Source organism: Nicotiana tabacum, chromosome 4 (genome assembly GCF_000715075.1).
Source record: "Nicotiana tabacum cultivar K326 chromosome 4, ASM71507v2, whole genome shotgun sequence".
NCBI classification, from domain to species: Eukaryota; Viridiplantae; Streptophyta; class Magnoliopsida; order Solanales; family Solanaceae; genus Nicotiana; species Nicotiana tabacum.
This window is the reverse complement of record NC_134083.1, coordinates 87,576,633-87,637,012: the sequence shown is the minus strand read 5'-3', so window position 1 is coordinate 87,637,012 and position 60,380 is coordinate 87,576,633. Positions and strand designations below refer to the sequence as shown.

The following is a 60,380-nucleotide window of genomic DNA, read 5'->3' as shown; positions in this document are numbered from 1 at the left end:
TTTTATTACTTAAACGTTTAAACATAGAGTTGTTCCTATAAGAGATTTCAACTAAACCCTTTATGTGCCAATTACACACTTAGTAGTGACGTGACAGACATGAAGAAAGGGGCCTGAACATGAGAAAAAATTGCTTATTGTTATTATTATTATTATATTATTATTATTATTATATCCTAATATATTACTCCTATTAAAACCCTAAATTTTACCGTCTTCATCTATTTCTCTTCTTCTTCCCGTCAGAACCCATCATTTTTCCTCTCATTTTTTTGCTCTTTTTTGCATATAAAGCTCACTTCTTTGAAGCTCTCTTGAATTTAGTTTCATCTTCTTCACATCTTGGTGGCTCCTTTGAAGGTCATCCATTTGATTTGGGTATCGATTTCTCCACTCACTTACAATGTCAAATAGATCGAAATCACCTTCTTTAAGAGAAGTTTCTTGTTCTTGTGGGACTGTTGCAGAATTGTGAATTTATGGACTCCATTAAAACCAGTTCGTCATTTTTTTTGTTGCAAAATTGTAGGCAAAGGTGCTTGCAAATTTTTTCAGGTGGTATGACAATGAGACTCCTGAGTAAGCTAAGGGCGTGATTTCTGATTTATGAAAATGAGTAAAAAGTATGAATAATAGAGGGAACAAGTAGTGGAAAAATGGAAGATTTTGGTGTATGTGTTGATATTGCCGCTGATTTGGAAATGGCTGTTTGGTTCACCTTGTCCCAATTGAAGTTGTAGCTTTTTTTTTTGTTGATTTTTGTGGTTGTTTTTGTCGCCCTGTAGGTGAAATGAATTAAATATTGTGGAATTCTAGCTTCAAGTTGTTCCTTTTGGTGTACAGTAACTGGTTTTAACAGCTTAGCAGTTTTTAGTGTCCAGCAGTTAATTGATGTCCATTAGCTGCTTTTACTAGTTTAGTTTGAAGTTGTAGTATTTTGTTGAGCATGTTGAAGGCTCATATCTTGGTTGGCATGTACGATTCATTTTGTTGAATGAAAAGTTTAGTGTACATGGATTTGACTATTCTCATTTGGCATGCTTGTTCTCTTTACAAGCACCAACTTAGACAAGGAATAGAGAATAACTTGATATTTCAGTGAAATCGAAACAAGAAGAAGTGAGATGAAGTTGAACGGAGGAAATTTTCAGTGAGGTTTTTAGGGCACAAAGTCACCAGAGCCGACGGTCAGGTTTTCATTTTCTGAAAATGAGTTTCAATTTGTTTTGGGGGTTAATTCTATAAGGTGGAATATTTTAATTACGTGAAAAACGTTTAGTGGTTAAATTTAAGGTGTTAGAGGCAACTGTAACACACGCGTATAATTTTTTTAAAAGTTTTCATCAGATGGTCTAGAAAGTGTGTAATTGGCACAAAAAGGATTTAGTTGAAATGCATAATAGGAACAATTCTATATTTAGGTGTTCAAGTGACAAAAAAGGCCAAGTTTAAGAGTCCAATTATGTATTTTGCCCTAGTAATACTATTGGAAGTTTTATACTTTGCGCAAAGTTATCATAATTATTACTATATTTTTTTATTCAATCTATTTGTCTATATAAACCAAAAAGATGAATAACCTGAACCGAAACTCATATAAATCATGTAAATAGCAACACGTCTATATTTAAAGTAGTGTGATACTCAAAACCTTCGACTCCCGGATCTGCATCAAGCTCAAAAGGTCTTATGCATACTGTCTACAAAGAAAATTGCTTTGAGGGAATCTTGGCAAAGTAAAATGCTTTTGCTTTGACCCTATGACTAACATGAAGGACTCGTTTAGTCATAGATTTTACCAAAATAAATTTGAGTTTTATTTGATAAACATATATTTGGTCATAAAGTTTGCCTATATTTTGGCCAAATTCCAAATCTCATATCCCAAAACCAGCTCAATAGCTGGTTTTTGGCCAAAATATCACTATTATATTTTTTTTAAAATTGCCCCAAACTTTTGTATTTTATAAACGGGCCCACTATTTATTATTTTGTATCGATGTTGCTTCGTCTTCTCGGTTATCTGATAGTGTATCATGTAGTTCATTATAAAAATGATAATTTTGTATCAAATTTATTTATGTTCAGGACTATGGTTTGCGATAATATAATGAATGTTATTGATAATGATATTGTTGGGTATTTATGATAGTTTTTAGAACTTATGGGCATAAGTCATGTTTTATGTTTTTTCAAACCAAACTTCACCCAAAACAGATGTCCAAACATATTTTCATCTTCAAACCAAACTTCACTCAAATCAGATTTTTCAAAATAAATTTGGAAATTTATGGTCAAACGCTAGCGAATGCTTTCAGTAAATGGTACTGGTGATGGTATATACGTGAAGGAGTATAAGTGAGAAATTCCAAAATAAAAATTGAATTACCAAAATATTCATTAAAAATTAAATTATCTTTTTACCCCTTCATTTAATCTATATTGTTTTTGTACAAAGATGTAATTAGACATAAATAGTGTAACCACAAGTCTAATCCAATCGTCTCAATTCTCAACCTTAAAGTTTTTGACGTACTTTTAATTATGCAATATAGATTGATTAAAGAAAAACATGTGAATGAGATATCTTTTGTATCCTCTCAAGTTTATTTAGTGTGCCTCTTCTACTACTCATATGAATATCAAAAATACAATGTACAATGTCTTTTATATCCTCTTAAATTAGTTGGTGATATCTTTTTGCAGACCAGATTAGTGGAATTTTAATTTAATTTGGTTAGGATAATTGGTTAGGGGTCCTCACTTGGTACTTAATTTTTTCATTATTGTTTTCGATTCCCGTTGTTGTCTTTTCACTTAATAACCTCGGTTGACCATACTTTAATTGATTTTTTGACTATATTCACACATATTATGGAATCCGCCTTTTAATATTAATTAATAATAAAATTAATCATATTAACCTTAATTTGTTCATTGAAAATATAACAAACACTCATAGACTCCTTACTCCAAGGGTAACTTTGAAAAAAGAAGTTAATTCCTTCTTGATATTTTAAACAATCAAATATTGTTGACCACAAAAAAAATAAAATAAAACTAATTAAAGTAGATCGGATGGAGTACTAAATAAGAGTTACTCCTATATGACATTAAATAATTAAATATAGAGCCGTCAATCATGGGTTTGGCCCATTGGGCTAGCCCAGCCCGTGATTTAGCAGGGTAGGGCTAGAATTTTTGAAACCCATTTAAAAACGAGACTTTTAAACCCGACCGAGTAAGCCTGTGGCCCGTGAGGCTTGATTGAGTTTGGGCTGGGTTGGGCTGGTTCGCTGGCCTAATAAAAATATTTATTTAAAATATAAAAAGTATACTGCCTCTAGCGATGAAAAATCAAAATTGGATCTTTACTTAGAGGAACCAAAGCTTGATCTTGAGAAGTTTCAAGATATGGATGTTAACATGTATTGGAATGACCATTCTAGAAAATATCCCGATTTTTCAGTGATGACGCATGTTGTACTTAGTATTCCTATTACCACTGTAGCATTGGAATCAACTTTTAGCATTGGTGGGCATGTTCTTACAAAGTAGAGAAGTTGCATCCATTATGAAAATATCCAAACATTTGTTACTACTCGAAATTGGCTGCACGGCTATTCCCAAACTCAAACTTGTAATTTTTTTTTATGTGAATTTGAATATTATTAGTTTTTATAATTTAATTATTCTTAATATTTAACTAATTAATATTGCATATGAATTGTAGATGTAGATAAAAGTGAAGATGTTAAGACAACCTTGTCACAAGCGCATTCATATGATATGTTGGATATCTCATAAGCGTCATAGACGTTCTCTTGAATAATTTTTTTGAGTTTTGACTTTTAGTGAATGAAATATAGTCTTGTCTTTTACTTTTTTTATTTTTTATTGTGATATATTGGAACAATATAAAAAGTTATTAAGTTTTGCGAATTGTTTCCAATAAGATATTTTTTAACTTTTAAACAATTATCTTTTTTTAGGTCAGAATTTAAATGAAAAATATAACATTATATTTTAAAAAATGATGGGCCGGCCTGTGGGGACCCGCGACCCACATAGGACTGGGGTGAGTTGACCATTATAAGGCCCATTAAAATGATGGGGTAGCCCAGCCCAGCCCGTCAATTGCTAAAATCCACGTGGGCTGGACTGGGCTAACCCAGCCCAACCCATATTGACAGCTCTAATTAAATACAAGACTTGATTCATCTACCAAAACTAAGTACTAACATATATATGGGAAAATGAAGGGAAGAAGGTTATGGAAGAATGGAAGATAAAAAGCCATGGACTGTATCAAATATGGATCACATTTTATTTGTGGATGAATATGTCACAACCCAAAATCCCCTAAAGATCGTGATGGCGCCCAACGTCGCCATCAGGAAATCCAACGATGAATTATCGACTTAATTACTTATTTTAAAAATTCTGAAATCATAACTCCCATTAAATAAAGAAAATAAACATCGGGTACTCGTAGGAGCCTATGAATTCTCTTTATAAATTTCCGTATAAAGTATAAATTACGAGGTAAAATGATAATAATTATGTGAACTACAATAACGAACATCCAGTAGGAACCCCCAAGACCCGGTGTCACACGTGCATGAGCATCTACCGAGAAATATAATAAAATACAGTATCTGTTTGGAATACAAGTTAGACAGGAGAATGTAAATAACTCTGATGGAGGCTCTGTATGCTGCAGATCGTAACATGGAATGCAGCTCATGGTAAAGTCCCCGCAATAGCCGCGCCTTTGCGCCCAAAAGACCACCAGACAAATCAAGTACGACATAAAGTAAACAAGCATGAGGCATGGTAAAAATAGTGTAAATAAATTTTAACACGTGGTACGATTCTCATCTGAACAGTAAACGCAAGCCCTCAATTATCGGCCACCTCCTCAACCGGAGTGGATATGGGAAATGGTCCCCACCAGATAGATCGTCACAACTCAAATCAGAAAAACTCACGGATGCGATGGCTTCTTGCCAAATATTACGCACGACGCTGCAGAAGCGAACAACCTGATCCCATAAGAGTATTTATAGAAATGTCGAGGCGTACGTCCCGATCCCATAATAATATGTGCACTGCTGAGGGTCGAACGATACGAACCATAGATGCATCTATTTTTCTGCAAAGGCGAACGCCCCACTTCCATGAGAATATGAAGCTTTAAGGGTCCTTGACCCCACTCACGAAGATACATGTGAGTTATGAAATGTAATGAAGCTTTTCAATGAAAACGCACAATGCGCGAGAATTTCGTAAGGGAAAACATAATTATTCTGCGGCTAATCAAGTATCTCATCAAACCTTTACAATAGCGAGTCTATCACTCTACGCAAGCCTCGTCTCAGGTCGCAATGCAAAATTAGGGAATTATACATGCAATGATAACTCAAATAATACAATTAAAGCATGGCGTAAATCTAAGTCTACCCGGACAAATAAGGAATCCTAGAATACGCACGGACACTCGTTATCTCATACGTGTGTGGCTCCCACAACATGTAACACATAAGAATATAACACCTACGGGGTAAATTTTCCCCTCACATGGTTAGACATGAGACTTACCTCGCTCCGAAGTTCCATAACCGGCTCCAACGCCTCTCTAGCTCCTTAAAATCAATGCCCATCGGTCCGAAACTAGCCAAATAATGTGCAAATCAATCAAAAATATACTCCAATGCTTATAATTAATCAATTTATAACAATTCTCAACTACACTCGAAAAGTCAATAAATTCAACCTTCGGGCCCACGTGCCCGGATTCCAAATATTCTTGAAGATAAAGTCATGACCTCACGAACTCAAATATATGATTTACTCCTAATTCCATTTTCAAAATCGTGGTTAAAATCCAAAAATACCAATTTCTATATTTTCACTTGAAATCCCACAATTTCCACAATATTCATGTATTTACAAGCCCAAATCCGTATATTTAACTCACAACTTGTAAAAATTACTTACCTCATGAGTGACGATGAAAATAGTGCTCCAAAATAGCTCCAAGGCCGACTATCATGGAAGAAACGAAATGAAAATGAACCAAACCCACGTACTTAACAAGTCCCTCTGCCCATCGATCATCGCACTTGCGGACGAATTTGCATGCATGCGAGCTCGCTTCTGCGAGAAAAATCTCGCTCATGCAGAAGTTAATGAGTGGGGATTTTTACTACTTATTAGCACCTTATTACTTTCGTTTTAGTCCAAAAGCGTTTAATTTTATTCCCGAAAATTGATGAAATATGCTTAATTGCAGGAGTAATTGAAAAATGAGTCACTAAGATGAAATCCAACTCAAGAAGGAGTGATCTGAACTCAAGGACAAAATCAGGCACAAAAGCTCCAAGTGCGGACCATAGATTTTCATCTGCGGCCGTAGATTGCGAAGTAAAGATTATTAGAGTCCAAGTGTGAAAAGTGCGGTCCTCACATGAAATGTGCGGCCGCAGAAGTTAAGCAAGATCGAAAGTTCAGAGAGTTCTCATTCCAAGCTCAAAGGAAGTGCAGACAACACAATTATTATGCGGCCACAGAAGTCAGCTACGCGGTCGCACTCAGAAATGTGCGGTCCACAGAAGAGCCCTGTGCGGCCGCACTAAGAAATATGCCGTCCGCAGAAGAACCTTATGCGGCCGCACCCAGAAAAATGGGGACCGCAGAATATGATAGATGCGGCCGCGGTTTAGAATTGTGCGGCCGCAGATTTAAATCATGTCAAGACTGAAGCAGATTGCGGATTGCATATGGTATCGTGTGGCCGCAAAACCTCCGAGAAGGGCAATTTTGTCCAAAAATTCCAGCACTGTATAAATAGAACAGTTTCACCTTTTTAGGTAAATATTTGGGAACTTTTGACATCAGCAGGCATTTACTTTGCTTCTTTTAGTAGTTTTAGCTATTTTGATCTTTTTGAATATTAGTTTTATCATTTTAGTCATTAATATGGTTTTAATTATTATTTCCTCTTTTTTATCTTCTAATTTAAGCATGAGTAGCTAGATTTTTACTAGGGTTGGGTGGAACTTGATGGGTGTTTGACTTATTGCTTGTTTATGGTTGGGTGTTGATTATCTAGCCTTATTCTTGCTTTTAATTGAAGATTTAATGGTTGCAAACATTATTTCATGCCTAATTGACTGGGTCTCTACTTGAGAAAGAGAGACTTAGTCTAGGAAAACTTGTCTAGCACGGAATTGGGTCAATCGAGAGATTGATAAACCCAATTAAAGGGTTGAATCTAGAGATAGTAAAACCCGACTTGATCTTATTATCAACTGCTTTGTTCAATACCCATTTGGACTTGAGAGAGCCAAATTGGGCAAAATTACTCTGACCGAGAGACATGGAGTGGGTATTTGAGTGTTGATGGCTATAATACACCCCGACCAATAAAACAAGCTCTAAGGCTTACAACCCATTAAGCGAACACCTAGGTGAAGGTCGTAGCCCTAGGCCTTTTATATCATTTGAAAAACAACCAAAAATAATTTCTTAGTTTAAATTCTTAGTTTGTAATCTTAGTTTAAAATGTTAAAATTAGACCTAGAAACGACCAACTTTTGTGGAAGTGTAATTTGAGATAATTCACGTTCATACACTATAATGTATATCCCTAAGACCCATTCATAGCTCCCTGTGGAAAATCGACCCTGACTCCTTGTTGGGTATCACTATTGCATCGACCGTTTTCATATCCTCAAATAGAGGAGTGAAATTTGATGAGATCAATTTTTGGCGTCGTTGCCGGGGAGCTAAAAAGCGGTGTTAGCTATATATTTAGATGTGTTTTTGAAATATCTTCTTGTCCTTCCTTGTTACTAACGTGTGAGTATTGTAGGTGCATTGATGACAAACAACGAGTTCAAAAACATAGCCGTGGGGGATGTGGACGTTGATGATGATGCAATGGATGAGGTCCCTCTTGAACCTCAAGCCAATAGATGAGGCCGACCGCCTCAAGACAATATGCCTGTTCCACCCCCACCTCCATCACGAGCGGCTCCACACCAGGTATTGCCGAATAAAGGGTATGCAAGTACTATAGTCACACCCCGTATTAGGGAAGGAAACTTTCAAATAAACAATGTGATTCTCACTTTGCTCGAGCAACGAGGGTTCTTCACTGGTGCACCGAGTCAAAATGCATATAAACATTTGAAGGGGTTTGTTGATACGTGCTGGGGAAGCAAACAAACAAATGTCTCTAAGGATGCTTTGAGGCTAAGGCTTTTTCCCTTCTCTCTAAGGGGGAAAGCTTTAGATTGGTTGGAACGTTTGCCAAATCATTCCATTCGTACGTGGGATGAACTTGCGGACAAATTTATTTCAAAGTACTTCTCTCCCGGGTACATGGCCATTCTTCTGGATGAAATTTTAGCATACAAGCAAGACCCTAACGAACCACTACACGAGATATGGGGAAGATATAGGACAATGGTGAAAGAGAGCCCCAATAATAATATGACGAAAAACATAATTCAACAAACTTTCTATCGGGGGATCAATACCACCAACCAATGTGTAGTGAATCAACTTGCCAGTGGGAACTTCATGACTACGCCTTATGCGGAGGTGTGTGAGGTTTTGGATGAAATGGCGGATACTTCATCGGCGTGGCAATCTAGAGCCAATGTCCCACAAGGTGATCCAAATGTGATTCTTATTCACAAAGAGTTACATGACCATGGGCAAGCCATAGCCGAGTTGACAACTACCATGAACGAATTGGCAAAGGCTCAACTTTAACAAGTGCAAAACCCGAGGCAAGTCAATGCCATGAAGGGAGTCAATATGATAGTAAACAAGAGGAGAACAAGAAGCCTACAAGTACAACAAAGAGTGGAAAATTTCGTAATCAAGGAGATTCTTACAATGATCAAGATGAAGAGGTCTAATATATGAACAACTTTCAAGGGAAAAGGAACAACTACCAAGGCCTTAGTCAACAACAATGGAGACGTTCAAATAATCAAGGCAATTAGAATTCTAGCAACCAAGATAATTGGAATGGTGGCAACAATCAAGGCAATTGAAATGGTAGCAATAATCAAGGGAATTGGAAAAATAATAATAATCAAGGCAATTGGGAGGGGGGGGGACAACCAAGGCGGGTGGAACTACAACCAAGGAAATCGGGAGTCGGGTTTTCAAAGGCCCCCGATGGTCCAACAACCAAGCAACCCACCTCCCTATCCTTCTTATGGTCCTAGTTCCTCCAACAATGAAATGAGTCGTATTGAGAACATATTCAAGCAAATGATGGAGAAGAATGCCGATTCCGACGCCCAACTTGCTTCACACAACTCATCAATCCGTAACTTAGAAGTGCAAATGGGTCAAATCTCTCAAGCTTTAAATTCTCGTACTAAAAGGGCACTACCAAGTGATACGGTAGTGAACTTGAAGGGTGGAAACACTACGGGGAATGCCATAACCGTTACTACAAGAAGTGGAAAAGATGGGAATGCACCTACCTCAAGCCAAAGGCAACTTGTGGATGATGAGCAAGTGGTAGAAGAAGAGGAGATACCGAACAATGTGGTGCAAGCAAATGATGAAGTGTGAATTGATATTGATGACACGGTGGAAGAGACTCAAGAGTATGTGAACCCGTCTAGGGATCATGTAATTGACATACCGGAAACGGTAGTGCAAAAAGCTAAGGCACCATTGCCTAAGCCACCTCCTCCCTATCCTCAAAAGGCTTGCCAAGAAAAATGGCGAGAATCAATTCAAGAAGTTCATTGATATGATGATGAGTCTCTCTTAAATGTGCCATTAGTTGAAGCTTTGGAGCAAATGCCTGGATATGCTAAGTTTATAAAAGACTTGGTGACAAAGAAGAGATCGATGAATTTTGAAATTATCAAAGTCACTCACCAAGTGAGTGCAATTGTGCATTCGATGGCTCCAAAGTTGGAAGATCCCGGTGCTTTCACAATTTCTTGTACCATTGGAAGTGCCGAATTTGCAAAAGCTCTTTTGTGACCGTGGGGCGAGTATCAATTTGATGCCCTATTCGGTTTTCAAAACATTAGGAATTGGGAAACCAAGACCCACATCAATGAGATTACAAATGGCCGACCATATAATGAAGAGACCGTTGGGGGTGATTGAGGATGTATTGGTTCGGGTTGACAAGTTCATTCTTCCGGCGGATTTTGTGATTCTTGATTGTGAAGTAGACTATGATGTACCGATTATTCTTGGTAGATCGTTCCTTGCTATGGGAAAGGCTCTTATTGATGTGGAAGCCGGTGAACCCACTTTTTGGGTGAGTGATAAAAAGGTAGTGTTCTACGTGTGCAAATCTATAAGGCAACCGAGTAGCAATGAAGTGTGTTCGTTCGTGGACTTGGCGACCGATGTGATTATTGATGATACAAGTGCCATGATTAATGTGGGTGACATGTTGGAGGCCGTTTTGCTAAATTTTGATGATGAGGAAATGGATGGCTTCATGGAATGTGTAAATTCTTTGCAAGGGATGAGGTAATACAATTATGCACCTCGGAAACTTTTCTTGGATATCAAAAATAGGAAAACTCCTCCTATAAAGCCTTCAATTGAAGAGCCTTCTATCTTGGAGTTGAAGTCACTGCCTCTATATCTAAGGTATAAATTCCTTGGCTCTTGTTCTACTTTACCGGTTATTCTTTCCTCATGTTTGACTAATGTGCAGGTTGACTCTACATTGGCGGTGCTCCACAAGAGGAAGAAAGCTATTGAGTGGACTTTGGCGAATATTCGGGGAATAAGCCCCACATTTTACATGCACCAGATTAATTTGAAGGAAGATGCCAAACCCTCCATTGAACATCAAAGGAGACTCAATGAAGCAATGAAAGAGGTGGTCAAAAAGAAGATCATAAAGTGGTTGGATGCCGGAGTTGTCTATCCTATTTTTGACAGTTCGTGGACTTCTCCGGTGCAATGCGTTCCGAAGAAGGGGGCATAACTGTGGTCACCAATGATAAGAACGAGTTGATTCTAACAAGAACGGTGACCGGGTGGAGAGTGTATATGGACTATCGAAAGCTAAACAAGGTCACAAGGAAATACCATTTCACATTACCCTTTCTTGACCAAATGCTTGATAGGTTGGCTGGCCGGGCGTTCTATTGCTTTCTAGATGGATATTCAGTATACAATCAAATCCTTATTGCCCCGGAAGATCAAGAGAAAATAACCTTCACTTGTCCCTATGGAACTTTCGCTTTCAAGCGGATGCCATTTGGCTTATGCAATGCACCGGTAACTTTTCAACGGTGTATGATGGCGATCTTTATGGATATGGTAGAGGAATACCTTGAAGTCTTCATGGATGATTTTTCGGTAGTCGGGGATTCCTTTGATGATTGCTTGACGCATTTGGATAAGGTTTTGGCAAGGTGTGAAGCAACGAACTTAGTGTTGAATTGGGAGAAATGTCATTTCATGGTCAAGGAGGATATTGTCTTTGGCCACAAAATTTCAAAGAAGAGAATAGAGGTCGACAAGGCGAAAATAGAGGTGATTTCTAAACTTCCACCTTCAACATCCGTGAAGGGCGTGAGAAGTTTCTTGGGTCACGCGGGATTCTACTGGCGTTTCATAAAGGATTTTTCCAAGGTGGTGAACCCCTTGTGCAAGCCTTTGGAGCAAGATGCTAAATTTCACTTCAATGATGATTGCATGAGAGCATTCAAATTGCTCAAGTTCAAGTTGACAACTACTCCCATTATCACCGCCCCGAATTGGAGCATTCCTTTTGAGCTCATGTGTGATGCTAGTGATGTGGCGGTTGGAGCAGTTTTGGGGCAACGTATCAACAAGATCTTTCACCCGGTCTACTATGCTAGCAAGACAATGAATGATCTAAGATTAGTTTAATGCATGATATTTTATAAAATTAGCTTAATATTTATATATATATAAAAATAAGTAAAATTGATAGTGTCGAGATCAGATTTATAATTTTGCGAAGTAAAGGGTTTCCCATTATAATTTTGTGTTTTGAAAAATATCGGACTCAAAATAATTGTTTCTTTTAGAACTTTCTTTACAAAAATAAGGTAAAAATTATTTATATCCCCAAATTTACTTTAAAATCAGATTCGTCCTCAAACTTTGAACAATAGTTACTCTCATCCTTTTCTCTTACGTAATATCTATTTTACCTTTGACATTTTTAATTTCTCATATATGTATTGACTTTTTATATATATATATATATATATATATATATATATATATATATATATGATATTTTTATATATATGTATTTTGTTTATAATTTAAAAAATATTATATCTTATAATATAATGTAAAGAAGTTTATTGACATTATAAAATTAATAATCACTTTATAAATTTATTACAAAATCTATTGCCACTTCTTATGATTATTATTTTAATATTATGTGTATTATGCATATAATGTATGTATGTGCGTGTGAGAGAGACTTTAGTTTCACTTTTGCTTTTATTCTTCATTATGTATATAGATTTTGAGTTTTAATTGTTATAATTTTGTTTAAATTAAAAAATAAAAAATTATGTAAAGTATGAATAGATAACTTATAGGAATTTACTATAAAATCTACCTCTATTTTATATATTTCATAATTTTAAAATTCTCACATTTTTAACTCTCAATTTTGTAAATAGAATGAGTTTTGATTGCTATTAGTAGAATTATTGATATGGGTAAATTATTTATTATAATTTTTTTTTTTCTCATTTTCTCATTATTGAATGCTATTCACTTTTATGCTTGATTTCTACATCTCACTCTTTTTTATTTCAAAAATAATATTTATTTCTCTATATTAAGTCTATAACATAGATTAAAATAAGAAAAATAAAAAATGAGCTAAAATTGTAAAGGGTAAAATAAGTATTTTAAAAAATTAAGTTTGATATAAGGATGAGAATGATTATTTTTCAAAATTGAAGTATGAGTTTGATTTTTAAAGCAAACTTGGGGATGTAAATAAATCTCTTCAAAATTAAGTTTGTAGAAAAAAAATAGGCTTGAATAACACTATCAAATGTCACCTAAAGAATGTTATTTTATCATTAGTTCGGATCTCAGACACAGTGTACTCCTGTTTACAACTCAAAAGAGACTTCTTAGAGCCGTTTGGACATAAGAAAATTTTTACTTTTTCCCGAAATTTTTTTATTTTTGTCCGAAATCAGTGTTTGGCCATAAATTTTCAAATTTTCACTTAGAAGATGAATTTTGAAATTTTTTAAAATTTTGAAAAATAGTCACAAAACTTAAAAAACAACCCAAAATTATATTCATGTCCAAATACAACTCTAGTTTTCAAATATCATTTTCACTTTAAATTTTTTTTCGAAATTTTATAATTCTTATGTCCAAAAGGGAACAAGAGTATCTGTAGGTTGAGAATTGGGTCATAGAATGTAGGTACATTGACGGGTAAATCTATAGAGTTGGTGAAGATCCTCCAGAAGAGGAGGGTCAATATGGCGTGTGTCCAGGAGACCAGGTGGGTAGGGTCGAGGGCGAGGGACGTGGACGGGTATAAACTTTGGTACTCAGGAGTCCAGAAAGGTAAGAATGGAGTGGGCATCTTGGTGGATAGGGAACTTAGAGAGTCTGTGGTTGAGGTTAGACGAGTGAATGATAGATTGATGACTATTAAGTTGGTGGTTGGAGAGTGCACCCTAAACATCATTAGCGCTTATGCGCCGCATGTGGGCCTAGATGAGGAGGTTAAACGGCGCTTATGGGAAGGGTTAGATGAGATTGTGCGCCAGGTTCCGCCTGCTGAGAAGCTATTCAAAGGAGGGGATTTCAATAGGCATATTGGGTCGACCGCAGATGGTTATGGCGAGGTGCATGGAGGCTTCGATTTTGGGGAGAGGAACGGAGGAGGTTCATCGTTTTGAGGAGGTCGTGAGAGCTATGCGCAAGATGAGTAGGGGCAGAGCGACCGGGCCAGACGAGATTCCGGTAGAATTTTGGAAGTGTGTGGGGAAAGCAGGTTTAGAGTGGTTGACTAGGTTGTTTAATATTATTTTTAAGGGGAAGAGGATGCCGGATGAGTGGAGGTGGAGTACGGTGGTTCCATTGTATAAGAACAAAGGTGATGTCCAGAGTTGTAACAATTATAGGGGTATCAAATTACTGAGTCATACCATGAAAGTGTGGGAGAGGGTGGTTGAAGCGAGGGTGAGGATGACAGTGTCTGTATCCGATAACCAGTTCGGGTTCATGCCGGGTCGTTCGACTACAGAAGTTATATACCTTGTTAGAAGGTTGGTGGAACTATACAGAGAGAGGAAGAAGGATCTGCACATGGTGTTTATTGACCTAGAGAAAGCGTATGACAAGGTTCCTAGAGAAAGTCTCTGGAGATGCCTGGAGGCAAAAGGTGTGTCGGTTCCGTACATTATGGCGATTAAGGACATGTATAATGGGGCTAAGACTCGGGTTAGGACAGTAGGAGGTGACTCTGAGCATTTTTCGGTTGTAATGGGGTTACAGCAAGGTTCTGCGCTCAGTCCGTTCTTCTTCGCCCTGGTGATGGACGCGTTAACACACCATATTCAAGGGGATGTGCCATGGTGCATGCTATTCGCCGATGACATAGTTCTGATTGATGAGTCGCGAGCCGGTGTTAACGAGAGGCTGGAGGTTTGGAGACAGGCTCTTGAGTCTAAGGGTTTCAAGCTGAGCAGGACGAAGACGGAATACCTGGAGTGTAAGTTCAGTGCTGAGCCAGGGGAAGTGGGCGTGGATGTGAGGCTTGATTCGCAGGTCATCCCGAGAAGAGGCAGCTTCAAGTACCTTGGTTCGGTTATCCAGGGGGAGGGGAGATCGACGAGGATGTCACACACCATATTGGGGTAGGATGGATGAAGTGAAGGTTAGCATCTGGAGTCCTATGTGACAAGAGAGTGCCACCGATACTCAAAGGTAAGTTTTATAAAGCGGTGGTTAGACCGGCCATGATGTATGGGGCTGAGTGTTGGCCCGTTAAGAACTCACATATCCAGAAGATGAAAGTAGCAGAAATGAGGATGTTGCGGTGGATGTGCGGGCACACTAGGATAGATAAGATTAGGAATGATGATATTCGGGAGAAGGTGCATGTGGCTCCCATTGATGACAAGATGCGGGAAGCGAGGCTTAGATGGTTCGGACATGTTCAGAGGAGAAGCCTAGATGCTCCGGTACGGAGGTGTGAGCAGCTGGTTGTGGAGGGCACGAGAAGATGTAGAGGGCGGCCTAAGAAGTATTGGGGAGAGGTGATCAGGCAGGATATGGCGAGACTCAAAATTTCCGAGGACATGACACTAGATAGGAAGATGTGGAAGTCGAGTATTAGGGTTGTAGGTTAGGAGGTACTTGAGTCGTGCCTTACTTCGTACCATTGTGAGACTAGCTATGTAAGGTTTTTGTCTAAGATAGCTAGTGGCAATATTGTGGCTTACTATTTCGCTTTTCAGTGCATGTCCTATTTACTAGCTATCGCTTTTTCTTTGCATCTTTCTTCTAGATTTCATGGTGTTCCTATTGTTCTTATGATTGTTGTGGTGATACTAATATTTACTAATATTGTCTCCCTTTGCTTTGCATCCTTCTTCTGGATTTCATGGTGTTTTTATTTATCATATGATTGTTGTTGTGATACTAATATTGTCTTCTTTTTGTCCTTTTGTCTTTTTATTTTTTTTTTAGCCGAGGGTCTTTCGGAAACAGCCTCTCTACTCCTTCGGGGTAGGGGTAAGGCCTGCGTACATACTACCCTCCCCACACCCCATTAGTGGGATTTTACTGTGTTATTGTTGTTGTTGTTGTTATGTCCAAACGCTCACTTAGAGCCCGTTTGGACATAAAAAAAAATTCCCTTTTTTTTAATTTTTTTTTACTTTTTTCCGTAATCAGCGTTTGTTCGTAAAATTTCCAATTTTCACTTGAAAATTCTATTTTAGAATTTTTCGAAATTTTTAAAAACTCCAAAAAGTTATTTTTCAAATTTTTCACAACCCAAAATTATATTCATGTCCAAACAAAACTCTAATTTTCAAATAACATTTCAATTTGAAATTTTTTTTCACTTTTTTTTTGAATTTTACAATTCTTATGTCCAAACGCCCACTTATTAGTTTTGTCTAATCCAAAAATTCCATATTTCGCCTATAGTCTGTCGCATTTTGTATATTAAGCATGCCCAGTGCTTACAAAATACATTTCTAGCATCAGTTCTCTCTCTTCTCTTCAGAAGAACTGTGTCTAGATCTCTTTCTCCCCCTTCGTTTCCTCTCTGTATTGGAGGGTTTCTTCTTCGTCTGAGATCTCTCTGGCGTTTGGACTCCCCACCAAATCGCCCATTTGATTTCGCAATTTAACACAGATCCGGAGCTCCGATCCATTATCTTTGATCTCGCCCATCATGGCGGCTGCTAACGCTCCGATCACCATGAAAGAGGCCCTCACGGTATAATTACTTGAGCCTCGATTATGTACTGTTTTGAGTCACATTGATTCGCTGTTGTTATTAGTGTATTGATAGGTTAGCATGTGTGGACTGTTAGTTAGATCTTTGATACGTAATTATATTGCCAGATCTATAATAGAGAGTATGCTATTGATTTTGTTATACTGGATTGAATTTCGTATTATGTTGTGCAGTTGCAAAGTATTGGGGTGAACCCGCAGTTCATCACGTTCACGAATGTTACCATGGAATCGGATAAGTATATATGTGTAAGAGAGACGGCCCCTCAGAATAGTGTGGTGATTATTGATATGAACATGCCAATGCAACCTTTGAGGCGTCCAATTACCGCTGATTCTGCTCTTATGAATCCTAATTCTAGAATTTTGGCTCTAAAAGGTATGGATTCTTAGCTTAAAGTGTTAAATTCTCATCGATGGTTCTCATACTGGTTCAAGTTATTGATTTTTAAACGGTTTTGATAACAATTCCTGAATTGCCTATGATATTTTTATTTACTGGCTTTAGAGTTTGTTGGCTTACTTGCTTTCGAGCAAATAAGCAGTCTCTCTTCACCACTATCTTGATACGCTAAACGACTAAAGAACTTTGAAACTAGCAAAAAGTAGAAGGAGTTAGCAATCATAGTGTAAAATGCACATGTGAAGCTTTTAGCAATCTAAGTGAGAAATAGGGGATGGATCAAGGAGGTTGATTGGGTTTTGACTTTATTGCGTGTCGTGATCTCCTCTTTGTGCGGATCCTTGTGGATATCACACACTTTTTTATTGGAGTGAGGGAAACAATGGGAACTAAATGGTGTCCATTCTCAATTTTACTGTGGAAGCTGGCAATTGAAGAAGGTGTTTCATAAGATGATGCATTTGTCCCTTTCTCTCATAAAACCTTATATCTCTTTGAGTGTTGAGACGCTAGTAATCTGTTACCCTGCTGCTAATGCCTAATGGTTGATGCATTTCTTATCTTATCTAGCACGTGTGGTTTCTAATTGCATCTTCATTGTATTTTCTACAATAGTGGAACTTATCGTTGTCCCCGCTGTATGTTCTGTTATTAGGGAATTGTTGCTTACAGAATTCCCCCTTCCAGTGACATCCTGGTGTATGTTTTTAGCGTTCTTTATTAGGAGTTAGGACCAGCACATTGTAGTTTGGCTAGGTCAATTTTACTCTTTCATTCGTTTTCTTACACAAATTGATGGATTTCATTTTTATAAGTTATTAATTTTTCATCAATATAATTGTTAAACTAAATAGAGTATCAGTGAATAATACAGGGGAAAATTTGTTTTCCTTCATCTACATTCATATCATAAGTGAGTTAGAAAATATATTTTTAAAGCTTAACAGACTGCTTTTCCTCTGCCTTATTAAAAAAAATATAAGGAAAAAAATATAAGGACCACCCTATGATACAATCCTCTCTTATCTCTTGAAGCTCAAGTCCCGGGAACTAGTCAAGATCACTTGCAGATTTTCAATATTGAGGCAAAGCAGAAAATGAAATCATATCAGATGCCTGAGCAGGTACTGGCTTTATGTATTTATTTGATTTGGTTTATGCATTATTTAGTGCCCACAGCAATGGATCACGTGATGCACTGCTCAGCCATATAATGTCCAAATTACTACAGGTTGTTTTCTGGAAGTGGATTACAACGAAGATGTTAGGTCTTGTTACTCAAACGTCAGTCTATCATTGGCCAATTGAAGGTAGGATAGTTTTCTTTTTCACATTACAAACTTTTCTTCTTCCTGTTTACCTGGTTAAGCTCTGTTTTCTGTTGGTAGTAATTTTTTGGTCACTTTTTGAAGTTGAGCTGGTGGATGGTTGTCTGCCCTTTATAATTCCAACTTGTCTTTTTGCAGGGGATTCTGAGCCTGTAAAGATGTTTGATAGAACAGCCAATTTAGCCAACAACCAAATAATTAACTACCGATGTGATCCTTCAGAGAAATGGTTGGTTTTGATTGGTATCGCGCCAGGTTCACCAGAGGTGTGTAATGTTTATTATGCTAATGAAAAAATCAATCTTGGTGTCCTATTTTTTAAAACAGTCCTTCTCAACTTCCCAAGCCGCCTTTTCAATGTCATTGGGGATGCAGAAACTGGGAAAGCTTGTCTAGGGCTTGTCAGCTTCTCTTTTGTCTCTGTGATTGCTCTGTCTACATCCTGTCGCTGTAAAATGCTTTTTGCATGTACTTTTCAATCTTTGGATTGTGTAATTTACTATGACTGTGGTTGATTTTGCATCGAAATGCCAGTATACTGCAATTATTTTTGCTATTTGGATGTTCGGTGGTATCAGATTAAAAAACCTTAAGCTTAAAGATTGGTAGAACCCTGTTTGTGTTTGTTACATTTCTGATGATTTTTCATATCTTTAATGTACAAGGAACATGCACTTCTTTATTTGACTATTCTGCTGTCTTTCTGTTAATAGAGGCCCCAACTAGTCAAAGGAAACATGCAATTATTTTCAGTAGATCAGCAACGCAGTCAAGCTCTCGAGGCACATGCTGCAGCATTTGCCACATTCAGGGTGAGAAAAGCTCCTCCATTCTTTTGATGTGTTCAACTGTTCTTGATTTTTTTTTTAATTCTTTTTTGCATCCTGACTGTTGCATGCTTTATTCAGGTTCCTGGAAATGATAGGGATTCCGTACTTATTTCTTTTGCCACAAAATCCTCGAATGCTGGACAAGTCACATCAAAGTTGCATGTCATTGAGCTTGGAGCCCAGCCAGGTCAGTACACTGCTGTTCTCTTCCTTTCTCCAAAAGTTTAATCTTGGAGTTTATTTAGTAAAATTGTTGTGAGAAAATTGCCTAATATGATTCTCATATGTTTTCCTAATGTGTTAAATGTTTGCAGGGAAACCAGCTTTTACGAAGAAACAGGCAGATCTATTCTTTCCTCCAGATTTTGCTGATGATTTCCCAGTTGCCATGCAGGTATTTCTTGCCTTCTCTGTGTGGATCTGTTGTCACTTTATTTTGTCTTTTTGCATTTTGCCTTATTCAGTATCCTGTAACATGGTTCTTTGTTTTTCTGGCAGATATCTCATAAATACAGTTTAATTTATGTCATCACAAAGCTTGGGCTTCTCTTTGTCTATGACCTCGAAACAGCTACTGCAGTATACAGGAATAGGATCAGCCCGGATCCTATTTTTCTGACAGCAGAAGCTTCATCTATTGGTGGTTTCTATGCCATCAACAGACGAGGTCAAGTGTTACTGGCCACAGTGAATGAAGCAACTCTAGTACCTTTTGTCAGTGGCCAAGTATGTCAATTTTTGTTTTATTCTTTTAATATAATATATCAATCATTAACATTTTATTTAGAGTTTTCTTTCTAGTTTGTATAAACCAAGATATAAATTTTGGACACATCATATTCCAGTTGAATAATCTGGAGCTTGCTGTTAATCTTGCCAAAAGAGGAAACCTTCCTGGAGCTGAGAATTTGGTAAGTTGATATCATATTGTCAACTTCCTATGGAAATCTACCAATCTTTTCTTATTATATGGTGCACCATTGGTTTTGCTATCCTATCTGCGTTTCCTTCTCTGAGAACAATATACTAAAATGGAATCATTGATTGTTGTAGATATCATCAGCAGTTGGCGGTTTTATCAAAATCTTTTGATTTTATTGATTCAACATGTCGATAATCTGAGGATGATGTCTTTATCTACAATGATCTCATTCTATTACATTTATATTTTCTCAGGTTGTCCAGCGGTTTCAAGAGTTGTTTGCCCAGACAAAATACAAAGAAGCTGCTGAGCTTGCAGCGGAATCACCACAAGGCATACTCCGTACGCCTGACACTGTTGCCAAATTTCAGGTATTGGTTATGATACCGGAAACATGTTTTGCTCTCAGGATTTTTATCACTCTACAGGCCGTGAAAGAGTCTCTGAATATTCGTCTGTTATTCTGCAAAAGGTCGTCAATATGTTTATTCACTTAGTTTTGTAATTGGTCTTTTTTGCAGAGTGTTCCCGTTCAAGCAGGGCAAACGCCTCCGCTATTGCAGTACTTTGGGACACTTTTAACAAAAGGGAAGCTAAACGCTTTTGAATCATTAGAATTGTCGCGCCTTGTTGTCAACCAGAACAAGAAAAACCTGTTGGAGAACTGGTTGGCCGAGGATAAGCTGGAGTGTAGTGAGGAACTTGGGGATCTTGTGAAGGTCAAATTTTGAATTTGAAATTCTTTATTTGCTTGTTCGCCACCTTATTTTATTTTTCGTTTGCAAGTAGTCTATTTCTGTAGTTACTGATTGCACATGTATATTTTTATTAGACTGTTGATAATGACCTTGCCCTGAAAATATATATCAAAGCAAGAGCGACTCCGAAAGTTGTTGCTGCTTTTGCTGAGCGCAGGGAGTTCGATAAGATTCTGATATATTCCAAGCAGGTGAGTGGCTCATTTGTGTCGTCGTGTGGCTGTCTGCTTTGTGTCTTTCTTTTTCACTTGAAATTTTTAATTTGTTTTTCTTCTTTTTTGGTGCTTGTCTGAGCTTCCATATTTAGATGGTTCAAACCTGTCTCGTATAACTGAATTCAACTTTGGATTATTGAAATGATTTTTTTGGTTGATACAGGTTGGATATACACCTGACTACTTGTTCCTTCTTCAAACCATTCTGCGATCTGATCCTCAGGTATGTTGAGAATAGTCGTATAATTCATAATGTTATCTTATCTCTTCCTTATCTACTGGCTTCATTTTGTAGATTTTACCAAATTTACTCTTTGGTATTTGGATGTTAATATCTTTGACCGTATGATACAGCCTCAAATTTGGTTTTCTTTTTTGAGGAGATTTTGCAACAAGAATTGTGTATCTAATGATGTCACTTTGAGATATTGTACTCAGATTAAAAAGTTGCCTTTTCTGTGGTGGAGAGAAAATGAGCACTTGTAAATCTGACATGTGCTAATTTGGATGAAGTTGAAATATTTGTGTGTTTGTGCAGGGAGCTGTTAACTTTGCGCTCATGATGTCCCAAATGGAGGGCGGTTGTCCTGTTGATTACAACACTATCACCGATCTATTTCTTCAGGTTAATCGACTCATAATGATGTCAAATAGCTTGTAGACTGTCAAGCAGACAATTTATTACAAATTTTTCCTTTCTTAAGTGCTTTAAAGTCTGTGCTTTAGAATGCTTGCTATCTTTTTTTGTGGGATGCAGTTCACAGCTGATTAAGGATTGTCTCTTTCTTTCTGCTTTTGTTAATAGAGGAACATGATCCGTGAGGCAACAGCATTTTTACTGGATGTTCTGAAACCTAACCTTCCAGAGCATGGCTTTCTGCAGACTAAGGTTTCTTTGCTCTTTTCATTAGGAAGCTTTGTTTGTTAATCTCTTCTGCTTTTGAATCGTAACTTTTTTCTTCTACTCAGGTCTTGGAAATCAACCTTGTGACTTTCCCGAATGTTGCTGATGCTATATTAGCAAATGGGATGTTCAGTCATTATGATCGACCTCGGATTGCTCAGCTTTGTGAGAAAGGTGGTCTTTACATGCGGGCTCTGCAGGTTGAATCATTATCAGCATTTCTTCCTTAACTATCCCCAAGATACCACAGCTAAGTCAGAATAATTATTTGTTGTTTCTGCAGCACTATTCCGAACTGCCTGATATCAAGCGTGTTATTGTGAATACACATGCAATTGAGCCTCAGGTTGGAAAAATCCATAGATCGTATTTACCTTTTCTTTAGGAGTTTATCTGACTTATATTGATTAATGCTGTTCCTTTCAGGCCTTGGTTGAGTTCTTTGGGACTCTTTCACGTGAATGGGCACTGGAATGCATGAAAGACCTCCTTGTTATCAATATCAAAGGAAACCTTCAAATAATTGTTCAGGTACGGGCTATGGTCTGTCATTGCAGAAGAGACCTTTTGCTGGAATTTATCATGTACTCTCACCTATAATGTTTGCATAAATTCAAGCAGCGGAATTTCTTGGTAGTATTCCACAATAATGGCAGCTTAGCTGATTATGAGTATTGCAGGTTGCAAAAGAGTACTGTGAGCAGTTGGGTGTTGATGCTTGCATAAAGCTTTTTGAGCAATTTAAGTCTTATGAGGGGTTATATTTCTTCCTTGGATCATATTTGAGTTCCAGGTGCATACTCAAGATATCTTTTTGTCATTTTGGCAGGCTAATTATAATTATTAATTAATCATCGATTTTTTGGGTCTTGTGCAGTGAGGATCCTGATATCCACTTTAAATATATTGAGGCAGCTGCCAGAACTGGACAAATCAAGGAGGTTGAGCGTGTCACAAGAGAATCAAACTTCTATGATGCAGAAAAGACAAAGAACTTCTTGATGGAAGCCAAACTTCCTGATGCTCGGCCTCTGATTAATGTTTGTGACCGCTTTGGTTTTGTTCCCGATCTCACACACTATCTCTATACCAACAATATGCTACGGTATATTGAAGGTTATGTCCAGAAGGTTCGTTTGGTTTCTGTGTAATACTTGTTTTAAGGAAGTATTTGCAAGTGGGGAATGACAGGCTTTTATCTTCTATGGAATAGGTCAATCCAGGAAATGCTCCTTTAGTTGTAGGGCAGCTTTTAGATGATGAGTGTCCTGAGGACTTCATTAAGGGATTGATCCTGTCTGTGCGTTCTCTGCTTCCAGTTGAGCCCTTGGTGGAAGAATGTGAAAAAAGGTCTTTGTTTATCCCTGTAGAATTGATCCAAAAATGTTCGCAGTCAACCTTAGTGTGTGTTAAACCTTTTATCCTATTGGTTTTCAGGAATCGACTCCGCTTGCTGACACAGTTCTTGGAGCATCTTGTAAGTGAAGGAAGTCAAGATGTGCATGTACACAATGCTCTAGGAAAGATCATCATTGATAGCAATAACAACCCAGAGCATTTCCTCACAACCAATCCATACTATGACTCGCGCATTGTGGGTAAATATTGTGAGAAGCGCGATCCTACCCTTGCTGTTGTTGCATATAGGAGAGGGCAATGTGATGATGAACTCATTAATGTGACAAACAAGAACTCTTTGTTCAAACTTCAAGCGAGGTTAGTCACTCGTTAGGTTTGCGATATTAGCTGGTTTATCAGATGTCTATTGATGAGTAACCATCATATTACAATGTTTTCAGGTATGTGGTTGAGAGGATGGATGGTGATCTTTGGGAGACAGTTCTTAACCCCGAAAATGAGTTTAGAAGGCAGCTTATTGATCAAGTTGTTTCCACTGCTTTGCCTGAAAGCAAGAGCCCTGAGCAAGTTTCTGCAGCTGTTAAAGCTTTCATGACTGCTGATCTTCCTCATGAACTAATTGAGCTTCTTGAAAAGATTGTGCTCCAGAACTCTGCATTCAGTGGGAACTTTAATTTGCAGAATTTGCTTATCCTGACAGCCATCAAAGCCGATCCATCCAGAGTAATGGACTATATCAATAGGCTTGATAATTTTGATGGACCTGCAGTAGGGGAGGTTGCTGTAGAAGCCCAACTTTACGAAGAAGCTTTTGCTATATTCAAGAAGTTCAATCTGAATGTCCAGGCTGTTAATGTTCTGCTCGACAACATTCGTGATATTAATCGGGCTGTGGAGTTTGCATTCCGAGTTGAAGAAGATGCTGTTTGGAGCCAGGTGGCTAAAGCTCAACTGAGAGAAGGATTAGTGAGCGACGCTATTGAGTCATTTATTCGTGCAGATGACGCCACCCACTTTTTGGATGTAATTCATGCTGCAGAGGATGCAGATGTTTACCATGACTTGGTTAAGTATTTGCTGATGGTAAGGCAAAAGACAAAAGAGCCCAAAGTTGATAGTGAACTCATTTATGCATATGCTAAAATTGATCGATTGGGTGACATTGAAGAATTTATTCTCATGCCAAATGTTGCTAATCTACCGAATGTTGGTGATAAGCTGTTTGATGAAGGCTTATATGAGGCTGCAAAGATCATATTCGCTTTCATTTCTAACTGGGCCAAGTTGGCGAGCACGCTTGTGAAGTTAAATCAATTTCAAGGTGCTGTCGATGCAGCACGCAAGGCAAATAGTGCTAAGACATGGAAAGATGTCTGCTTTGCTTGTGTTGATGCTGAGGAGTTCCGTTTGGCTCAAATTTGTGGGCTTAACATTATCGTTCAGGTATCTCAACTTTGTGCTTTACGCGTTATTATCGAGCTGACATTGCTTGTACTTCTGCCTGTCTTCATTTGCATCTAAGGAGATCTTCTGGCTACTCATGATATGTATATCTCCTCTTACTTTTGCAGGTAGATGACTTGGAGGAAGTTAGTGAATATTACCAAAATAGAGGATGTTTCAATGAATTAATCTCTCTTATGGAGAGTGGGCTGGGTTTGGAGCGTGCACATATGGGTATCTTCACAGAACTTGGTGTTTTATATGCCAGATACCGTCACGAGAAGCTCATGGAACACATTAAATTATTCTCCACCAGACTCAACATTCCCAAGCTTATTCGTGCCTGTGATGAGCAGCAACACTGGAAGGAACTCACATATTTGTACATCCAATATGATGAATTTGATAATGCTGCCACTACTGTCATGAATCATTCTCCAGATGCCTGGGATCATATGCAGTTCAAAGACATTGTTGTCAAAGTTGCTAATGTGGAGCTTTATTACAAGGCCGTTCACTTCTATTTGAAAGAGCATCCGGATCTCATTAATGATATGCTAAATGTTCTTGCACTTAGAGTGGATCACACACGCGTAGTGGACATAATGAGAAAGGTCTTTGCTTATTACCAAAACCTCATTGCTTGCAAGAATTGTTTGTATTAGATTGTGTATGCATTCTTCTTTCTAAATCATTTGTTGTTTTTTCTGTTGGGTTGATATCAGGCTGGTCACCTTCGCCTAGTCAAGCCTTACATGATTGCTGTTCAGAGCAACAACGTTTCTGCAGTGAATGAGGCCCTTAACGAAATTTATGTTGAGGAAGAAGACTATGATAGACTACGTGAATCAACTGATTTGCATGATAACTTCGATCAGATTGGCCTTGCACAGAAGGTGGAGGCTAGTTCTTCTAAGTTCTCTCTCTCTGTTCATAAGATGTCTCATTAACTTTTTTCGCTTTTCTTTTGTTTTAAGCAGATAGAGAAACATGAGCTTCTCGAGATGCGGCGTGTTGCTGCCTATATCTATAAGAAAGCTGGTAGGTGGAAGCAATCCATTGCTCTGTCAAAGAAAGATAATCTCTACAAAGATGCCATGGAGACAGCCTCACAATCTGGAGATCGCGAACTTGCAGAGGAGTTGCTTGTTTACTTTATTGAACAGGTATAGTGGTTTGAATTTAAGAATCATCCTTACTGTTCACTCCCCCTTTCTCCCCAAGCCCCTAAAGAGGTAAACACAGTGATTGCAGAAAATAGGTTAATACTTGCTCTGTCACCTATGTCAGTTTCATGATTAAGTTATTGTGGACTTGCGAGTAGGAACCGGCCGTCTTGGTTTACTGGGTATCTGCAGGTGTCAGAGCACCCCCACCTCCACACTCCCTAAAATTAAAGGCGACAGATAAAATTAAATGCGACAGATATCCCAATAAAAAAGAAAAAAAAATTGGTACACTTCAACGTTTTAGCAGATACGGCTTAAAGTTTTTGTTGCTATGCATACTTTTTTTGATTAATCTATGTGCATATTTGATTGTCAGGCTTTGCCTTTTAAAAGAAAACAAAAGGAAATTTATGGACGGGAATTATTAAGGAGGCAACAAAATAGTTTGCGTGGAAATGATATTTGTTGGTCCAAGAAATTTCGATATCTTGGATTCTCATAATCTGTACATTGGTTAATGCCAGTATAAATTCTAATGTACTAGACATCTAGAAAATCCTGAAGTCTCTTACTTTTAACTTTATATTTTTTTCATTTGACTTTTATTCTATTGTTTACTCTTTATCTTTGTATAAGAAAGCCTTGGGGAGAAATGAAATCGAGCTTCTAACCACTGGTACTTGTTTTGCAGGGAAAGAAAGAATGCTTCGCATCATGCCTGTTTGTTTGTTACGATTTGATTCGCCCAGATGTTGCCCTTGAGCTTGCCTGGATGAATAATATGATTGACTTTGCATTCCCTTACCTGTTACAGGTAAATCTCTGAACCTCCACTCTGATTTTGTATGTGTGCTTTTGCATATCCGCTATATAAAAATACAACCTTCTCAGTTATCCTACGAAAAGAAAAAGAAAAGGTCTCAGCTTGATTTTGAGTCCTTTCCTCTGGTAGACCTATTTATTGTGAGCCTTATAATTTTGGATAGGCCTGCATTGTTCTGCTAAGTTTATTTTTTGTTGTTGTTTAGGCAGTCTGGTTAAAGCACACATATTGTGCCTGCAATGCAATTCAAATTTGCATTGGCAGAACTGCTATGCTCTTTAAATAAACTTCTCCACGAGGTTCTGATGAGACACTTTCATTAGTCACCCTGGTTTAGTTTATGTCTTAAGTGTTTGGTCTATCTCTGCATTCTTTTCGGAAAAGTTTTTCCGCACATGAACTGTTAGACCAAATAAGAAAATTCTTAAACCAGTACACCCCGAATGTTGAGGGTCTGCTGCTGTTTTGAAGATTAGACCTGTCTTGGACAAGATACTCTTATTTCATTTATCCATTGTTCTGTTGCTTTATGAAATTTTATAAAAAATTAAGATGACTTTGGATGAACTTTTTTATTTGTTTATGAGGCTTAAGAGCGGTCTTTGCTTATGTTTTGTCATCATATTCTTCTCTTTTACTTTCTAGCTATTTTTAAACCTGTAATCATTTCTGATTTCGTCCACTGGGAGTGCTTCTTAAAGATCTTGTTCCATACTGCCATCATATTTGCACTCTCTCTCTCTCCGCCTCTCTCTCTCTCTCTCTCTCTCTCTCTCTCTCTCTCTCTCTCTCTCTCTCTCTCTCTCTCTCTCAGTTTATCCGTGAATACACTGGCAAGGTTGATGAGCTAATAAAAGATAAGATTGAGGCTCAAAGTGAAGCAAAAGCTAAAGAGAATGAAGAGAAGGATGTTATTAAGCAGCAGGTACATGGCAAACCTATCTATGGTTGGAACTAATTCAATTTATTTCCTTATTTTGGCCTGGAATTTATGAATTAAGTTGCATGGATCATGTTAATATTTTGACAAGTGCCACGTACATACAGCTTGTGGCAAAATTGACCATCTCTTTAATGTGTTGATGTCCAAACCAGGCTTTGCTAATCGTATTGACTGATTGATTGCAGAATATGTATGCACAGCTACTGCCATTGGCTTTGCCTGCTCCACCAATGCCAGGTATGGGAGGTGCAGGCATGGGAGGTGGTTTTGCTCCTCCCCCGCCTATGGGTGGAATGGGAATGCCTCCCATGCCTCCATTTGGCATGCCACCCATGGGTTCCTACTAATCTGATGGCGCTCAACATACTGGTATAAACAAACACTACACACGGGCAGGCAGATGATCTGTGGGTCTTTTGCTGTGTTTAGAGTTGTTGCCCTTGTATCTTTCTCACTCACCTTGCAGTTGTTGACCGCTGATGGGCACAAGTGGAGGCTCAAGATAAAATAATTGTTTTCTGTTGTGTGTCATAGGGTGTTGATATATCCTTTGTAATATTCTTTTAGAAGAGGCATTTTTTCTTTTCTTTTTGTTTGTAGTTAGGCAGAAAGAAGACAGTACTATTATTCAGGACCAAAGAGATGCATTGTATTGCATCTTGTACTGATTTATTGGGGTCAGTAAAGGTGCTACTTCTCCAGTTTTGTAATTGTTTCCATATTCATTTTCTTGAGGGTATAATTATGTTGAATTCTATTCGGGGTTCTTTTTCTATGCGGACGTGTCTTCATCCTATGTTATACCCAGTTGCTGGTATCCAGCAGAGTCTTGATTGTATCTTATCACTCTTTTTAACAGCATAGCTAATCTGATTGTATTGAGCTTTATGATAATTGTCTGACTATGGGCGGTAGAACTAACTCGTCTTTTTCTTTTTGGAATTATAATGTTTTATCTTCCGGTTTAGTTAGTGATTGTTGGATGTAGTAATCGAACTAAATGAATGTATTCTTTTAAAAGTAATTTTGCTTAATAAGTAGGAGTTATTACATATCTTCTATCACCTACTGATGCAGCTAATCAAGGGAACTAATTGAGGGGTTTGTGCTTCATCGTAGCTCAATCCACTTTGTCTTATTTTGGTTGGATTGGGTTTCTTGTAGTTGATACGTGGTTTGGAAGAAAGTTATAATTCTGTAGCAAATTCTACCAGTTAAAACAAAGATAAAACAGGTTCACAACTTTATGTAAAACAACCATTGACTTCGTTTAACTTTTTAGGCTTCGTCTTCCGCAAACGATCACATTCCGTTAAACTCGTCATAATTTGCTCATAAAAGGGACTAGAATGGTTAATTTAATATTTTATTGATGTATTCCATCACATTATAGGCACTGTTAATTCCTAAAGAACCAATGAGAGTGCGAACTTTCCAGTTTTTTAAAAAAGAAGAAAATGTTAAATGGCCTATTTTTGACAACTTTGAAATATAAAAGCCCTTGTCCCTTCGGGGACATCCTTTAAATGAAAAATATAATGGTCCTCATATCAAGTCTTGGAACAATTCAAATCTCATTAAAGTGCAAGTCGTTTCCAAATAATATGTTATTCTGCTCCTTAATACTGTGTTTAAAGAGTGTTAAATTGCACCAGCTTATACTTTGCAAATATTACACTTTGGGATATTTCGCTTCATGATTAATCTGTAAAATTTTAAGCTGGATTAGATTTAGACTGCATTGATGCATTTGCAATTTTAAGAAAAAAGAAAAACTTACTTATATAAGAAAAACTACATAACAATTACTATGAGTTGCAAATTAACTTATATCGTGGAGAATATATTTTAAGGTCTTAGTCAAAATTCTTAATTTAAACTTGACTCTATTTCGGATTATGTGAAACTATTTTCTTTTTAGTATGTTAAAAAAAGATACTTTTTTATATTTGAAATAATCTTACTTTAAACTTTATTTTTTATCCTATATGATATGATTTTATAGCCAAACAAAATGCAACGACATATCTAAAACCAAATTTCTAAAAAACTCTTTTTTTAAACTTCTTGTTGAATCAAAGAGATTCACATGGAGGAAGTATATAATAATTCACTCTTCACCCGCTTCTCATATGCTGTACGTTATTTTTTTTTTTTCACAATTATTTTCTCAACTCAAATAAAACTACAATTATTTCCTCTTTCCAGAGTAGGGGTAAAGCCGCGTACATGCTGCCCTCCCCAAATCTTACTTGTGAGAAATTACTGGATTTGTTATTGTTGTTGTTAAATAAAACTACAGAATAAATTGAACGAAATTAATTACCGAGTCAAATCACTTTATATTGAACTGAAATGAAATCTAAGGTGATGGTTGGTGGGGAAACGTTCATATCCCTGATTTATACTCCATTACACTTATGTAGGTTTCACTTCGAATGAAAGAAAACAGAATTATTCCTACGATTAATATTATGTCTATCTAGTTAACTTTAGCAAGAATCACCATCAAAATTCATGATTCAATGATACTTGTGATAATCTTTCATAAATGTACATTTAATTAGGAAGCATTTCGGTCATAAAGTTCTTATAGGGGCTTTTTGTGTCAATTGTTTTTATTTTTAATCCTAAAAATAATGTTAATGACAATTGTGATACAATAGATTGAAGTGTTATAAAATAAAGACCGTAAAGTAAAAACAAGATTAGAGAGAAACTTATATATTATTCAAACTTCAAACTTATGTACATAATGAACTAAAATCTCCTCTATTTATAGAAGAAAACAAGTTGTTGTGTAAGCTGCTTCGGCAAGCTGCTGTGTAAGCTGCTACTCTACCAGATATAGATAATCTTCTATCGGGGGTAATGTTTATCCATAAAAGAGTACCGAAAGGATAAGCTCATTATACCAGATATAGATAATCTTCTACCGGTGGTAATGTTTATCCATAGCGGGGTACCGAAAGGATAAGCTCATTCTATCAGATATAGATAATCTTATATCGGGTAGTACCGAAAGGATACACTCATTATACCAGATATAGATAATCTTCTATCGGTGGTAATGTTTATCCATAACGGAGTACTGAAAGGATAAGCTCATTATACCAGATATAGATAATCTTCTACCGGGTGTGATGTTTATCCATAACTGAGTAATGAAAGGATAAGCTTCTTCAGGAGACTTATTTCCAATAGAGTACTAAATAGATAAACATATTTATGGCGGAGTCTCATATAGATAAGCTTCTTCAGGAGGCTTATTTTCAACGGAGTACTAAATGAACATCCATAATATAATATATTTATAACACTCCCCTTGGATGTTCATTAAAAGATAATGTGCCTTATTATAACCTTACTAGAAAAAATGTCACGACCCAAACTTATGGGAGGCAACGGGCACCCGGTACCTTACTCAACTGAGTACCAACGTAACGTATCTTTCGTATCATACTATCATAGGTAAATGAGACGGAGAGGCTGTCGTGAGATAAGTAGAATAAAACGTGAAGAAATACTAAATATAGGGTGACCCAACTTGATATACCGATTTATACATATGAAGTACTGGCTTATAAGTCCATACTAGTATCCGTATACATGACATCTGTCTACAAGCCTCTAAGAGTACATAAATATCATAAAGGTCGGGACAGAGCCCCGCCATACCAATCAATACATATTCATACTGACCAAATAGGCAACTCCGGAACAAGTGGAGTGCACAAACACCTTCTGCTTAGCTGATAGCCTACTAGGAGAACTCTCAACCTGTCTATCAGGACCTGCGGGCATGAAACGCATCGTCCCTAGGCAAAAGAGATGTCAGTACAAATAAAGTACTGAGTATATAAGGCATGACAGTAGTATATAAAAGACATGAAAGAAACCTGGAGTAAAAAACTCAACCTGTAATTCTGAATAGCTCTGTGAATCATGAAAATTTATAATGTCATGCATGTGCGTATAAATGCCATACCATGCATAGGTATATGCGTACATAACATCATCAAGCCTCTGAGGGTATCCCATCATATCATCTCAGCTACTGTGGGCAAAATCATCAACGTATACCAACTGATCAGGTGGTGGTGTGTATATAACGTCGTAATCTTTTCTCATATCCCATATACATATAATATACGCGTATATAACGCCTTCTAGTCATGGGTCAATGTACATGTATAAATGCATGAAATGCATAAGAAATACGTTAATAAGATTTCTCGAATATCATAAAATTAATAAGCCTTTCGGACAAACTTTATCAAATACGTATTTTTCTGAGACCCATGAATAGAGGATATAATAATAATTCACATGGGGAATCAAGAATATAGACACCCCTAGTATTTCTATGAATAGAGTCATTTATGAAAGTTACGTATTTTGCTCGTTTCATTTGTATCATTTGGATCATGCCAAAAAGAAAGAAGGGATAGCCTTAACATACATGGACCGATTCTCTTGAAAATTCCTCTAACGCACGTCTTTTGTGACGAACACGTAACAGCGGATCGAAGTAGGGAAAAATTCGTATGATATTCTTAAGAAAGATTGCACCGTACTCCCTTAGAATCACAAAATTTCGTTGCTATTACGTAGTATAACTTTATATGAAATCTCACGTTTTTGAATTCTTGAAGATCCATGAAAGCTCACACTACTGAATTTTTTTGAAAGCTCACGTTACTGAATTTTTTTTGAAAGCTCACGTTACTAAATGTGAAGCTCATGTCCAAAGCCTTGGAGTTCAAAATGAATTCTTGAAGTTTCAAATGAGTTCTTTCAATGTCTTGATTGGTAGGCCCCACTTGACTTTAATACTTAGAAAGATCACTTATCTCAAAGTGTGACACCAATGTATAATACTTATTAGTCATACTAACCTTTAGTTGTCATGGTCCCACATGGACAAGACAATTATTACTCTTACCCACTTTTGTCACTTTTCTTAGTTCTAATTCGCGTTTCTTGTGAATTAGACTTGAAGATTGTGAATTGATCATTCTTGTATGAAATTAGTTGAATTTAAGAAGTCTTACTTTAGTGGGCGTGGGCCGTGTGAGTTAATACTCATCATCAAGGCCCCTTTGGGCAGCCACGTTAGGGGGAGTTAGACTTATCCAAATGTTGTAATTAATTAGCTAATCTCCCACCAAAAAATATTAACTAACTAGGTAATATCCCATTACCCAATAATTAACTAATTACTCACATAACTAAGAATTATCTCCACTTGCTTAAAATACTACTCACTTTTAACATACCTTATATACTTTACTATTATGGCCATGTGGTATCGTGTATGGTACTAGTCCATAAATATCGGATATTTTAGCTCGGCCATATTTTATCCCAAAATGTCAAACTTCGACGAAATTCATTTTCTTCGATTTGCTTACCCTCTCGCCTTCACGAATTTACTCATTACTTATTTGAAATAGCATAAAATGCTTATAATCTTTAAATAATCTCATTCCCGAACTTACGTTGATTAACTTACGATGAAACTTTAACGTATGAAAATTGTGGGATGTAATATCTCATTTCCGAGCTTTTATCAATTTACTTATGGCGTACTTTCATGTAAGAAAACATGGGGTGTAACAAAAAACCTCGTAGGAAAAGAATCCTAGTGAAGGAAAAAGAGTACACATATTTAGTAATACGTATAACTAGTTGTCTCATTAAAAACCTTATAAGGAAAATCTTGTGGAAAAAACCTTAGTAAGGGAAAAATAGTATAGCGCGTATTTTACTCCCCCTGATAAAAATCTTGTTTCAAATATTTGAGTCTCCGCATTCCAATCTTGTATACCATCTTCTCAAAAGTTGAAGTTGGCAAAGATTTAGTGAATAAATCTGTCGGATTGTCACTTGAACGGATTTGTTGTACATCAATGTTATCATTTTTTTGAAGATCATATGTGTAGAATAATTTTGGTGAAATGTGTTTCGTTCTATCTCCTTTTATAAAATCTTCCTTTAATTGGGTTATGCATGCATCATTATCTTCGTATAAAATTGTGGATATTTTATCACATTCCAAACCACATTTTTCTTGAATAAAATGAATCACTGATCTCAACCACACGCATTCCCTACTTGCTTTATGAATAGTTATTATCTCAGCATAATTTGAAGAAGTAGCAACAATAGATTGCTTTATGGAGCGCCATGATATGACAGTACCTCCACATGTAAACACGTACTCGATTTGAGATCGAGCTTTATGTAGATCGGATAAATAACCTACATCTGTATAACCAACAAGATCTGCACTACCTTTGTTAGAATAAAATAAACCCATATCAAGTGTTCTATTTAAATATCGCAATATATGCTTAATCCCGTTACAATGTCTCTGTGTAGGAGAAGAGCTATATCTTGGTAGTAAATTAATAGAAAATACTATGTCAGGCCTTGCAGCATTAGCAAAATACATAAGTGCACCAATTGCACTAAGATAAGGTATTTTAGGACCAATGAGTTCCTCATCCTCTTATGGAGGTCGGAACAAATCCTTATTCACTTCAAGTGATCGAACAACCATTGGTGTACTCAATGGGTGTGCTTTGTCCATGTAAAAGTATTTTAAGACTCTTTCTGTATAGGCAGATTGATGGATAAAGATCACGTCTGCTAAATGTTCAATTTGCAGACCAAGACAAAGTTTTGTCTTTCCAAGATCTTTCATCTCAAATTCTTTCTTAAGATATTCAATTGCCTTTTGGAGCTCTTCTGGAGTTCCAACAAGATTTATGTCATCAACATAAACAACAAGGATAACAAATTCTGATGCCATTTTCTTTATAAAAATACATGAACAAATAACATCATTTATGTAACCCTCTTTAAGAAAATATTCATTGAGGTGATTATACCACATACGCCCAGATTGCTTTAAACCATACAAAGATCTTTGTAATCTGATTGAATACATTTTCTGAGATTTTATTTGCTTCATGCATTTTAAGTCATTCGGGGATTTTCATATAAATTTCATTATCAAGTGAACCATATAGATAAGCCGTAACTACATCCATTAGATGTATTTCAAGCTTTTCATGTAGTGCTAAACTGATGAGATATCGAAATGTTATGGCATTCATAACAGGTGAATATGTTTCATCAAAATCGACTACAGGTCGTTGTGAGAATCCTTGTGCGACAAGGCGAGCTTTGTATCTTTCAATTTTATTTTTATCATTCATTTTTCGCACAAAAACCCATTTATGACCAACTAATTTTATACCAGCAGGTGTTTGGACTACTGGTCCAAAGACCTCTCTTTTAGCAAGTGCGTTCAATTCTGATTAAATTGCCTCTTGCCATTTTGGCCAATCAAATCTTTGTCGACATTCTTCGACAGATCGGAGTTCAAGAACCTCACTATCTTGCATAATGTTAAGTGCAACATTATATGCAAAAATATTATCTACCACTATTTTAGATCGATTTAAATTAATACCTTCACAAGTAGAACTTATTAAAAGCTTCTCACTCACTTGAGTCTCGGGTTCATTGATTTCTTCAGGAATCTCGGAACTAACCAGATCTTGGGTCTCTTCAGGGTATCCCTTCATAGTATCGTTTTGATCATTTGTTGTTTTTCTTTTTCGAGGATTTCGATCTTTAGAACCCAAAGGTCTACCACGCTTCAGGCGTGCTTTAGGTTCACTAGTTGTCATGCTAGTAGATGGTCCTGTTGGGACATCAATTCGGATAGGCACATTCTCTGCATTGATATGTGACTTAGTTATCCTTTTCAAATCAGTAAACGCATCTGGCATTTGATTTGCTATATTTTGTAAATGGATGATCTTTTGGACCTCCTGATTACATATAGGGGTGCGTGGATCAAAATGGGATAATGATGAAACTTTTCACACAATTTCTCTTTTGATTTCCTTTTTCTCTCCCCCTAATTGTGGAAAATTTATTTTATCAAACCGACAATCTGCGAATCGAGCAGTAAATAAATCTCCCGAAAATGGTTCAAGATAGCGAATAATAGAGGGTGATTCAAACCTAACATATATTCTTAATCTTCTATGCGGGCCCATCTTACTGTGCTGTGGTGGTGCTACTGGCACATATACAGCACATCCAAAAATTCGCAAATGGGCAATATTTGGTTCATGACCAAAAACTAATTGTGACGGAGAATATTTATTATAATGTGTCAGTCTGAGATGGATAAGTGATGCTGCATGCAAGATAGCATGGCCCCAAATAGTAGTGGGCAATTTTGTTTTCATAAGCAGTGGTCTTGTTATCAATTGCAGGCGTTTAATAAATGACTATGCAAGACCATTTTGAGTATGAACATAAGCTACAAGATGTTCAACTTTTATCCCAATTGATAGACAATAATCATCAAAAGCTTGAGATGAGAATTCTCCAGCATTATCAAGGCGAATAGCCTTTATAGGATAATCTGGGAATTGTGCCCTTAATCGAATTATTTGGGCTAATAGCTTTGCAAACGCTAGATTGCGAGATGATAGTAGGCACACATGAGATCATCTTGAAGATGCATCTATTAGGACCATAAAATATCTAAACAACCCACTTGGTGGGTGAATAAGTCCATATATATCCCCATGTATACGTTCTAAAAAGGCAGGGGATTCAATGCCAACCTTCATTGGTGATGGTCTAGTGATCATTTTGCCTTGATAACAAGCATCACAAGAAAATTCATTATTTGTAAGAATCTTCAGGTTCTTTAATTGATGTCCATTCGAATTTTCAGTAATTCGTCTCATCATTATTGATCCAGGATGGCCCAAACGGCCATGCCAAAGCACAAAAATATTTGAATCAGTAAACTTCTGGTTTACGATAGAGTGTGCTTCAACTGTACTAATCTTTGAATAGTACAAGCCAGAAGATAAAGTTGGTAACTTTTTTACAATGCACTTCTGGCCATAAACATTCTTTGTAATACAAATATATTCCATATTCATTTTATCTATCGTCTCAACATGATACCCATTTCGGCGGATATCTACAAAACTCAGCAAGTTTCTTCTGGACTTAGAGGAGAATAATGCATTGTCTATTATAAGTTTTGTTCCCTTAGACAGAAATATAGTGGCTCTTCCGGAGCTTTCAATTAAACTTATATTACCAGAAATTATTGAAACATTTGCTTTTTCCTTATGAAAATAAGAAAAGTATTCTTGATCTTTAAATATGGCATGAGTTGTTCCACTATCAATTACACAAATATCTTCATGATTGGTCTTTGATCCAAACATAATTTGAGGATTATCCATATTCTTCAAAATGACATAAACAAAATAAATATGATAGTAAACATCATTATTAAATCATAACTTTTATTTATGTACAATAATTACATAACCATACTATCTACTACAAACAACAAAAATTAAAATATTTACATCTCTACAAATTCATCACCGATCACACGACTTGTTTCTCATTCCTGGAGTACAAAGTAATCAGCTACATCTAAATGCATGAAATCTAAATTATCTTCAGAAATAAAATTTGCTTCAACATTTTTCTCTGTCTTATTCAGGGAGGCTTGATACAGCCCAACCAGGTGCTTTGACGTATGCCATGTACGTGACCAGTGCCCTTTTCCTCCACATCTATAACATGTATTTTCTGGCTTTGCTGCTTGCACCGCTTCATGCTTTTGTTCCTTCCTTTTCCACTGCTGGTGATGAGGAGGATTCTTTGATGCATTATTATTAACATGATTAAAGTTTCTTCCCCGACCACGGCCATGACCACGACTGGGGCCACGTTATCTTCTACGCTTAGCTTGGTGGAAGTTCGTCTCATTCACTTCAGGGAATGGACAAGAACTAGTAGGTCGACTTTCATGGTTTTTCATTAATAGCCCATTATGTTGCTCGGCTACAAGAAAATGTGAGATAAGTTCAAAATACTTTTTGAATCTCATCTCTCGATATTGCTGCTGCAGGAGCATATTCGAGGCATAAAAAATGGTGAAAGTTTTCTCCAACATATCATGATCAGTAATATTATCACCACATAGTTTCAATTGAAAAATAATTTTGAACATAGTAGAATTATACTCACTGATAGATTTAAAATCTTGTAGCCTTAGATGAGTCCAATCATAACGTGCCTGTAGAATAACGACCATTTTCAGGTGGTCATATCTATATTTTAAATTATTTCACAGTATGACTGGATCTTTAATAGTGAGATATTCCATTTTCAAGCCTTCATTAAGGTGATGGCGTAGGAATATCATTGCTTTGGCACGGTCTTGGTTTGATGCTTGATTTTTGTCCATAATGGCGTCTGCCAGACCCATCGCATCAAGATGAATTTCAGCATCAAGCACCCAAGACATGTAACTTTTGCCCGATATATCCAGGGCTACAAACTCAAATTTTAAAAAATTTGACATTATTTAGAAAAAGAAAGTTCGTATCTCTGATACATTCAAAGTATTTGCTCGAGATGGCAATGTCTCGTGCTGATAACGTGTTATAAAATAAAGACTGTAAAGTAAAGACAAGTATATAGAGAAACCGATATATTATTCAAACTTTAAACTTATGTACATAATGAACTGAAATCTCCTCTATTTATAGAAGAAAGCAAGCTGCTGTGTAAGCTGCTTCTGCAAGCTACTGTGTAAGCTGCTACTGTACCAGATATAGATAATCTTCTATCGGGGGTAATGTTTATCCATCACGGAGTACCGAAAGAATAAGCTCATTATACTAGATATAGATAATCTTCTACCGGTAGTAATGTTTATCCATATCGGGGTACCGAAAGAATAAGCTCATTGTATCAGATATATATAATCTTCTACCGGGTAGTACCGAAAGGATAAGCTCATTATATCAGATATAGATAATCTTCTACCGGAGTTAATATTTATCTATAACGGAGTACCGAAAGGATAAGCTCATTATACCAGATATAGATAATCTTCTACCGGGTGTGATGTTTATCCATAACGGGGTATTGAAAGGATAAGCTTCTTCAGGAGACTTATTTTCAATAGAGTACTAAATAGATAAACATTTACGGCGAAATCTCATATAGATAAGTTTTTTTAGGAAACTTATTTTTAACGAAGTACTAAATGAATATCAATAATATAATATATTTATAACAGGAAGTAGAATAGGGGATGCATTTTTTATACTAAAAATAAGTTAGCGGCAAGTTTTGTGATTTATTAAGTGTAAGAAGGGCATTTTTGACAGTTTACCTGTTTTCCAAAGTTGCTGGTTCAATACAGTCTCCACCAGGATCACAACCGCCGATCGGCTCGCTCTTACTGCTAGTGCGACCTTCGCCTAGGTATCTTCTTCTTCTCTTCTCTCTTCTTAACTATTTTACTTGATCTTCTCTTTTGTTTTTGAGTTTTTGCTTCGTTTTTTTTCAGTTGGAGAATGATTAAGGAACATTGAATACTCTGATTTTGTGAAAGTGATTTGGTAGTTGTGATTTACGAACTTACAGTGAATTTCTATTTGATAATTTGTTATGGGTTACAGAAGACGTTCTTTGTCATTTAATTAGTGAAATTCATGTTTCTTAGCTTACAGCAGTTTTTAAGTAACTTCACATTGGAGTTTAAATGAATTTGAACGTATTATTTGATAATCATGGATGGTTTAGATAAGTAAATTATGAGAGTTACGGACTTCCTGAATAAGTAATACTATACTCATTATGTAAATTTTGCTTCTGCACACAACGGTGTTGCCTAGTGGTCAATGAATTGGGTTGAGAACCATGAACTCTAAGGTTCAAATCTCAGCGGAGACAAAAAATACTAAGTGATTTCTTCCCGTCTGTTAGCCTTGGTGGACAAAGTTACCTAATACCTGATCTAGTGGGAGGCAACAGGTATCCCATGTAACTCGTGGTAGTGCGCACAAGTTGGCCTGGACACTACGGTTATCAACAAAAATGTCGATTTTGCTTTTTAGGTCATAAATTTTTATTTTCCTATGAATTTGTTGCTTGGCGACTTTTAGTGATTATCTTATCAAGAGTGAAGTATTCAGAAGTTCAAATAAAATCTCCAAATTCGAGTTTTTCTGATAGATTATTTAGTTTTATTTGGATTAAAAAAGAGATATTTGTAATGACTAGAATAAAAACAAAGAAATTTGGAGAAAATTACTTTTCTGAAAATATATTTTGCTTGTTATTTTCCTCCCTTGACAGCCACCAAATAAAATACCCAGATATCAACTTCTTCCTATAATCAGTCGCCTTCCACCAACCTTCTTCCATAAATCATTACTTCAGGTAGCGGCAAAGGTAGAGCATTTCAGTCAGTCAATTTGTTCATCGAGGCTTCCGGTACAAGACTTTGGCTGAAGTTTCTCCAGGGATTTTATTTGGTATCTTTCTTTATATTTTTCAATTAGTCCATATTGTAATTTACAACAGCCATCTCTAAAACCCCATACGGAAAATTACTACTATAATGAAGGGAGTTAAGTCCAAGATTTCACTTGTAAATCTTTGATGCCTAGCGAAGATTCTTTGAAGCGGCTTTTGGGTTCTCTTTCTTAACGGTAAAGATCCCACTCTTCCTGCAATTTTTTGCCATCATTGTGATTTATCTAAAAAAAGAGTTTCTGCAGAAAGATTAGTTAAAGGAATAAATTTGGAGGCTTTGTATTATTTTGGTTTCCGGAATTTTCTATGCTAAGATTTTGTATTTTCAGCAATGGTGTTTTGTAAATTTAAGTGGGTGATTAGATTTAAGTGGATTTAGTTATTTATTTTAAAAAATATTATTAAAAAAATAGTGACATGGACTCCACGTTGGTATTTTAATTGATGTGTTCTTTGGTTAAAGAGTCGTACTTCTGAAGTCTGGCTGGACAGAACAAATTATACAAGAAGTTTGGCTGTCATGATTATGGTATGTGATCCTTCCTTCTTCTTTTCAGAACCTTTCTTAAAGCTTATGCTCTGTTCAGGTTCGAATGAGAACAATGTTTCCCTGTTTATTTATTTATTCTTTTCTTCAATGCATTTTGTGGGGGTGGGTTTGCTATATGAACAATAATCTTTTTTTCTCTCTGGAAAAACAGGAAAGTAAATCAGTTGACTCGTTTATCAGCCTTGCGTAATACTGTAAAACAGGCTAGCACCGGACAACCTCTTTACTTGTTTTCCCCTTTTCATTTGAGAAGAGGACACTGGGTACAGGGGACTAAGGTCTTTGGAGGCTTCTAATCATTTGTGAGAATCTAAATGCGACCATTGCCTTTATATATGAGAACACTACTTTGTTATGGAATTTCATTTGCAAGTATTGGGTTGACCAAAATTATTTTACAACAAGGCGTATGCAAAGTAATCACACAAGTTTTGCTTTCATATAAGCTGCATTTATATGGTGAACCTCTCTTTGGTGAAATGATCTTGCTTGATCAGAATTATTGCAGCCTTTTGAAGGCATCACACATATCAGAAATTTAGTAACCTGTATAATTCTGCAGCTAGGACTATTTTGGGGCTATTGATATGACATCTTTGTGCTTGTTGCTATTGCTTCCTTCCTGCTGTTACTTTCTTTCTTGCCTTTGTGGTTGATACTACTTGTTTCTATTGTTGCTTTTCATCTTCTTGAGCCGAGGGTCTTCTTCCGGAAACAACCTCTCTACCCTCTAAGGTTAGGGGTAAGGTCTGCGTACCCACTACCCTCCCCATACCCCACTTGTGGGATTCCACTGGGCTTGTTGTTGTTGTTGTTAATTTGATCCAATCATTGTTGGTTGTTGATTTGAAGTTGTTGTCTTAATAGAATCTGCACCCAGGGGTGTGGCTAGTGGTCAATGAAATGGGTGAGAACCATGAGGTCTTAGGTTCAAATCTAGCGGAGGCAAAAAATACTAGGTGATTTCTTCCCATCTATCCGAGCCTTGGAGATAGAGTTACTTGGTACCTGTTGTTGGTGGGAGGTGGCAGGTACCCCGTGGAATTAGTTGAGGTGCGCGCAAGCTGGACCGGTTACCACGGTTATAAAAAAAAAAGAATCTGCTTTGGCGAACACCTTGATCCACCACTGTGATTTTCGCATACGTCTTCTTTGTCTTCCTTTTTTTATTGCAAAATTTTAGCAAGCTTTAAAATTTTAAGTTTATTTTCTATTTGTTTTTCATTATCCATTTAGCTGCAAACTCTTTTTTTCTTTATTTATTTTTTGCATTATTAGGATCCCATTTTGTTGATCCTAAGATATCTATCTATATCTTTATTTCTTTATGTATTTATTTGTTTATTTTATTTTTGCATATTATGCCCTCTGATCTTTTGATATAATTCTATTTCAGAAGCTAAATCCGTGTTAGTCAAGGATCTTCAATTTCATTTTAGTGAAAAAAAGCCAAAAGAATCAGTGACTTCAAGAACCTATTGTGAAAGCAGTGTAATTTGATAAAAACACGTTTCAGAGAACTGCAAGAGGGGGAAGAAATATGGGATATTGGCTCATGCTCAGTGCTGTTATTGCCGTAACGCTGGTAATTGCTCAAGCAGTGAGATTATTGTTAATGGTAATCAATGGCTGGAGAAATAGAAAGAAGGCTGTTGGGGTCTTCCACCCATACACCAATGACGGAGGTGGCGGAGAACGAGTCTTGTGGTGCGCTGTGAAAGCCATCCAAGATGAAAACCCAAATCTAGATTGTGTCATATATACAGGAGATCATGATGCTTCTCCTGACAGCCTTACTGGCCGTGCCCTTGATCGATTTGGAGTCAAATTAATCCACCCTCCTAAGGTACCCTCTCGGTGTGTTTTTCTCTGCGTACATGATATTATTTCCGTTATTTCATTTTTCATGATAGTGTTTGACTTGAAATGAACTCTAGGGATATTTATTTGACTTGCATATTTTATCAGCGACAATGGAATAATATCAAAGTGATGGTTGAAAAGTTATACTTTGATAAGAAATGTCACAAAGTTTGAAAGTATAACGAATTTAAATTCTTAAAAGTTGTGAATGTAGTATTAAACTAGAATACTATCAATCATTAAGTCACAAAATAAAATGTTGTCACATTTGCTTTCTGTTTAGCTAAACAAACAACTTCCTTTTTTCACATTTGCTCCCGTTTCTTCATCTTCCTCCCCTCCCCATACCCACGCCCAAGCTCCATCATTAGTGTCAAGGGAACTCCCAGGTCGTCAAATGCTCATTTGAGGCGCGCTTAGGCCCTGAAGCTCATAGAAGCTCGGGCTAGGCACTTTGCCTCACTTAAGCTGCGCTTCAGTTTAGGCAAGGCACTAAGGCGTACGCCTCATTGCCCATTAATTCTATCTTGAATAGAGCGCTAGTAAACAATTAATATGATTGGCAAGAAGATATATTAATTGTTAAGTAAATCATTTTGAATAAAGTTGTTACTTTTTTCTCGCATTAAATATGTATTTTTTTCTCCTCCGTTGTGCCTTTTTTAACTAAAGCTCACACTTTAGTTGCGCTTTGCACTTAAATCCCCGATAGACCTAGAACGCTTTTGAACGCTTTTTGCCTTTGACAACACTAATTTCAACAGTATCACGTAGTCTTTGTGCTTCTTCTATCCCTGATAAGGCATTGAAATCCTCCTCAATATTCTTTATTGTAGCACCAGGAATACACTTCTAATCTGTTTTGAATTCTAAAATTTATTTATGTTAGTTTGTAGGTGCTTTGAGATATCTGTATTGTATATTCCTTCTTCCCCTTTTACCTGTATTGCTGCATCTTATATTCCTCTTTTTGATGCTTTATTACTGGTATATGTTTGACGGTGTTAATCACAAACACATATAATACCCTGTCCAGATAATTGCTGAATAGTGTAGTTGTTCTTTCGAAACTTCAATATATTGGCATTCGATGTCATTTTGCTCAAGATTACTGATTTCCTGCAGTTTACATCAGGTGGTCCATCTGCATAGGAGAAAGTGGGTCGAAGAAACCACTTACCCTCGTTTCACAATGATTGGTCAAAGCTTTGGATCGATTTACCTTTCTTGGGAAGCTTTGTGCAAATATACACCCTTATATTACTTTGATACTAGTGGATATGCTTTTACTTATCCAGTTGCCCGTGTATTTGGATGCAAAGTTTTTTCCTATACTCATTATCCAACTATCAGTTTAGACATGCTATCTCGTGTTCGTGGGCGCAGTTCAATGTACAACAATGATTCCTTGATTGCCAAGAGGTACTCAATTAGTCATTTTGATGGAAGTTTCTGTTACTAAGCACCTAAGCGTTGGTCTACCTTGTTGAAGAAAAATGAGAATGGGCTATTCAAACAAAAAGAAAAAGGCCATGCTTAGTTTGGCGAGCCTTTGTCATTGTCTGTCAACTTAAGTGGTGCCAAAGGCCCGTATGAGAAACTGTTGATCTGCTTGTGTCTTTTTTCTTTGCCTTCTAATATTAACAATTTTATCAGTTGACCTTGTGACATGTATGCATATCTTTTTACCAAATTAATGTGGTCATTCACTAACTGGCAGTCGTAAGAAGATATAATGGCAAGATGTTATTCCGCTTCTCCAGTAAAGTGTACATCTAGATGCATTAGTGGGTCTTCTGAAATTATATATCCAAAGGGACTGAATATGATAAGATTGTAATGTCTTTGCATTTTCTCCGCTTGTATCTGTGCATGAAGCTCATGAAATTGCTTTTCTGGCAGTGCGATACTATCCCGGTTCAAGGTTGTTTATTATACGTTGTTTAGCTGGCTGTACAGCTTTGTCGGTTCTTGTGCACACCTAGCGATGGTTAATTCTTCATGGACCCAATCTCATATTGAGAAGCTGTGGGGAATACCAGCTCGAATAAGGCGCGTGTATCCTCCTTGTGATACTTCTAGGCTTCAGGTCTGTATTCTTAACTCTTTTGGTGTTAATATAACCCTTCTTCCTCCTCCTGACGCCTAAAGTTTTTAATGCTTTCCCTCTTTTCTGTAGATTTGATTAAATTAGTAAGTTGGTTAATAATTTTACTATAGTGCTGTCCTTCATTTTTGCATTAATGAAGTATTTGACGAAAGTAGGACTGAGTGTAACTTTCAGACAAATTTCTCCTCTCAATCCTTATTTGGACTTTCATGACTCTTGATTTTGTTGAAAATTGAGGGAAATGATATTACTGTATTCCTTTTTTAGAAGCTCTTATTAATTCTTCTGTTCAGTCTGAGTTGGATGGTAAGGAATTGCATTTTTGCATGGCAAATATAAACAAAAAACTTGACACTGCTCTTGACAGGCGCTTCCGCTGGAAAAGTCAATGAAGCCTCCGAAGATAGTATCTGTGGCTCAGTTCCGTCCAGAGAAGGTGGGCATTTTTGTGTGGTCCTTGTAGAAATCAAGGTACCCATGCTTTTGCAGGTGTTTCAAGGTATATTGCAATATTGAACTCTTGTAAAATTTGTTTTTTCTGTGAGTTAGGCACACCCTCTCCAACTTGAGGCATTTGCAGTTGCCATCAAGAAGTTAGACCAAAATCTGCCAAGGCCGATTATCCAATTAGTGGGTAGTTGTAGGAATGAAGCAGATGAGAAAAGGTTGCAAAATCTGAAGGACCTAGCTATTAAACTGAATGTGGATGATCATGTTGAGTTCCACAAGAATGTCATGTACAGGTTAGTGGTACAACTCCATTTTTGTTTGTCTGAAATTCTTAAACTCCAAGGCATGATTTTACTGAATTTTTAGTACCACAACTTTTCTTTAATTGCTTGAACCTATAACTTTCAAGGTAAGGGTTTCATTAGGGATGGACGTTTTATTGCCTTGGCTACCCCTCTCCCCGGAAAAAATAAAGAAAAAAGAGGAAATGTTTTTTGAAAAAATAAATAAAAATTGATCGGGTGTTCGGGCAATGTAATACACAAAGAGGAAATATATTTATGCATGGGTGTAAATTGCTTACCCCACTGGATTGGATATCTTGGTAATTCTGTTAGCTCTGTGTTTAGACATAGAATGTGAAATGTTTAGGTAGATTATCCATTTCCATCAATTTAATACATGATTACCATGGTGAAAAATCTTCATTTTTGTTTTTTAATCTTGGTTGGTGCAGTGATTTGGTCACACTTTTGGGTGGTGCTGTAGCCGGAATCCATTCCATGACAGATGAGCACTTTGGCATAAGTGTAGTTGAATATATGGCTGCTGGCGCGATACCAATTGGTTAGTCATGTTGTGTGATTTCTCTCTTGTTCTGTGTTTGAGTATATGACTTATTTAGTTGACTTCAAGTTTGTCGGTTTCGTTCAGCACATAATTCAGCTGGCCCAAGGATGGATATTGTGTTACCAGAAGATTCGAAGCAGACTGGGTTCCTTGCCCAGAGCGTAGAGGAATATGCTGAAGCCATTATTGAAGTCATTAAGATGCCAGAGAATGAGAGGCTGGAGATAGCTGCTGCTGCGAGGAAGCGAGCCTCCATGTTCTCAGAGCAAAGGTTTTATGAAGATTTTAAGGCTGCTGTACGATCAATCTTTTGTGATGGTACCAAATGATTACAAAATCTTTGTTTCCATAAATACAAGAGATGAATTTTGTTGCAACATACTTAGACTTTGTCCTATCTTGTCTTTTTCTGGTTTTCCTTTTTCTTTATAAAGTTTACTTTAGATTGTATTTATACTTTGTCAGTACCTTCAGCCTTGAAGTTACTAATTACAGGAAAAAAGTCTGCCTCTGATTTGGCAGTTAGAATAAAAGAGATGGTCCTCCTTTCTTTAGGTTTAGCTAAAGTAGATAGTCATATACACTGGCACGGCGGGGCGTTACAGATGAAGGGAATAATATTTATGGGTCTAATGTCTGTCTGGTGAAAAGAAATTCAATTCTATCTTTAATTCATGTTGAATTGTGTGCAGCTACGTATTTTCTTAGGAGCTGTAAATTTTTTAATCACTTTTGGTGTGATGTTCATGCATTAAGCATATCCGAGAATTCGTTTTCGTTTTTATTTATTGTTGGGAAGGTGGGAGGAGGGGGGATTTATTTATTAAAAGAAAGAATGATAAGTTTCTGGAAGAATTTGGTCTAACATGCTTTTCTTGGACAGTTTCCTTGGCAATAACTGGAGTTACTGGACAATAATAAAGATGGGCGTTGCCCAAAAAATGGATTATACGTACTTCTCATATAGTTTTTCAGTGAATAAACGAAATTAACGGTGGAAATTATATATGTCGAGAAAAAGTTTTATCATAGTGAATAAATAAAAGCTTCTAACACTTCTAAATTTAATTTTCATTTACATGTAAAATTTTAAGTTTAATATCTTAATTTCCATATACACTTTTAGAAATGACTTTCTTTTCTGAGACCAAAAATAAAAAAGGAAAACAGTAGCTTATGTATTTGTTGGTTGGTTTTATGTTCATGGGAAACAGTAAGATCATAGAAATTCAGATCCCATTAGGAAAAATATATTGGAGGATAATATCGGGGCCCCCATGTGCACCATTCATTTTGCAAGTGAAGAAGAAGCAGTGTTCCAAGTGCACCAGTGCTGATTACACTGTTCCTCAGCGTCAGCGACCGTTAATTTCTGCAGTCTTCACTGTCCAGCACTTTTCATGGTAGAGGGTCTTCAACTCCTCATTTGAGGAACCAGAATAAGGGAGGAGACAGTAGCTGTTTCCAAGTCTGTGGGGGCTTTCAACAACAGTATGTTTCTTTCTTTCCCTCTCTTTTCTTGTATAACCAATTCTTGCTTTACACTTTTAATATCCCATTGTTGATATAATTCTAGACATGGTAGAAATTTACATGCTGCTATACACCAAAAGATTGCTCAATTTTGTCCTCCGTGAGGCATTGTGGTCTGAACTGGTAGTTTACTACGCTCTATCTCTCTCACACGCACAAATAAATACCATGGAGCTCCGACTGGATACTCTTTACAGATTGAAAATGTGTAGAGGAAAGCCCAAACTTTAGTTCATCTCCCACTTATCTCTAGTTCTAGATTTGTGGCAAGTACTCAATTTCTCTTGGATCACAGATAAAAGGGGGTTGTAGTTGGACGAGCTTAATTTTGAAGCACTCTTCAATTCCTTCCACTCCTGTCATAGGAAGTAAATTGCCACTGGAAGAGTACTTCAGGATACAGCTGCACAGTTCTCTCCGTTTAGTACTCGAATCAACCAATTGAGTTCTCCGGCCAAAGGCAAATATCTCTATGTACTAACCTCTGTTGTAAGAGATGCTGCCAGATGGGTACATTTTCAGGGTGTTTGTTACACAAACAACTTTCAGTGTCCACAATTTTCAACTTTTGAGTAATGCTTAAGTCTATCTAGAATAGCAAGCCAAAGAATGAATCCATCCTTGAAATCCGTATTGCGAAACAAAGCACTGTAGCCCAAGTTAGAGGCCTCTGCTTTATGGCATTATTGATGGTAAATGAACCGTTAGAAGCTCCACCAAAGTTGACTAGTTGAGCATTTCTCTGATTCTGGTTGGTTAATGCCGCCCATACTCCACAGTCAAATCGGTTATTTTAGAGTCAAATATGACAGTTGCAGCAATTAGGAGAGAAAACCTCATGCCATGGTCCTAAAGAATGCGAAGAATTATAGCATACAGAAATATCACAATCATGTGCAATTTGATAATGAATAAAAAGTCTAGTACTCTAGTTGCAGGATTTAACGCCATGAGCAATTATGAGGATCTGAGACTACCCGAAAATTCTTATTCTAAGTTAACACTGAACCCATTAATTGCACTAAGAATCCTTTTCAGAAATATTCCAAATTTGATTAAGAATAGCAGTATTATTGGAACAGTTGTGAGATAGCTCTGATAACCTGCTTCTTTTTAGGCAATATGAAGAGCCTAAACCAATATGTGTTGATACCAAACAAAACAAGCTTAGCGTCTTTAGTCACTCTGGATTCCGTATTTGATCAAGTTCGTATTCTACCTAAGATTTTCTCTGCAAGCTTTATGCAATGTTTGATCCAGCTCGGAAGAGATAAGTGAGGTGCCTAATAGTCGACAGGAACAATGTGCCTCTTGAAACCCACCAATGGCTGATCTTTTAGTATCATCAACAGGTAAGCCAGCAAAATCTTTAGCACTTTTTGGCATATTAGGAATAAACCAGGTTTCCAAATTGATCAACAACTTGTTTGACAAGGAGTATGGGTGGACTTCTCATTAACAGCAAACACCAATGAAGAGACAACCCACAAAAAACATGTGCAATGTAGGGAGGAAATTAAATTCCTGCTGAGCAATATTTGTGTTGAACAAACATGTGAGGACCTCAACGGCGAGTGGAACAGGTAAGGAGGTATAGAATCTCCTTAACTCAACCTCCCCCCACCCCCCCTCCGGAGGGTGGAGGGGTTAAGGAACCGTTTAAGTTCATGTAGGACTTAGCATTGTGAAGAAAGACTTTATTTATTTATTTTTTGATAAGATAAGATGGAGAAAGACTTTTATTCGGGAGGTGACCTCATGGGAAATGCCAAAAGATGCTTGGAGTACATTCATTAAGAATAAACAGTTGAATAAGCTTGAAGCCGTGAACTCTGTCCACCTTCATTCTACCCTAAGTTGCTCGGACTCGGGTGCGGGCATTCGATACGGGCACGAATCCGAGTGTCAGATTCAGCAAAATCTAAATTTTAAGATTCGGGGGGTGCGGATCCTAGGTATGGATACGGGTGTGGGGATTCGGCAAAAAAAATTCAAATTTATAAAAAATAGATCTATAAGTCCGAACTCAGAACACGACCCCTTGAATTCATGGTTTTTTTGGAGCACAAAGCTGCAAATATGAGATAAAAGTACTATAATATTGAAGGTATGCCATTTCGCATGTCTTAAATATGTTTTATTTTTAATTTTGAGAAATCAAAATCTCAATTTCCTCCCAAATTTGTCGATGGGCTCGGGTCAAAGTGTCCGAAGTTAGTTGACCGAATCCGGGACGTATCCCGTTCCCGCACCCGCTCCCCTCCCGTGTCGAGACTGGTGCGGCACCAAAAACGAAGAGTCCGCAACTTAGATTCCACCTAGGTTTACCATGATTTTAATGGTAATTCTGCATATTATCTGTAATGCTGCAAAGCCAAAAGCTTTGAGTACATCCATCGAAAAAAATAAACAATTTTCTTATCATAAGCTTGGAGCCGTGAGCTATGTCCTCCTTCATTGGACCTAGGTTTCCCATCATTTTATGGTAATTCTGCATATTATTTGTAATGCTGTTTCTTTACACAGTAGCATTCTGACAATTACTGATGAAAGATGTCATGAGCGGTTTCAATCGCTTAGTAATAATCTTGAAAATCAGTGTCTGAATGACTTTCATTCCTGATACGGGCTGGAAGTCCTTGTAATGTCTTCACCTTAGGAACTGAATAATAGTGGTACAATTAAGAGCAGCAGATAGCTCTCTGCTAATGATTACAAAAAGTTGTTGAAAGATGCAATTTACCTCTGCCTTCACTGTGAGCCAGTTATGTTGGTAAAATTCTGCTGTAAAACCATCACGGCGTGGAGCTTTATGCTTAGTCATCAATCACTTAGCAGTGTGTTATAAATTTCATCTTCACTAACAAATGTGAGTAGACACTCCTACTGCTCAATTGTACTTAGTGATCGCCCTCCCTCTTTGATCATGTCTCCTGATAAATGTACTCCTTGCTCTATGTTGAGTTAATCGTCTGAGAAAAAAAAAAGCAGTTAGCTTGGCACAATACATGGAAATTCTAGCTTGTCTGGTTGATCTTTGTATGAATTATGTAATTCTTTTATACAAGCTGGTACCTTTTCTATAAAATTTTACCTTGTAAAAAAAAGCATCATTAGCATCAGCAACTGGTTACCATTTATTTGTGGCCTTGGCCTTGCACAATTCTTCTTCGCACCTCAGGGCTTCCACATAATCACACAGAAGCTTCCTTTCTTGTATTAGAAGAGTCCATCTAGAACCTATTTGTCGTAGGCAGCAGACACTTGTTGTTTAAGCTGTTGAGACCGAGAAAGAACCTGGGCAGCATAGGCTTTTCTTGAATTGCTTAATGGCAGCTTTTGCTGCTTTCTCCACAAAAAATATGTAGTGGAAGCAGAAAATGTTAGATTCCAGGCCAGTGAGATAATATCTGAATATTTCTAATGCGTTTCCCAAAATGAGAAATATATAAAAGGTTTATGGCCTCCTACAAACCTCTTATATAAAGTAACTAACATATGATAGTGATCAAACACCCCAAAGTTATTTTCGTATCACAAAACGATAATAGCCAGACTTCATGCATCATATTCTGCCCAGTTTTCTCGACATCCTGCCCTTTGACCTAGTGAAACGGTTTGCTATAGCTGGCATATTATCAACATCAATTATATCTAGTATTTGATTAAAGTTCTAGCTGCTTTGGTCTTTGCTGGTTTTGGCCATTTTCATTGTTCAAGAATTTATTGAAGGCATTTCATAGAGTCTTTATTTTTTTCTGCCGCTTTTGGGTGGGAGGGGGTTGAGTCTATTGATAGTCATTGGACAGCCAGCAATGACATCAGACTCTACGGGAAAACTCAATGATTTTTGTTTAAACATTTATGAGATGCTTTGTACAATACATGTAAATATACATGGAGAAGAGCTGACCATTGTATCACCATAATTCATTACTAGACTACCAGCACATCTCGAAGAAGTGCCTCAGTGCAGAAGGTTCAGCACTTCAAATATCCCTCTCAGATGCTGGGTTTAAGAAGACAGATTCAGTCACTAATTATAGTAATATTTTAGTTGCTAATGGTGCTGGAAGCTCTGGTCTGAAAATAATACGCCTACTGTGAATTATGTTATCCACTGATCTTTAAGAGAGAGGTTCCAATGCAGCTTGGTGGTTAAACTCGGTCATCAAGAAAAGTTTCAAATGGTCGTTCACAGTAACTTCCAAAACTTTGCAGGGGGTTGCATCTTTCTCAGAATGGAACGAACCTTGAAGAGAATCACCATTCATAGCGAGAGAAATCTAGGGCTGCCAGGGTTCTCAGCCGGTACAGCTGAGATAGATGGTCACAGGGTGGTTAGTTTCCTTGGCTTTTTGGGACATACAACTTAACATTTTCACCCATTCATGAGCAGAGGCCGAGTAAGAATTTGAAGCTTATGAGTTCAGGCTTATAGTCCTTTTAAGTTATTGGGTTCTAATAATTTATATATTTTTAATGGATATTTTAGACAAATACAAGGTTTGGATCAAAGCTACTGGGGTTCGGTCGAACCCCTAACCAAAGAGCTAGCTTTGCCCCTGTTCGTGAGGACCAATGTTAGCAGTGTTATGTACAACAAGTGCTTCTCTTGTCATGTCTATATATCTGGCCATGGTTCCTCTAGATTTCTTACTAAAGATGCTGTCCAACAGTATGCTTTGTGATGTAGTTTCATTAGGCAAATGTAAAATATATTTGATGGTTGGACTTGAAATCACGAGCTTAATTCCATGGTCTGTCAATGGGTTCCCTGATTAGTTCTTGCACTTCATTGAAATTTTCAAACATCTATAGTTCGGATAAAATCTTTGCTGAATCTAGATTGAGTGTTTTCTTTTCTTGCAATCACGTGTTGAATTATTGCATTACCTTTCAATCCCCCCCTCCCCTTTCTTCCTATCCCCAACTCCAACATCAACCTTTCCTTTTGGAGGAGCATATTGCGTTCATGGTAACTGTTCCATTTTGATTTGGCCAGTGGCATGTGCAGTGTGTCCTTTGCTATTTTGACGTTGCCGAAATTTCATTACATGCGTATCCAACTTGTGTCCTAATCCTCTTCTGGGACACACCTTCTCAGACTTGTCGTTATTTCACTATATGTTTTCTGATTTGTTTTCAGTATTTCCCTCATTTCTACTGTGACACCGACAAAGATGTAAGGATATAAGGATAATTGAACAAAATGATGGGGGCCTGGTTAGAGAAAAAAGAGGAAACTAAGTAACGGAACATAAATGCAGCAGCACTTGAAAGTAAACTATATAGTATTAAATTGAGGAAAAATGAGAAAGGAAGGAACTACAAGGACCACACAATTCAATTTAGATTTGATGAAAGGGGAATGGTAGATTGCTAGTCATATCAATATTTTAAATCTTCTTTATGGTAGAAGTTACAAGGAGAGTAATTGTGACCCTACTCCATGATTTAAGGGGTAGTAGTTAATTGAAGCTCTTTTGTACTCTTCTGCAGGGAAATTCTTACATGCTACATTTATATAAAGTGAGCAAAACTCTACACATCAAAATGATTGATCACAAAATGCATGAACAAGGAAAAAAAGAACATCTTATGTATTGTCATTCCCCACTATGAAGATGGAGTAACTCTTTTCTTATATCTATCGTCTATGAAGGGGATGACTTATTTGACTAAGAAACCTTTTTAGTTAAATTCCCTTCGTCATCATTAGGTATACTTTATAGAAATCACTTTATGTGCGACTTTCAATTTTCATATCCCTTTATTTGACAAGTTTCAGTTGCCTAATGACATTTTTGTATATATTAATATATTTTATAGTTGTATAACTACTGGAAAATCTGTAGCCTGATTCTATGGGGGCTTTATATGCTATTACAAAGATCAAATTATATGTTTATATGAGGCAAACCTAAAATTCTATGTACTGCCATAAAAGTGTAAATGCTCCCTTGGAATTTAAGGTAGTATTGTTCATGGAAGTGTCTGTTGGTAAAGGGAGCTCAGACAAAAAACTTTTTTGTCACATTGAAATGACATGGTGATAAGTGATAAGGCCAAATATGATTTTTCATTTGACCAATTAAAGGCTACTAGATATCACACACATCAGCATCAGTACTTGAAGATCACTCATATCTAGCTGCTACTAGTGCATAAACAGTGACACTCAAATCTCTTTTTATGGTTCTTTAAATTAAAACACAAGATATGCCAAGATCATTGAGGGAGAAATTAGAACATAGGGACATGATGGATAATTCCTCATGTTCTGAATATTGGCCTGAGACTGAAACTGAAACTGAAACTGAGACTCATTTTCATCATTTCCAAGAAGTTGCTGTTGCTTCACCTTTTCTACTTCCATTGATTCCAAATACTTGTGATGATACCTCCTTTCAACTTTGTGAAAACCCTTGTTATTGGTCTCAACACTTATCTGAAACAGTTTGAAGAAGATACAAGTGCAAGTGCTTCTAGGAGCCATAGTGAAGCTGAGAAAAGACGCAGAGACAGAATTAATGCTCAGCTTTCCACTCTTAGAAAACTCATTCCCAGCTCTGAAAAGGTAAGCTTTTATTTTGTCTAAACAATATATGAAGGCCATTGATGTTTGGTTACTAGAGAAAGGAAAATGTTTTCAATCAGTAGAAGGAAAATGAATTTTCTCACTAATGGACGGAGTCATTTTCTTTATACGTTATCTTAATTTAACTTCATATTAATTACTTGCTCCAATTTAGGGGTGGAGCTAGTAAGAGGGAACTGTGCAAATAGGGTAAGAACAAACTTTTTGGTTAATATATTAACGAAAAATTCTAGCTAAGTGGTAGAAGGGGTTCAAAAGTTGCTTAGATCATAAGTTCAAATCTCAGCTATGATATTCAAAGTATTTATTTGAATCGCCTTAATATAAATATTTGGCTCCGCCAATGCTCCAACTATATATTTTTCATAGAAAATAACTTCCATCATATCAAACATACTAAACTATCCTAAACATGGGTAATATATCTTCCATGTATCAAATGCTTTTTCTATGATTTACCAAATCATTTAACTTGCAGATGGATAAGGCAGCTCTACTTAGAAGTGTAGTTGAGCACGTTAAAGATTTAAAAGGAAGAGCAAAGGAAATCAGCAAAGTAGTGAACACTCCAACTGACATTGATGAAGTAATAATTGAGCATTTAGATGAGGAAGAAAATCATGAAAATTCCAGCAATAGCATATTTCTCAAGGTTTGTCTATGCTGTGATGATCGACCTGAATTGTTCTCAGAGCTAAACAGGGCGCTTAAGAACATGAAACTAACAACTGTGGAGGCTAATATAACTAGTTTGGGTGGCAGAATTAAGTGCGTTTTCGTGGTTAAGTCCATTAATGGTGTTTGCTTGAATTCTCTTAAACAGTCTCTTAGAGTGGTGCTTAGTAGAATTGCTATTTCCCCTTCTACATCCAATTATCGTATCAAAAGTAAGAGGCAGAGATTCTTCTTGCCTGCTAATTTTTCTTAATTCTTTTTGTTTATTTAATCTCCGGTCTTACATATTGAGCTTTTGAAATGAGTGCTTGCTGGAGTAGCTCAACGAGGTTCGGATTCAATTCAGCCTAGTGGGTGTCTTTGCCACTGGACCAGCTAAACTTGTTTTGATCTATTGTGTCCGTGCAGTACTCAAGTGTTGATTGGACTCGCTCAGCAGGTCTTTGTTTATTTTTTATTTTTTTAACAGGTTTGTTTAATTAAATTTGTTGCCAATTTTCATAGTCCCTGGTTCAGTATGTTATTTGTCTGAGAAAGTATATTGCATGTCCAATAATCTTAATAGCCAAGTCAAACATCTTGTTTTTTTAACCTTAGTGTTCAATATAGTAGTAGTTGCAGTATCCTAGTTTCCAGTTTCCACCGCATATGACATACGTACTATTTTTGTTAGTAAAATATTTTAAAGTACAAGTCACAACTATATGAAGTAATCGCCGAGAGAGGTCATTGCATATGGCACATACGGGAGACAAGCCAGATTATGATTTGTTGAACCCTTAAAAAACGAGTAACAATTAAATTTATACGCGGTGAAAGAATATATAATTTAATTTAACACGAATTAACTATGAACAATAAATAATTGAATTAAAAGAAAATCCGTGCGATCAAACCAAACGTAACGGATAATTAACTCTAGCCTTGCAATGAATGAATAATTAACTCTAGCCTTGCAATGAACGTTTGGAAATCGGTTCTGATCTAGCCCTCAGAACGGGCTCGGTTACGACTTAACGAACAAGCAGCTAAAGAACACTTTGAATAATAGTTAAAGAGTAAAAATTAACTTTATTACTTTGATATACGCGTCAACAGTGGTCCTAAAAAATAAAGAGAAAAGGGCCAAATATATCCCTCTACTTTCATATATTGTTTATATTTAACCTCCGTTATACTATCGGGCCTAATTTATCCCTACTGTTATACTATTAGGCCAAATTTACCACTACAAGCAGCAAACTTTTAAAAATACCCCTTGATATGTTAAGTAATCCAAAATCTCCCAAATTTCTTTTATTTAAATCACTTGTTCTTCTTGGTCCACTATTTTTGAAATAATTGGCATTTAAATTAGAGAAAAAAATATATTAAATAATACAATTGAATAAACAAAGTATAGTAAATTAAAAAATCTAAATTAGGTAGCTTTTCTAAATTCTAAAAGTATTTACAGCATCCCAATTTTAATGAATTCGTTGCACCAAATGTATGGAGACTTTGCGAGTATTAGTAATTGAAGTTGAAGTTCCTCGGAGACTTTACATTGTCTAATTCAACTTTGCTTTAATTAAATGCCTACACATTGTGCACTCTTAAGTTAGTCGATCAAACTCTATACTAACCAGGCAATGACAAAATATATTTGAATATACATGTACATACATGATGATCAACTTTATATAATACACAACACGTAGACCCACTAAATTCTACGGTGTGTATATGGTTGAAAAATAAATAAAATTCTAAACCAATTTTATTTATTACAAGAAGAGAAATGGGTGCATTGGTAATTAAAATAAATTATGAATAATTTGTATAGTCTAGTAACTTTAACATTCACATCAATAGTAATTTTTAAAAATAATGGAGCAAGAAAAATAATAAATAATTTAAATAAAAAGAATTTGAGAGATTTTGGATTACTTAACAGATCAAGGGGTATTTTTAAAAGTTTACTAGGGGTAAATTTGGCCCGATAGTATAACAGTAGGGGTAAATTTGGCCCGATAGTATAACAAAGGTTAAATATAGACAATATATAAAAGTAGAGGGGTATATTTGGCCCTTTTCCCTTAGTAATATAGGATTCTCCCCTTTATATAGTAGGGGAGTTTCAATTCTAGTACAAGTCTAAATAAGGTAAAAAATCTTCTCCACCCAGTAAACATTGATATGCAGTTGATGTCAGGCGAGATTTGCGCCGTAACATCCGGTTGAGGGCGGATATTACGGCTCCCTATTTATCGTGTCTAACCGTCTTTTCCCTTAGTCTCGACCCTTCACTTTGCTTGGACCTGATGCTCGGCCGTATCCGCTCCTGGATGCACCCTTCGTCCTCCCCGGACTTTGAGACGTGGAACCACTCAGCTTTACTCGAGGTCATATTAGATCGTGCTTCCCTCTCATTTCTTTACCGAAAAATCGGGGGTAACTTTATCCTCGATTTTACCCGTACACAGATAGTCCCCTCACTTTTCGGAGAGCAGATTTATCGAAATGACGAGAAGTGACTAACTGACCCCGGTTCCTTTCACCGTACGCTACAAATGGGCTGATGAGTCAGTGAAACGTCCCCTCAATCGCGTCGTTCTGACTTCGAACACGTGTCAGCCGCCGATTGACCGTCCTTGAATGAGAAACATCATGCATTAAATATTTCCCTCCTATAAAAGCTTCGGTTTTCTTTTTTCACTTTTTTACTTTCCGATTTCGAATCTTCTTGAGTTACCCTCGAAATATTTACTTGTTCATCATTCCCCCAAATCTTTACGAATTCTTCTTTACATCTTCATTTCTTCATCCTTAATCTTCAAATCTTCATATTTCGTCTTCAAATCTTTATACACATCTTCAGCAGTCAAGGGCGATATGAGATACAATACCTTGTTCGGGAGGCCATGGATCCACAACATGAGAGCGGTGCCTTCGACCCTACGTCAAGCGTTGAATTTTCCCACTCCGGGTAGAATCAAAACGGTTTACGGGGAACAACTGGCCTCAAAGGAGATATTCGTTGTCGAGGAAGTGGTCTCGGTACCCGCGGTCATGACATCAAATAGTAGGGGACTGGTCGGAGAGAAAGAAACCAAATAGAAATCAGCAGTCCCGACCCTAACCGGGCTAGGAAAACAGGAAGAGCACACAAGAAACGATGTGGATGATTACGGTGTCCTGAGATCCATTATAGCACCCGATGATACCGATGCCACCTAATCGACAATCGAGGAATTGGAGCAGGTCATACTGATCGAGTACCTGCCGGATAGAAAAGTATACCTCGGCACGAGGTTAACTCCCGAGCTCAGGAAAAAACTTATTGAATTCCTTAAAGCTAATGTCAATTTTTTTGCCTGGTCGCACCTAGATATGGCAGGGTTCCTACCGGAGGTGACAACTCACAAATTGATCCTGGATTCAAATTTCTGCCCGTTCAAATAGAAGAGGAGGTTACAGCCCGAGATCAAACACGCATTCATCAAAGATAAGGTATCTAAACTTCTGAAAATAGGTTCCATTCGGGAAGTTAAATATCCTGATTGGTTAGCTAACGTAGTGGTCATGCCTAAAAAATGAAACAAACTTAGGATGTGTGTAGATTATAAGGACCTAAACAAGGCATGTCCAAAGGATTCATTTCCTTTGCCTAACATTGACCGAATGATCGATGCGACAGCCGGGTACGAGATACTGAGTTTTTTCGATGCCTATTCCAAGTACAACCAAATTCAGATGGACCCGGGCAATCAAGAAAAGACTTCTTTTATAACTAAATTTGATACCTACTGTTACAATGTAATGTCGTTTGGGCTAAAAAATACCGATGCCACGTATCAACGCTTAGTTAACCTGATGTTCGAAGAACAAATACGAAAATCAATGGAGGTTTATATTGACAATATATTAGTTAAGTCCCTGCGAGCAGAGGAGCATTTGCAGGAAACCTTCGACATACTGAGGAAATACAACATGAAGCTGAATCCAGAGAAGTGTGCCTTCGGGGTCAGCTCGGGCAAGTTCCTCGGTTTTGTGGTATCTAATTGGGAAATAGAGATTAAACCGAACAAGATAAAAGCCATAGAGGATATCACCGTAGTTGACAACGTCAAGGTAGTACAAAGATTGACCGGGCAGATAGCCATGTTGGGTCGATTTATTTCGAGGTCGTCCGACAAAATCCACCACTTTTTCTCATTACTAAAGAAGAATAACGACTTCTCCCGGACCCTGGAATGTCAGCAGCTTTGGAAGAACTCAAACGATACCTGTCGAGCCCTCATTTGCTGCACATCCTGAAGGCAAACATGCAGCTATACCTCTACTTGGCATTTTTCGAGGTAGCGATAAGTGGTGTCCTGGTTCGGGAAGAAGAAGGTACGGAGTTTCCTATTTACTATGTTAGTAGAACCCTAGGCGATGTCGAAACAAGGTATCCATATTTAGAAAAATTAGCACTCGCTTTATTGAGCACATATAGGAAGTTAAAACCGTACTTTTAGTGTCACCCCATATATGTCGTGACCTCGTACCCGCTGAGGAATATTATGCATAAACTCAAGTTCTCGGCCCGGCTGGCCAAATAGGCTGTAGAGGTTAGCAGGTACGATATCGAGTACAAACCCCGAGCTGCTATAAAATTTCAGATTTTGGCAGACTTCATGGCTGACTTTATACCGGCTTTGATCCCCGAGGTTGAGAAAGAATTACTGCTCGCTTTGGGGACTACTTCGGGGGTTTGGATCCTATTCACGGACGGTGCTTTTAATGCGAAAGGTTTCGGGTTAGGGATCGTTTTAAAACCGCCTACGGGTAATATAATAAGGCAATCTATTACAACTGTGAAATTGACTAACAACGAAGCCGAATATGAGGCCATGATTGCAGGATTAGAATTGGCTAAGAGCTTGGGGCCTGAGGTGATCGAAGCCAAGTGTGACTCCCTCCTCGTCGTTAACCAAGTCAATGAGATGTTCGAAGTAAAAGAGGACTGGATGTGCATATACTTGGATAAGTTGCAAGTAACCTTACACCAATTCAAGGAATTGACCCTACAACATGTACCTCGAGATCAAAATAACGATCCGATGTATTGCGTAATCTAGGGTCTTCAGTCAACTTCGATGAATTCAATTCCAAAGCAGTGGTTCAATTGATGAACTCAGTGATAGAGGAAGGTCACACCGTGGTAAACTCAACAAGATTGACTTGGGATTCGAGAAATAAATACATAGACTACCTTCAGAAAGGGAAATTGTCGTGAGATCCCAATGAATCAAGGGCCCTACATACTAAGGCTGCCAGGTTTGGCTTGGTTGGTGGAAAATTATACCGAAGATCGTATTACGGTCCGTTAACAAGGTGCTTGGGACCGGGGGAGACCGACTACTTTATAAGGGAAGTACGCGAGGGAACTTGTGGAAACTATTCGGTTGCTAAGTCCTTGGTTTGGAAACTAACCAGAGCCGGTAATTATCGGAACGAGATGGAAAATGATGCGAAAGACTCCGTCCAAAAGTGTAACGAATGCCAGAGGCATGCCCCGATGATTTACCAACCGGGGGAGATACTTCACTCGGTCCTCTCCCCCTGGCCGTTCATAAAATAAGGGATGGACATCGTCGATCCCTTGCCGTGGGTACCTGGCAAGGCCCAATACATATTACTTATGACCGATTATTTATACAAGTGGGTTGAAGAACAGGCGCTCGAGAAGGTTCGGGAAAAAGAGGTCATTG

General features: G+C 37.1%; 3 protein-coding genes and 1 long non-coding RNA gene across 13 annotated transcripts; all 4 read left to right on the top strand.

Moving 5' to 3' along the window:
* The first annotated feature begins 16,215 nt into the window (after nucleotides 1–16,215).
* LOC107791617 (clathrin heavy chain 1) lies at nucleotides 16,216–28,369 on the top strand. Its single transcript, XM_016613710.2, has 30 exons — nucleotides 16,216–16,495; nucleotides 16,690–16,894; nucleotides 17,954–18,042; nucleotides 18,150–18,228; nucleotides 18,385–18,512; nucleotides 18,960–19,058; nucleotides 19,155–19,263; nucleotides 19,391–19,470; nucleotides 19,575–19,802; nucleotides 19,922–19,987; nucleotides 20,253–20,369; nucleotides 20,520–20,717; nucleotides 20,831–20,947; nucleotides 21,135–21,194; nucleotides 21,510–21,596; nucleotides 21,777–21,860; nucleotides 21,941–22,075; nucleotides 22,159–22,221; nucleotides 22,302–22,406; nucleotides 22,556–22,668; nucleotides 22,753–23,005; nucleotides 23,089–23,225; nucleotides 23,313–23,591; nucleotides 23,675–24,677; nucleotides 24,806–25,291; nucleotides 25,403–25,573; nucleotides 25,658–25,843; nucleotides 26,538–26,660; nucleotides 27,484–27,594; nucleotides 27,798–28,369. Exons 1-30 carry the CDS (start codon nucleotides 16,451–16,453, stop codon nucleotides 27,957–27,959), a joined length of 5,118 nt encoding a protein of 1,705 aa, XP_016469196.1. The 5' UTR covers nucleotides 16,216–16,450; the 3' UTR covers nucleotides 27,960–28,369.
* A 10,456-nt stretch (nucleotides 28,370–38,825) lies between these two features.
* Nucleotides 38,826–46,366, top strand: LOC107791614 (GDP-Man:Man(3)GlcNAc(2)-PP-Dol alpha-1,2-mannosyltransferase). 10 transcript variants are annotated; one of them, XM_075252157.1, is made up of 11 exons: nucleotides 38,826–38,955; nucleotides 39,916–40,010; nucleotides 40,475–40,540; nucleotides 40,713–40,863; nucleotides 41,958–42,407; nucleotides 43,560–43,846; nucleotides 44,327–44,513; nucleotides 44,902–44,970; nucleotides 45,084–45,277; nucleotides 45,721–45,830; nucleotides 45,918–46,366. In XM_075252157.1, exons 5-11 carry the CDS (start codon nucleotides 42,102–42,104, stop codon nucleotides 46,160–46,162), a joined length of 1,398 nt encoding a protein of 465 aa, XP_075108258.1. In that variant the 5' UTR covers nucleotides 38,826–38,955; nucleotides 39,916–40,010; nucleotides 40,475–40,540; nucleotides 40,713–40,863; nucleotides 41,958–42,101; the 3' UTR covers nucleotides 46,163–46,366. The 10 variants fall into 10 exon arrangements, with proteins under 10 accessions (XP_075108258.1, XP_075108254.1, XP_075108256.1 ...); XM_075252153.1 differs by lacking the exon at nucleotides 40,713–40,863 and adding an exon at nucleotides 40,103–40,187; XM_016613703.2 differs by having other exon boundaries at nucleotides 38,840–38,955; nucleotides 39,832–40,187.
* A 681-nt stretch (nucleotides 46,367–47,047) lies between these two features.
* LOC142180341 (uncharacterized) lies at nucleotides 47,048–52,133 on the top strand. The gene is made up of 2 exons (XR_012708838.1): nucleotides 47,048–47,324; nucleotides 51,307–52,133. It is a non-coding gene; the product is annotated as an uncharacterized LOC142180341 (long non-coding RNA).
* Nucleotides 52,134–53,276: 1,143 nt separating this feature from the next.
* Nucleotides 53,277–55,233, top strand: LOC107791616 (transcription factor bHLH51). The gene is made up of 2 exons (XM_016613709.2): nucleotides 53,277–53,946; nucleotides 54,446–55,233. The coding sequence occupies exons 1-2, from the start codon at nucleotides 53,764–53,766 to the stop codon at nucleotides 54,893–54,895; spliced, it is 633 nt and encodes a 210-aa protein (XP_016469195.2). The 5' UTR covers nucleotides 53,277–53,763; the 3' UTR covers nucleotides 54,896–55,233.
* The last annotated feature ends 5,147 nt before the right edge of the window (nucleotides 55,234–60,380 follow it).

Bases quoted from the DNA above. Each gene is read 5' to 3' on its own strand.
- LOC107791617 (XM_016613710.2), top strand. From the start codon at position 16,451: ATGGCGGCTGCTAACGCTCCGATCACCATGAAAGAGGCCCTCACG. The intron at 18,513-18,959 runs GTGTGTAATGTT...TTCTGTTAATAG, and splicing joins TCGCGCCAGGTTCACCAGAG to AGGCCCCAACTAGTCAAAGG. The intron at 21,597-21,776 runs GTTAATCGACTC...TTTTGTTAATAG, and splicing joins TCACCGATCTATTTCTTCAG to AGGAACATGATCCGTGAGGC.
- LOC107791614 (XM_075252155.1), top strand. From the start codon at position 42,102: ATGGGATATTGGCTCATGCTCAGTGCTGTTATTGCCGTAACGCTGGTA. The intron at 43,847-44,326 runs GTACTCAATTAG...CTTTTCTGGCAG, and splicing joins GATTCCTTGATTGCCAAGAG to TGCGATACTATCCCGGTTCA. The intron at 44,971-45,083 runs GTGGGCATTTTT...TCTGTGAGTTAG, and splicing joins CTCAGTTCCGTCCAGAGAAG to GCACACCCTCTCCAACTTGA.
- LOC107791616 (XM_016613709.2), top strand. From the start codon at position 53,764: ATGATACCTCCTTTCAACTTTGTGAAAACCCTTGTTATTGGTCTCAAC. The intron at 53,947-54,445 runs GTAAGCTTTTAT...TTTAACTTGCAG, and splicing joins TCATTCCCAGCTCTGAAAAG to ATGGATAAGGCAGCTCTACT.